The sequence below is a fragment of the Mercurialis annua genome, linkage group LG8 (assembly GCF_937616625.2).
Source record: "Mercurialis annua linkage group LG8, ddMerAnnu1.2, whole genome shotgun sequence".
Classification (NCBI taxonomy): domain Eukaryota; kingdom Viridiplantae; phylum Streptophyta; class Magnoliopsida; order Malpighiales; family Euphorbiaceae; genus Mercurialis; species Mercurialis annua.
In genome coordinates, this window is record NC_065577.1 from 5,023,323 (window position 1) to 5,094,615 (window position 71,293).

A 71,293-nucleotide genomic window follows, 5' to 3' on the forward strand; every position below is an offset into this window, starting at 1 on the left:
AGTTGAAACAAGTAAGAAATTCTTGTTACTTTCCGGTAGGGGTGGGCATGGACCGGTTAACCGGTCCATGAGGGTAATTTGTAAACCGGTCCATTGTAATACGGTTTTTAAAATTAAAAACCTAAACCTAAAATTTTAAACGGTTAACCGGTAAATCGGTTAACCATAAAAAACGGTTCGGTTTTCGGTTTTGCGGTTTTTAACCATATAACCATTAGAAAAAAATAAAGACAAAAAAAGATAAAATTTTAATTCTATTTAATTCTTTTAGCAAACAAAAAGAAACTATAGAAATTGAAACTATATTAAAAAAATATAAATCTATAATTTATGAGTAATATTAATGTTAGGCTTGTATTTTTTGAATTGTTTGTTGTGTTGTTCACGTCCACTTTCTACTATTTATAGACTTAAATATTTCTATTTATGTTAAGTAAGTATTTTAATATGGAAAACAAATTTCTTACAAAATATTTTCATATATAAATTTTCCTAAAATATATAAATATTCCTAAATAAAATATATGTCATATATTCTTATGTTTAGATTTTATCATGTGTATATTATAAAATCCATATTTTTTTAAAGATTATAAAATATATTTATATATATTATATAAACCGGTTAACCGGTTAACCACGGTTTTTAAAAATCCAAAACCTAAACCTAAACCATTAACCATAAAAATTAAAAATCAAAACCTAAACCTAAACCGTTGGACCGATTAACCATATTTTTCGGTTCGGTTTTACGGTTTCGGTTTGGTTAATCGGTTTGACCGGTTTATTTGCCCACCCCTACTTTCCGGGAAGTTAAATTTTTCTTACTTACTTACCCCCAACCAAGCGAGGCCGGAATGAATTCAATTTCTTTTATAATATTTAATTAAATCAAATTAAATTTTTCGGCTTGATTTAGTTATATGATCTGCTTCAGTTTTTGCATATCTCTAAGTTCGTTCTAAAAAAAACGAACCTTTTGATTTCTCATATGTTGCTATTTGACATTTGCAGAATCCTTTGCTTTCAGCTTCGGAAGTATTTGATGTCAAGAAGAAACATTTTATAATGTAATCATAAAGAATTCACAATTTAATCATAAATATTTGTTTGGATCTCTGCTTCTGGATCCTAATACGTATCTCACTTTCATTGGCCTATCAATTCATGTAAAATGTTTGTATCGAATGAAATAATTATTCAACACGTACGTGATTCGTGTAACAATTATTGAAATGTCTGCATTGTTAGAATATTTAATAATAAAAAATAATAATTGTCAAATATTTTAGAATTGCGGAAATTATAGACTTATTGTAAAAATGATATGGTATAACTGTTGCGTGAAATATTCACTTTATAGAAGTGATTGTTTCGTTTGTAGACAGATGGTACCATAATATCCCTTGACGCTGGAGCTTACAATATTAAAAGATTGAATTAGTCTATTTTAAGATCCTTCAATTTTATGAATTTTGTATAAATGGCCTCTAAACTTTTATTTGATCTTATATGATTTTTTAATTTTACGTTTTTTGTTTTCCGGTCCCTAAACTTTCATTTGAGCTTATTTGGTCCCTTAACTTTACGTTTTTTCTTTATTTGATCCTTCAATTTTGTGTTTTTTTATTTATCTGACTCTTTAACTTTACATTTTTGAGGACCTGAGAAAGTGGAAAATTAAAGTTTAGGGACTTATAAGTCAAATGGAAGTTTAGGTACCAGATAAACAAAAAATATAAAATTAAATAACTAGATAACACCAAATGATAGTTTAAGGACCGGATAAACAAAATTTGTAAAGTTAAGCGACTTCAAAATGGGTTAATTCTAAAAGATTTGTCATTTCACAGTCATTACAATGAAAATACATAGCAAATTCAACAATACTAGTATAATTGACTCCGTTTATCCAATATACAGAGGTGAACAATTAACAAAACCGAAACAGAAAAATGTGATCTATCGATTCAACGGTTTAATTTTAGATTTGAATTTTCAAATTTTATGGTTAATGGTTTACGTTTAGAATTGAATTTTTTTTTAAATAGCGTTTAACCGATAAATCGGGTTAAAAAAAACACACACATACACAAGATTTATAAGGATTGTTAAAGACTACTATACGGGTGAAGGAATGAGTTTTTATTCATTAATAAAAAAACAGTATAGATTTTTCAGATGTTCAAATTCAACAATAAATTTAAATAATGCTTCTATTTGTACTAATTTGTCTCACATCCTTAATTCTATAAGTCATAAAATTTGTCTATTTATAGAGTTCAAATTTTTCTATAAATAGAAAACTAATAATATATGTACTTGATTAATAACTTCAGAAAAGGATCAAATAAACAAAAAATGGCAAATATATGGGCTTTTAGGTGGGTTTTGCCAAATTCCATCATATAACTTTCATAAATACTCTTATAATATTAATACTAATTAGATCATTAGTTACTTCAAGATAGATCATTAGCTAAAGTTAGGAGTCCATGGACAAACCAACAAGGAATCAGAAAAAAAAAAGTAACTCAATGAATAAAGGGAAGTGCATCTGATTCTTTTTTTTTCTCAGGTAGCTGAAGGACAAAGAAATGAATCAAACCAAAAGATAATAAGGTAAATTACATTTATTAATTCAAAACTGTATCACTTTAGCAAATATATTCTAAATTTTAAAATCTTACAGTATGTTCTGTTTAATTTTATATTTATCTCAAAATTATTCAGCACAAATCGAAATAACTGGCGGGTATATGGCAATTTAGTCTAAGTGTGAGCAAAAACCGAGTCAGAATAAACCGAAAAAATCACACCGAATAGAAAAGTTGTTAATATGGTTTGGTTTTGAATTTTCAGGAATTGCGGTTTTCGGTTTCGGTTTGGTTTGAAGACTCGGGAACCGAACCTAACCGAAAACCAAACTTCCATCTTGGTTGGGCTTAGGGATGGCAATGGGGCGGGGTGGGATTGGGGAAGCTATCCCCATCCCCGTCCCCGCTTGTATGGAGAATCCCCATTCCCGTTTCCATTTATTTGATGGGGATTAATCCATCCCCATCCCCATACCCATGGATTTCCCATCCCCATGGGGATCCCCATATCCTCGTATAATTTTAATATAAATATTTAAATATTTTTATTATTTTTATGAAATATTTGAGAAAAAAATATAAACCATTCAATATTAATAATATAAAAAATTATAAATTAAATTATCCCAAAAATTAATTAATTATCTAAAATATTCAGCAATTTTAAATATTAAAATAAAATAATTAAAATAAAATAAAAAGTCATTACAAGTAATTACTAAATATCCTGATAATTAAATAAAACTATTAAAAAATATGAACAATATACTAAACATTATTACAAATTATATAAAAAAATTATACAAAAATAGATCGGCTCCCCATGGGAACGGGGATGGGGATCCTCATGGGGTGGGGACTACACCCCCCGTCCCCTCCCCATCCCCGTGGATGGGGAATAATCATCCCCCATCCCTGCACCCATGGGGGTATTAGTAGGGATTCCCCGCCCCATTAGGGGCGGATCCCCATGGGAATCGGGGAATCCCCTCCCCATTGCCATCCCTAGTTGGGCTATATGTGTGTGTGCGCGCACGCAGACATATATATATTTATAAATAAATTAAAATACTAAATTTATTTATCATTAGCACTTTTATTGAAAATTAAATTCAACCATCACTAATATTATTATATTCAATAAAATTTTAATAATGGTTTATTGAAAATTTGTGCTTATTTTGTTTTTTTATTTTATTTTTTATAATTGAAAAAACCGATCGGACTAAACTAAACCAAAATTTTTGGGCACCAAACCAAGAAGACTGTAAACCAGACTATGAAGTTTTGGTTTTATTTTTCTAGGGGTGATTTGGTTCTGTTTTGATATTTTTTACTCTAAACCGAACTGAACCGTGCACACTTCTAATTTAGTCATGCAAGTGGTACGAAAATAAAATTAATGAAATCTAATAATTTAAATATGTTTATAATACTGAAAAGGATTAAAACTTTAAAGTAAAGAGTGTATAAAACGTTTGGATTAAAATCCTCTCAAATTCAAGTATAGTTTGAGAAGTCAAATTCCACAAATTTTCACCATTTTTTTATCTTATAAATGAGGTAAATTAATATAATACTCCTTCCGGTCCATAATATTTGTCACATTTAAGAAATTTTTTTGGTCCATAATATTTGTCATGTTATAATATCAAGAGAGCATTAATTACTATTTTTTCATGTTTGCCCCCCATTAATTTATTGAAAGAATACAATAAACAAATAAAAATAGTAATCATAAATGTAAACAAATTTTAATGTAGGGTTAATTTAGTAAAAGTGTTTACAAATTAAAACATATTAATTGCTTTCTTAGTTCTTGTGTCAAAGCTAAATGCGATAAATATTATGGACCGGAGGGAGTAAGAACTAGATATTTTTAATCTACACCATTTATACATAAAAAATGGTGTGGATCGTTAAATTTGACCTCTTAAATTTGTTTGAACTTTAGGGAATTCGATCCAAAAAAATTCAATTTAAAACATTAAATTAATGAAGTACCAGATGCGTCGTTAATTGGTCATAATAAATATTAAAAATTATTATAAAATTAGCATAGGCAATTTATAAATTAAAATTTAATTTGAAATTGTAATATAAATATCAGGGATAATTATGTTTTCTTTAAAAAAATATTATAAAATAATAGAAGTTCAAAAACATCTTAAAAAATAGATTATATAATCAACACAAAAGATCATCAACAAAAAATTTAGTATTTTCTATATTATCAACAAAATCGACATTAGCTCATCAAATTATGATGATGCGTGCTAAGCTTGAGAAGGAACTTAAAAAGAGCAACACTAAAAGAAAAAATGATGTTCTCTCGAAAGTTAGCTTGGCATTGAAGTTAATTGCTCTCAATCAGAAGAAATTACCGAAACCTAAACCGTCCCCTTTGGCTGCTTCATCATCTCCGGCAGAGCGGTTTCCGAGGCCGAGGAAGCGGGCGGTGCTGATCGGAGTGAGTTACAAGCGGCAGAAATATGAGCTCAAGGGAACTATCAATGATGTCAAGAAAATGAAGAGGTGGTTGATCCGTAACTTTGATTTTCAAGAGGACAACATTCTCATTCTCGCAGGTAATTGATTCTGTCGTTAGGCATTAAATTATTGCTATGAATTTGTAGTGCTCAGAAACTGAAAAATGAGCATCAATTTTGATAAATTTATGAAGTATTATGATCAAGGGCCAACGACCTGAAAAATAGTAATTTAAACCAAAAAAAAAAACAAATCTTACTCTTGTAAATATAATCAAAAAACTTATCTTTTCGATAATTAGTCGAATAATAATATTTTTTCCTAAGTTTACCAATTTTAAAATTAATAATAGTAATATGTACATTTGATCAATTTGGTCTATAATTTTGTGATTTGTGTTCATAATATTTAAAAAAAAGAAGAAGATAATGAGTCTAATTACTAAATAAAAAACATATTTTAGTCTTTTAATTGTTTTTTTATGATAATATAGTCCATAATTGGTGTAAAAAAAATTAAGAAATTGCCAATCCAAGTTTATCTAAATTTTAAATAGATAATATCAATTTTTTATTATGATTTTTTATATATTATGAAAATTATTATTTTTCTCTCCTAAAATGGACTAATTCATAATTAAAAAAAATTAAATAATAAATTGTATATTATTCTTATCAATTAGAATCTTAATATTTTTTAGGCAATATACATTTTATATATTCATATTTTTTATTAAAATGATAAATGAAATTTTTTATAAGATTGTGACAATCTGATCCGTCAATTTTATAATTTGTGATCAATATTTTTTATTTTCAATTTTAACAATTTTCGGGCATATAATTTTCATTTTAAATCCATATAATCATTTTTAACTAAAATAAAAGATTTATTGCGTATGAATTTATGTGCTATTATTAATAATATTAATAATAATTTTTCTAAATATGGACTAACCCGTAACAAAAATAACTTAAAACGGTAAATTATATCGTATTTATAACAATTACAATCTTCATATTTTTATTTGATGTTTGGATATAATTGACTCAAAACGGAAAGTTAAAAGACCAAATCATCATAATTTTTTATTCATTATATATAATTATTTATCAATTTTACAATGAAGTATAAATATGTAGAAGATGAAGTCGAAGCAGATTTAATTCCAACAAAAAAGAATATCGAGACTAGTATGAAATGGTTGATGGAGGATTGCCGCGCCGGCGACTCGTTAGTGTTCTACTTCTCCGGCCATGGCTTGAGACATCCAAATTTTGACGGCAATGAGGTAGACGGGTTCGATGAAACAATTTGTCCGGTCGATTTTAAGGAAGCCGGAATGATATTTGACGATCAAATATATTCGACCATCGTTGATCCTCTTCCTAAGGATGTTACTTTACATGCCATTGTTGATGCTTGTCATAGTGGAACTGTTCTTGATCTATCATTCACTTATAACAGGGAAAGGTTAGCACTTCGATTCATTAAAAAGTTGTTTCATTTATATGAGATAAATGTGATTATTTATATTTATTTATGTAGATTACTTGAGTATTTACTAAATAATTGATGCAAAATTATAAAAATGGCTTATTAATGTTTTTTTATTTGGTTAAACTAGTAATTTATAAGTAACTAATATAAATGATATTAATGATGGATCAAATAAATAATTTTTTTAATATGAGTTTTTTTAGATTTAATTGCAAACTGAATCACTAATTTTAGGGTAATTTATAACTATAATATACACTTTTAATTTTAGCAATTTCAAACACCAAATGTCAATTTTTCATAATTTAAAACGCCGATTGAATATCTGATTCATTTTGTTGTTGTGAACACCAAAAATCTATAAATTATATATGTACAAATGTATTCGTTATTTCTAATAGTAAAAAAAAATGTTAGCATTTGAAATTATTAAAATTAATTGCAAAACACAATAAATTTTGTGACGGTGATTTACTTGATGTGAATGTTGGATGATAAGAATTCCCGATATACTTTTGTCACCGGTATCGACAAAAGTATGTCGATAATTCAATATGTGTTTCGATATATCAAAAACTTGAAAGTTGATGTTTGAAATTTTTAAGTTAAATTTTTTTCTTTTTGATAATTTTTTAAGTTAAAAGTTGGTGTTGTAATTATAAAACACATTAAAGTTTGTGCTTTTATATGTACTTGATTCTAGATTTTTTAACAATCACGGATCAAAAATTAATTATGACAAATTATTTCTTAATTACAATTGACTTAGGAAGATTTGGGAAAATAGCAACCCTTCAAACTCTACAAGAAGAACAAATGGTGGATTAGCAATTACAATTAGTGCTTGTGAAGATGATCAAGTGGCTGTAGACACTGATGTAAGTAATTAAATTAATCATATGCATTATTTGTTTTAAAAATCATAACATATAATTATTATTTTTTTGATAATTATAACATATAATTATTTTTTTGAATAATTATATGTGCAGGCTTTTAGTAAAGATTTAACAATGAGTGGCGCATTAACATATACTCTAACAAGTAATGTGAAGGAGAAGCAAGAAATCACATATGGGCAATTACTTGACAGTATCTATACTTCAATTCAGGAGGCTGATCGACAAAGATCCCTTGCTAACAGGATCTTCAAAAGATTCTTCACTCGCAAATTATTACAGGTTTGTTTCTCACGTTTTCGGGTTTTGAACTTTGAGTTCTTTCCGTTCTATATTTGCCAAAAAAATTAAAAAAATATAGAAACATTTGTCGTTTTTATCAATTTTAATCGAACTTTTTATTTATATTAATTATATAGGCTTAATCATCAAAGAAACTCAAACTTCTGCACGTGCAGTCAATTCTAACCAAACGTTTAACAGTGTTACTTTTTCGATGAGTATATTTCAGTTTTAGCCAATTATATGATTTAATGACTTATATATACAAAGAAAAAGTTAAGTATGTTTAACCTTTTTCAATTTTAATCGAACTTTCTAATTTATCAATTGTATCCTAATTTTTATAGGTATTTTATAACTGAAAAAATGCTAGGTTTGACTATAATTGAAAAAAATTAGAAAAGATGGACCTTTAATTAAACTAGATAAATATCCATAAATAGAATTTAAAAAATTTACAATTTGCGTTTTTTAAAAATTTAATTAGAATCAATTGAGGCTCAATAATGTTTGATTTTTTGTAAGACATTATAACATTGTAATATAATTTGAAGGATTCTATTTTAATTGTAGTTGATTCTGTTCAATAGAACACGTAACTCATTGATATTTGTACATGCAACTTTGCAGAAACCTCAGCTTTCAGCTTCTGAACCATTTGATGTTTATGAGAAGCAGTTTATTTTATAACAAGGTCTGATTTAGAGGAAGGGTGATTACAAGAAAGTCATTTTCTTCTGAAATATGATTTTTTTGGTGTTCTGAAACAGAAAATACTTTGTATTTTATTTGTATTATGAAATAGAGGAAAAAATCATGAATGGATTAAATTCAAAAAAATAAATGCAATGATTGAACAGAATAAAAAAAAATCATGTCTTATGGAGAAATTTTTAGTTAGACTCAGTTCACCGCATCTGTGAATTAATTTTATTATATTTTGATACGTCATTAAAATAAGGGTTAATGTCATAAAAATTCACCAAGTTTACACGTTTTCTCAATTTAATCACGTTTTTTTAAATTTCTCATAAACATATACCAACTTTCATTTTTTTCCAAATTCATACACGGTTCATTGGTTAAAATGACTTACACCTCAGCAAATTGCACCAATAAATAAGTGTCACGTCAGCACCGTGTATGAATTTGAGAAAAATGAAAATTGGTGTATGTTTATGAGAAATTTTAAAAAACGTAATTAAATTGAAAAAACATGTAAAATTGGTGAATTTTTATGATATTATCCCTTAAAATAATGATAATTGTATAATATTACTATTCAAATGTGTAACTGTAAATAAATAATAAACGAATTTACAAAATTGTCATCATTTTAATAACATATCATAATATGATAAGTTTAGTTTATGGATGACGTGATGGATTGAGTGTGCATAATAATTTCTCCTAAATATGAGATTATAGCAAATAATCTTTAGTTCGGTAAGTCGTAACCAATTACTAAAGTCAGTGATAAACCCCATAAATAGAAAAAGAAATAAAAAGAAAAAAGAAATAAAAAAATTAGAAAAAATACTCTCTTTTTAAAAATAATATGATTTCCTACCTCAAAAAAGAAAAGATAGAGAAAATACCTCATCATTTTAATGTTTTTAATTTTTTACTCTAACACCTATTTATATTATAATTATACCTATTTTTTATTATTATTTTACTCTAACCATATTTTTCTACTCTTAACCGACAACTGTCACTTATTTGCTTTTTTTCCCTTTCCTTTTCTCTTTCTTCTCCATTTCTTTTTTTCTTCTTCTATGTTCTTTTTTTTCCGCCATTCTTTTTCTTCATTTTCTTCTTCTTCTTTATTCCTTCTTCATTTTTGTTCTATTCTTCTTCATCGTTAATTAATCATTTCGTCGTCGCTCCACCATCATTCCGCCGCTGCTCAGCCGTTTTTCATATTCAATTTTAGCGTTTTTTCCTCGACTCGTGGTGATAATACGATTTGTTTAACTTTCAGATCTAAATAAATTACTCTTGAATTTTCTCAATTTTACATCTAAAAATCTGCATTAAAAATGTTTTTATACATAAAAAATGATTTTCTGAAAAAAAAAAATGCTTCTGATTATCATATGAGTATCATCACTGTATTATCATGCAATTATCATAACACTGCATTAACAATGTTTCTATACACAAAAAATGATTTTCTGAAAGAAAAAAAAACTGCTTCTGATTATCATATGAGTATCATCACTGCATTATCATGCAAGTATCATAACACTGTAGAAAAAATTAATTTTTTATTAAAAAACAGCATCTGATTATCATGTTATTATCATATCGTTATCATAACATTAACTATATAACTATGATAAGGTTATGATAATGCAAATGTACGATAATGATAATAGTATGATAATGTTTTTATGATAATATAATGATAAGCTTATAACAGTATGATAATATGATATTTACATGGAAAACAATTTACAGAAGTAGTGTCATATGATAATGTTTTATCATATGATAACGAGATGATAATATTTATGGTACATATATGATAATATCTATGATAATGTATGGTAAAATAGTGTCTGATTATCATGTCGTTATCATAACACTGGAGTATGATAATTAGATGATAATGAATTATGATAAGGTTATAATAATTGGATGATAACGTACGTGAAATTAGAATTACAAAAAGATTCATGACACCAGTATGATAATCAGATGATAATAAAATAATAAAGTTATGATAATATGATACCTATATGTAAAAAAAATTACAGAACAATTATGATAATGAGATGATAATGTAAAGATAATATGATACATGTATGAAAAAAAATTACAAAAACATTATGATAACGAGATGATAATGTGAAGATAATAGTATGATAATATGATACATGTATGAAAAAAATAATTACAAAAAAATTATGATAATAAGATGATAAGGTGAAGATAATAGTATGATAATATGACCCTATTATACTTCATTATCATACTATTTTCTTCACATTATCATCTCGTTGTCATAATATTTATGTAATTTTTTTCATATAGGTATCATATTATCATACTGTTATCATAATTTTATTATTATGTCGTTGTCATAGCATTATCATTTAGGTACAATAGTACATTATCATCTCGGTATCACATGATTATATTATGATAACGAGATGATAATACAGTGATAACAACATGATAATCAATTTTTTTGTAGAATATTTTTCTTTATACAGTGTTATGATAACAACATGATAATACAGTGATACTCATATGATAATCAGAGACTGTTTGTTTTTTATAAAAAATCATTTTTTTTCTGTAGTGTTATGATAATCAGATGCTGTTTTTTTGCAGAAAATCATTTTTTGTGCAGAAAATCGTTTTTTTTTATCATAACATCGTTTTTCATGCAGATTTTTAGATCTAAAATAGAAAACAATTCAAAAGTAATTTATTTAGATCTAAATATTATAAAAATCGCAATAATCTAAATGAATTAAAACAAAGTTTGCTAAAATAAAATATGAAAGAACAATGCAGTGACAGTGGAGCGATGAAGAAACGACGACGGAGCGATGAAGGAACGAAGAAAAAAGAAATAAAATGGAGAAGAAAAGAAAGAATAAAGAAGAAGAAGAAAATTGACAAATAAAAAAAAGAAGAAGAAGAAGAAGAGGAGAGAGGAGAGAAAAAAAAGAGAGAGACATATAAAAATATGACAGCTGTAACATGATAAGAATAAGAAAATATAATTAGAGTAAAAAATTAAAGAAAAGTAGGTATAATTATAATATAAACATGTTTTAGAGTAAAAAAATAAAAACATTAAAATGATGAGGTATTTTTTCTATCTTTCCTTATTGAGGTAGGAAATCAAATTATTTAAAAAATAAAGTATTATCCTAATCTTCTCAAAAAAAAATAGGGTGCAAACTAAACTAAAAAAATAATATGGTAATAAAAAAATAAAAGTAAAATAATCTAGAAACCATCCACTTTTTAGCATAGATTCAATTTTATCTTATTTTATATTTTTCACTTTCAATTGTACCCTAAATCATATAATTGACTTCTTTTTCACTCGAAATATGAAATAAATCATTCATGTTAAGCAAGTATATATTCTAAAAAGGCAAATAAATACGAACGGTGTGGCCCTCGCCCAAACTTATAGCATGACTTCTTTCTGGACAGAGTTTATAAAGGATGTGGAGTCGCCACTTAACTCGGCTAGAAATGTCTTTTGTATCGACTCGATAACCTTACTCGATTCTAGATAAGATTATTGTACGTTGACTAAAAACTAGGGTTCGTGTACCTTACCGAAACTCTTGTGTTTGGCTTATTGACTTCTAATTTTACTTACTAAATACATGGTATCGACTCGACATACATTGCAATTCACAAGATATGGTGCTGGAAAAGAAACATTTATGAAAGCGCGTAAACAAGTTTGACTCGCATATGACTCGATCTAAACTAGCTTTTGAGGCGAGTAGCAGTTACTCCTAAATATTCATCTACACTTGGCGGTTTCTAACAAGTAATAAGTCTGGCTGGTCTGGATAATTTACATGCACAAAGCCTAAACCGGAAGTTTAAGTTTTGATTGATTTTATTAAATGATTCTTAAATGACCTATACAATTTTTACTACTTTTTCATGGCAGTCCTAAGATGTCTAGGTGATAGGCTGGATTTGCTTTGATTTGCTAAATTACGTGTTTAGTCCTTTAGCATGTTAATATTGATCTGGGAATGCTTTTGGAAAGCAATAAGCAATGTCGACATGATCATGTACCGTTGTTTAGACATGGAAGGTAAGGGATACTTTTGAATCTCGTTGACTTGAATTCCTTGCACTCGCGCAGTGTTTGACTATCGGTCTGGTCAGAACGGGTCCTCGAGATGAACATGATAGTTGTGCGTCTCGTCAATACGGTGCTAGTGGTTTGAGCCGGGATCTATTCCAAGTTTTGGATAGGCCTGGAACGCGGTCTGTAAGTTGCTGGGTTTGCTGGTCACGGGCCCGTTATATACTTTATGTTACATTATTGGGCTTTTGAGCCCTATTTATAGTGGGTTTGGTCCATTACGGTGCATAATATTAAAATACATTGGATTATCTACATTTGGGTTCAAATAGGGCCTGATTTCGAACACGAACGAGCCTGAAAACACCTCTACAATCTAGGATCGAAGACTGGAGGATATGGAATCAGGAATTCTGAAGCGGGGAAGGAAGAACACGGCGCCATGTGACTGACGGTGCTGACAGTTGGAGGTGGTACCGCCGTCGGTTGTGCTTAGCGGCGGAGCCGGTCATATTGACGGCAGCAGTTTTTCAGCAGTTTACAGCTTTGTTTTTAGCTCGATTCTCATTCGTTTCAGGTCCGTTTTTTGTGCAAATACAGTCGGCATGAGTCCTTGGTTTGTTTGATGATGAAGTGGATGCGAAATACAGGTTCAAATCTGTAATGTGCTGCGTTCTTAGAGAATTAACATGTGTTTTATTGTTTTTATGGGCTGGAATCAAGTGTGATTTGTGTGTGTGAGAGGTGTAGAATTCGGTTATGGCTAGGGTTTTTCTAATGGAGGAATCGAATTCTTATGCTATTTTTAGGACTTGTGTGTCACTCCTAGCCAGACTGTTTAAGGCTTTTTATATAGAGATAATTAGGGTTTTCAAAGATTCTAATTGGTTACCGTTTTGCCAATTGCAATTTCAGTGGAAGTTGAAGACTTCAGATTTTGAAATAGAGTTTGAAATCTTAAAACTACATTTTTTTATTAAATTCGAATTTATTTTTGATGGTGAGGGAAAGGGCGCTAAAGTCTATTTTGGTGTCTAAAAATGCCAAAAAAGGCTTTTGGGACCTTACAGGTTTGGGTACGGTCAATTTCAATCCGTAAAACTTGCGGATTGGTCCATAAGCCTCTAAGACATTGTCATTAGTCCAATTTCTGGACTTAGACTACAATCGTTTTGGATTTTTATGGGCCATTTATAGGTGCATTTTACACCTATGATTAGGAGTCTTTTTCGCATACTTTTATTATACTTTGATACGCTTTTTCCCCATATTTGTGTGCTTATTATGTGTATTAGCATTTCAGTTAAAACGGAGTAATGTGAAGTGTTTCGGGCTTAAAGAAGGAACAATTCAAGTATTGGAAAAGGAACGAGTCGAAAAGCGAAGAAACGAGCGAGATTTGGGGAATTAAAGGAAGGGCTCGATCGAGCCCTTCACTTATGAAGAGAGGCTCGATCGAGCCCCATGAACAAACACATCCAGAGATTTCCTCAAGACACAAGGCTCGATCGAGCCCTCACTCTTAAGTGGATGGTTCGATCGAGCCCTCTAGTAGAAGGTTCGGAATTTGAATTTCGAAAAAAGACAAGACTAAAGGCTCAATTCCATTTTAGGCCCAACACTCCTTTAGTGGGTGTCCTTTGTTTACCCCTTTTGTAACCCATATAAATAGCACTTTATCTCATTTTAGGGTATAGACAAGTTTTTAGAAGTTTTTGATTATTCTCCTAGTTACTTCTTTTAGCTATAGCAATCATCTTGAAGTTTTATTTGTTGAAGATTTTTATTACCCATTTCATGTTCTTGCTTTCTAAATCTACAAAGGTAATTAGTTCCTACTTAGTAATGTTTGTTATTCATTTAATTAGTATGGTTGTTATTTCTATTATGAGTGGCTAAATCTCCCATGTTTGGGGGTTGAGATGAAGCTTATGAATGCATGAATTGGGATTTAGGGTTTTAGGCTTGTTGTTGATTGTTCTAATTGATATTCTTAATGCTTATTTTAGTTTAGCTACCTAAAACATTATTCTAGGTTGGTTAACACTTTGAGAGAAGGTTAATTAATTGGATAGATTGGTTAGGATCCTAATTGATAACACCATGAGAGTGGGTTAGAGATTAGGAAACCTTAGAGTGGATTGTTAATCACCAATTGGCTTGTTAATCGTGTTTAGTGCCACGAGAGTGGATTAGGCTTGGTTGGTTGGCTTATTTGTAGTTTTGTAGCTCTTTGAGGCTCGAGAGAGCGGGAGTTATTCTTTAGGAACGCTCGGTTCACGTTTTGAAGCCCTAGACCCGAAACCATTGATTGCATGACCTAAGCGGAGTTTCAACCTCCAAACCTCTTACAACATTTGAATTCTCATTTATCATAAACCGTTTCTAGTCTTTTATAATTGTTAAATTAGTTGTTAAATTTAGTAGTAATTGCAAAGTTGGTGGTAGTTGAATTGTTAGTTTTAAATTGATACTTTAATCGAAATCTTGTTACTTTCCGAATTGAAAATCAGAATCTGCGTTTGTTCACTTTAAGCCTCTTATCTCCGTGGGATCGATACTCGACTTGTCGAGTTACTACAAGTTAGCGGGTAAAATAGCTAACAGCCATTTACGCCTAATTGCGTTTTAATCCTCCAAGTTTATAGTTATACACTGATTACACCTGCTTGGATTCCAGCAAGCAAATCTATAGCTCATCATTACTTCTCTCTCAATTGGACACTTCAGTCCCTTACCACTTTTTACATGTCCGGAAAATATGTGTCTACATGTGGGTTGGAGGACGGTGGCCTTGTTGTAGAATGCAGCTACAGAGTCGGAGGCGTTCAAACATCGAAAAAATTAATATCATTAATTTATATTTAATAAAAAATTATTTATTTTTATTTTTTAAAATTTGTGGATAAGGGGTTTTTTTATTTTATTTATAACATCAAAAACTATTTGAATTTTATGTTAAATATTAAGGATTTATTTTAATTTTTTTGAATGAAAAAGATATCAATTCAATTTTGGATATAACTGAAAGTGAAATTATAAAATAGGATAAAATTAGCGATTTTATAAACTCAAGATAAATTTGAAAAAGTGCGAACAAAAGAAGTGGGCTTTAAATCATTTTACCATAAATGAATAATTAAAACAAACGGTAAGTGCTTGACGGATCCAGAGATGCGGTGAGATTCAGTATGGAAGGATCTGTTAAATGGGTTGTGACTGTGTCAGATCTCCTATATAAGATAAATGAAGGGTGATGGCAAGAGGGTGAACTTTGTGCTTTGCCCCAAATTCACTCCAATACTAAAATCAGTGGAATATTGATTTTATGGTATTAAATATATATCAAATAAAGGAATGAAACTATTATTCTTTTATAGGCTTTTTCGCGTGGCCTTTCTCTTTTCAACAATGTGGAACTTTTGAATTTTGTGGTGTTCTATCATTAATCCCCTCCCCCCTTGTGCTAGTTTGCATCATTTAGGTATTTATGCCTAAGTGTATTTTGATGCAATTTTAATGGTCGTAGCATATGATTCTCTCTTAACTTTACTGTTTTTTCGAGTTCCATGTGCGTTTATTTTTCGGACGCATGTCCGCCCCTGTGGATATTTTCAGATCTTTACAAGAGCTTGAGCATCATTCTCTTTTTCTTCTTCCCTTTCATCGCATACTATTTATTTGGCTTTCGGATGTGGAATGTCGCTCGAATGATATGTCATTGGCATTTTTAGGAATCATGTTACTTTTTCCCATTGTTAGAGATAACTGATGTTTTGGAGTTTTGCTCCGCTTCTCTATTATTTCTGAAAATGGTGAAAGTAAACTAGATTCTTTCATGCATTTGTACAGAGTGACCTTTCAATTTGACTTGTTGCTGGGATGTTTACCCTGACCTTTTACTTTCAAGCTACTATTTCTCGAATCTTGGAGTCTATTAGGGGTACAAATGTTACTCCAACCCTAAAGTAACCTTTAATATATGAGAAAGTAACCTGATTCTTTCATTCGTTCTGATAGATGAGGCCCTTCATTTCTTTTCGCTTTTTCTCTCTGGTGTTTTTCTTTTTTGCATGCGGCGGTATCAATACTTCGCTTTCTATTTTCATACAGTTGTTTTCCTTCTCATTGTGTTTTAATTTTCTCGGGGATCGATCGCCTGTTATTATTTTCTTGTGTTTGACGGTTACTTGCCCACGCCGCCTCGTTTTATGGGAATTTCTTTGTGTTGTATAAAGGATGTTTTTTCACTTTACTTCTTCTTTTATTTATTTTATTTATTTTTGTCAACTCCTTCCTTCTCTCTCCATTTTATTGTTTTGTTGTCTTGGTTTTTGAACCGTTATTATTTGATTTACCCCTTCTTTTTCCTCTTCTTATAAATAACCCTCAAGTGGTATTTCCTTGTTTTCTTTTTCTCAACTCTCGACTATTTTCTTCTTATTTTTCTCTGCTTCTTTTCTTTCAATATTTCTTTTCACTAAATTTTTGATGCTATAGATGATGGCTTTCTTAGTGATGATGACATCTTCATTATGTCCTTTCCAATGTTGAAGCGCCCTTCTACTCTTACTACTCCCCTGGTCTGCACTTCCTGTTCCACTACTATTGCTTCCCTCGCTTCTCTTCTTTCTAAATATGCCTCACAATTCTTAGGCTCCTGCCCTGTCCTCGGTGTTTACTGATTCGGTCGCTATTTTCACTATTCCTTCTAATGTCGCTGCTGCTTCCTTGGTATTACCTTCTTGGAAGAAAGATAGAAAGCGCCAAGCTACCTCCTTCATATTTTGAATCGCTTGACCAGCATGCTAAGTGAGATGCTCCTCGATCCCTCTCGGCTCTCAAGGGGAGTCAGTGGATAGGGATTGCTATGTCTACCCCAAGGGGTCTTCTTTGGATGCTGGTCATGTGCGTACTTCTCTGAACCACTTTTTTAAGAGTAGAGTCATGCGTCTCCTTATGACAACATGTATATGAGGGATGTCGACTCTTCCCTCTTTGACCAAACCCTTTGTGTTTTAGATGGTGTCCGCAGGTTAGAGGGTGAGCGTGCCCAGCTGTCCCAATGGATTGAAGGTCATTCATATCTTAATGCGCAACTAGAGGAGATGTCTAAGAGTCTGGAAAGAATTCGAGAGTATTCTCGGAGGCAAGGGAAAGAGATTGCGTCCCTGAAGGTTGCTAATGGTGATTTGAAGGCCATCCTTCATGATAAGACTACTCTTGCTTCCTCTTTGGAGAAAGAGCTTGACCTTCGTGGCAAGTAAGTTGAGGAGCTTTAGAAGTCTGCTCGTGTCTGTGACGATCGTTGAATATGGAGAAGGCGCTCAATAATGCCCGACTTGATAAGAGCAAAGCCGTTGCTGAGAAGGAACAGATTGAGTTGGCTTTTCAAGCGATTAAGGAGCAACTAAAGGAATCTATTGAGGTTGTTCCTCTCATGTTCTAGTAGTATCGTCAGCACGTACGGGTGAAAATCCTCCAGGCTCATTTAGGGACGGATGTATCCTTTTTGCAGGTTGACTTGGGTCATTTTAGGGGCTAGTATTTATCGGCTCTAAATGAGCGAAGGCATCCTCTTCCTCTCGGACCTTCCGCTTTTGCGAATGTTTCTATTATTGCTTCTTCTTATCTGCTAGCAATGGTTTCTGTTGTGCTTCCAACTTCTCAACCCCAGAAAGGGCCATGCCTCTTCTTCTATGGTCCTGTGTCTCAACTCTTGAAGGATTCCACAGGCGCTGCTCCACAAGCAAAAAAGATGTAGCTCAACTGTTGTTGCGTATTTTCTTTTTGTTTTTTTATTGTGGTGTTTTTTTTTTTTACTTTAGATGAGGGAGCGTGGCCTTTATTTGTTCCTCGCCTTTGCTTAAGTAATTTTATAAAGATGCTAGTTCTCCTTTTGTATCTTTTTGTTGTTTTGTGACGTTGCTGCGTTGCTCGGCTGACGATCCTTTTCCTTCTTTTACTCGTTTGCTTTTGTGTTGAGCGTTTCTTCTTGCACTTTATTTTGCGAGAGTTGTTTTTTTCTTTGATTTTTATTTTTGGTCGTTGACTTATGAGAAATATTTCTAGCATGTTTTGGCCATTTCCATTTGAGAAATATTTTTTATATGTTTTGGTTGTTGACTTATGAGAAATCGTTCTTATATGTTTTGCTTGTTGTCTTATGAAAAATATTTCTCATATATTTTGGCCTGGGGAGCGCATCACTTTTGTTGTTATTTGTTGACGTTATATTATTTTCTTCTTATTTATTGTAGTTAAGGGATCAGGCCCAGACATGCTCGAGGATCATGGCCCTGACATATTTATTTCTCCTATTTTTCTAGTTATGTTGCTGCTTTGCTAGTTTCTTGAAAGTGCTTTTTAAATATTTTTCTTTAAAAATCTTTACAATGCTTTTATATTTCTCCTCGTATTTCATTCTTTATGTGGTTGGTGGCTAAGGATAGAATTTCTTCAAATGTCAATTTTTTTTTGTCGAGGAGTTTTTTCTCATAATTAAATTCCATGTTTGATTTGCTTGGAGGAAGAGATAAATAGTCTCATAATCATTCGTTATTGTTTTGTTTGGAAAGTTTGGAACTACATTATGAGATTGTGCAATATTAGGTAAGTAATTCCTTCAACAATTCACCAATTTTTTTTATATTTGGAGTTACATTTCGAAGCGGAGATATCGTTCTTTGTGGATGTCTACTTATTTATTTTTTTATAGATGAAAACTATGAAAAAATCATAATAAGAGCGTTTGCAAACACGAGTTGTTGGATATTGACTCTTTAGTCTATATGGGTATTTGTCGAGCAATGATCTTTTACAAGGATGATAATCTGGGTTTTTCTTATTCAGCCAATGGTGTATATAAATATCTAAAGTTTTTTTTTGTAATTTTTTGTTGCTCTTTTAAAGTTTTTTTTTTCTTCCATTGCTTTGTGGTAGAGTTTATAAACCCACTAGATCGATGCCCGCGCGTTGCGCGGATTTGATAATAAAATCTACAATAAATAATTTTGTTATACTATCATATTTGATACATAAAAAAATTGAGCACTAAATATATTAAACAATTTTCTTTCATTATATAATCATAGATAGTTGTAACTTAACACCGTGGAATATAATTCATGTATATCACCACTAAGAAAATAAAGAAAAACAATGTCATTTAAACATGCTTTCTAACCATAAATTAACAATCTATGTTCTTTTTTTCTCTTACAATAAAAATGCATCAATTGAGCATAAATAATAAAAAAAATCAACTATAATTTTTTAAAAATATAAATATATTGTCATTTGAAAAGATGACAAATACATACCTTTTTTTTAGTATTCAAGTGCATATATGTATATAATATAAGAAATTATGTATATGAAATTTGTTTGATGTTTCACATTATTATGTTTGTATCAATAGTCAATAAATCTATTTACATTTAGATATTTTATTTAGATATTTGCAAAGTTACTATAGTCACACAACTTTAGTTATCACGAAAAAATCGCACAAAGAAAATTTGGTTGTCACAACATGTAATTCTCATTTTATTTGAATATGAATAAAATTATTTTAGTTAAGATTATGGAAAAACTTTGAGATATTGGAGCTAATTAAATAGATGAACTAACCATACTTTTCATTTATAAAAATATAATTACTACTTAAACTATAATATATGATCCTTTCTGTTAATTATAAGTGAAATTTAAATATCTACATGTCCAGTACCTATATTTTTGGAGAGGATGGATTATTATTATTTTTTCTTAAAAAAAGAGAAACTAAAGGAGAGAGTACGAAATTTTAGTTTGATGTTATTATAATTTTATCTTATCTACACATATTTAAAAGAGAAACACTTCACTAGAAAGTTTATAATCTATAAGTATGGCATTTGATCGAACAAAATTATTTGTAGGAGGATTGAAAAGAGAGACTAATGAAAAGATATTAAGAGATTCTTTATCTGCTAATAAAACCTTCATATAATACATGGAAAAAAGGTTCAGATTGATGATTAACTTTTTGTTATACTAACTAAAACCAATTTGTATTAAATTTGTTTATGAATTTTAACTTTAATGTATTTATATATGTATTTATGAAACTGTTGAAATCTCGAATCAAAGGCAAGAGTTTATTATAGAATTTATTGTGTATAAAATTTGCATCAAATTAAAAATTCAGCTCTGCGTGGAATTTGATTATTTTGAAACGCAGTTATTTTTTTTATTATTTGACTGATTTAATTTTTGTAAGGAATACATATCTTAAACTTTTATTAATTTATGTACGTAGAACTATTAAGGTCTCGGAATATGTACTGATTTACTGAATATATCATATTTATCATACATGTATAATAAATTAATTGGTCATATCTTACGCTAATATATGAATACATGTATTAGCATCTAGGGTTAGAATTTTATATTCAACTAGTCGTAAGTTCCGCGTAAATTAGAAATCTTAACTTCTCACCAATTGGGCATTATCCTTTTGTATCAAATTCTATCAATTAAAAAGTTGTTGTAATTTAAACGTGATTTACTAAATTTAATTAAAATAATTTAATTAAAATAAGTATTTTGAAAAAAATGGAAACTAGTAAAAATACTACTCTATTTGGTTAGACTGAATGAGAAGAGTCCGTTGCTCTTCTAAATTATTTAATATATAAATAAATATAGATCAGTTATTCAAAAAAAATATTTTTTATATAACTAAAAAGGAGAATTTTTATTGTTTGTAAAAAGAATTGGTCTCACGATCTTAATAAATTTTACCCAATATATCTATTATTTAAGATATAATTTATTGATTCATTCTGCCTTTTAGTTTCGCCAAAAATGCATATATGGAAATTAGAATTTTTACTTTATCGTCTTTAAAATAAATTTTAAATATTTTTTGCATTGAGCAGTATATGTTTCGTTTTCAACTGATTCATTGATGAATATAGGATCCCAGCTAATTGATTCTTTCTAATGATCAATCACAACTCATCTTGAAGGCTGGCATTTCTAAGAACCAGTTATTGATTTACCTTTGGAACCTTTAAGACAATTTCAAACATGAATCCAATTCCATCTTTTTCTGATTATTTAATTATTCTTTAAAATGATTAATAGGAATCAATCATGAATTGGAGATATTTTCCCTTTTGGGTTACAACTCAAACAAATTAATAGAGTACATAATTATATACTTCAAAAATTTGCATGAATATCTTCAATCATCAAATCCACCGAATCTTTTTGAAAAATAATAAATCTAAATCTATAATGAAATTAATAAATATGTTATTGTTCGTAAAGAAAAAATATCCCAAACTCGAACCTTGAAATTTATGATTGGAAAATCTTTCAGTTTGATATTTTAACCGAACTGATCTAAAAACAAACACAGGGCTTGATTGAACTAAAATTAAACTATAAAGATTAATATAGAGGTTAAAAAAACCAAGTAAGGTTAATATCAACTAGAACAGTCTGATTGGTTTTTGCGTCTAATTTTATTGTTAGCAACTATATTTCAATTCATCACTCTTTCTTCAAGAGCTCCATAACAAAATGCATAAATTTGAATTCTCTAAATCATTAGGCCTTTTAGTAATTAGTGGTAATAATGCCTATAGATATATACCATTACACTTGATTTAGATTAAATTAGGTAGCAAAAAGAGATCTTCAATTTGTACTAATATGAACTAGCTAATACAAATTAAATATCCACTATGATCTCATAATTTACGCATGTTTTCTATAAGTAACAACAAGAGCTAAAATATCCACTAAGGTCCTTAATAATGTGCAGAAGATGAGAAAAACCCACTGAAGATCCCAACAAAAGAGAACATAAGATTGGCCTTAAGATGGCTTGTTCAAGGCAGTCGAGTTGGAGATTCATTAGTGTTTCACTTTTCAGGCCATGGATCACAAGTGGCTAAAAATGACATGAATGAGAGTGAGGGATTAAATGAAACTTTATGCCCTCTTGACTATGAAACTCAAGGGATGATTGTTGATGATGAACTCTATGAAACTATTGTGAAACCATTGCCTAATGGGGTTGTGCTTCATGCCATTATTGATGCTTGTTATAGTGGCACCATTCTCAATCTACCATTCATTTGCAAGATGAACAGGTAAATAAGTTTAACTTTGTCAAACAAAACATTTTCCTGCTCTAAAAATTGAGGTTAAAAGTCCGAGTTTATAAACTTTTTATTCTATGTTTCACTTTGATGTCAAAATTTTAGTTCATATCAAAGTAGCTAGTATCATAAATCTAGTGTTTAATTTAATATGGCTATCTACGGCGCCACAACATATAGCGACTGATGTGACAATACATTTTAAGAAATTTTTTTACATGGACGCTATATCATATTGGAAAGTGGCAGGATACTATTGCCTAAAATAAAAATTAAATTTTTGGTACCATGTTGATATGAAATGGAACATTTTTACTAAACTAAAACATATGACAAAATTCAGCACCATTCAGCTTTTTAATCACTAAAAATTACAACGGCTTATTTAGTTCATAAATTTTCCTAGTATTTTTTTGGTTTAATTTCAATATTTTAACATTATCATGACAATTGTTAAATAGGGAAGGGTACTATACATGGGAAGAGCAAAAATGCTTCCAGAATATCTATAAAGGCATAAGCGGAGGGTTAGCCGTTTGTATCAGCGCTTGCAATGACGATCAAATTTCAGTCGACACTACAGTGAGTAGTCACTTCGTAGTAGGCAAAACGCATATTTAGATCTTATAACGGCTATAATATCATGCAGTGTCGTATATTTCATGTGTAGTTAGTGCGACTGAAATAAAAATTTATTTGTTTTTTTAACATATTAAAAAATGCAGGCATTGGCAGGGAATATTGCAACAGGTGCACTGACCTATAGCTTCATACAAGCAGTGGAAAATGAGCCAGGATTAACCTATGGTCGCTTGCTAATTGCTATGCGCCAAGCAATTCGTGAGGCTAAAACTGGTGGATTACGCCTAACTGGTCCGATTGCTTCTCTCATAAATAGAACACTCTTTAACTCAGAGATAGCTCAGGTCCGCTATTACAACAAATTTCATAATTTTTTACAGCTCGAATTAGCCTTAAAAAAATTTAACAATAATCTATAAAATTTTCATAGAATAGTTATCAAATTCTTACATTTTGATAACCAAGTCAAAATTTTATCAACAACCGAAAATTACTAAATGAAATTAGAAAAAAATAATTACATACATGGCCGAATGAAAAAGTGTTTTTCTAATATTGTTGTGTCATTTAGAAATAAATATCCATTTTTAAAATAAAGTATAGTTTTGATAATTTTAAGAGCAAATTACTCTAAGGCCCCTCACGTTTGTCATAATTCACAGTTTGGTACCCCTTATTTGAAAATCAAACGATTTGGTACTCAATTTTGATTTTGTAAACTATAAGGTCCTTCTGTTAAATATAGGTACCAAATCGTTAATGGAATGAAACGTGAGATATCAAATCGTTTGCAAAACGTTTGAAAATGAGTTACCAAATCGTTAAAATAATTAAACGTGAGGTACCAAATCGTCTATATAATTGAAACTGAGGTAACAAATCGTTTTAAAGTAAATATCAAATTATTAACAGAACTAACAGAAGGGCTTTATAGTTTTAAAATCAAAACTGAAATACCAAATCGTTTGATTTTCAAACAAGAGATACCAAACTGTGAATTATGACAAATGTGAGGGACCTTAAAGTCATTTGCTCTAATTTTAAAGTAAGTAAAATATGATATATATTCTATTTTTATTATCTACGTAAGTAGAAATTAATCATAAATCATTCAGTGATGTGACGTTGATGGTAATATTAAAGTTTGATTATTAAAATGTAAGAATATAAAATTTAATAATTATTTTGTAAAAGTTACAACAAAATGTTTTTAACCCTAGAATCATGGATATGTGCAATTCTGCAATTTTAATGCATGGATAACTTGGTGAATCTTGCAGGAGCCACAGTTGTCTTCGTCCGACAAATTCGAAATTTATTGCAAACAGTTTTTACTGTAACACATTTGCCGATGCCTATGCTTTGTTGCTTATCCAATTTTACTATGGTAATCATAGAAATATCAAAATTGTATTATATAGTTTCTCAAAAAAAATTGTATTATATAGAAAAATATATACCATCTGTTCATGCAAAGACATAAATATAATCTATCAAATGAATAAAATTCACGTACATAATATATGGTTAAGAATTAGTACTATATAATTAAATAAAAATTTGTAAAGAAGTACGCGTACTAATGATTCTATTCATATATTTTCTTTCAAATACAACTATATGTTTATATATTGCATCTAAGCATACAATATAATATTAACGTTCACCGGAGAATTAGGAGCTTACGGGACAGGTTACACCATTTATTATAAGAAGGTTGAAGATTAGGCCAATCCGAATTAGGGCAACTCGTGAAATGGTGTAACCATAGAGACAAAACTCGTTCTTGATCTTCTTCTTCCTCGAGCATTTCAATTAGCTCTTCCAATACTCTTTCGAGCTCCGCTCTTTCGCTCGAGCTTAGAACCGGTACATCGGTTCCATTGCTGGCTCTGCATAGCAATGGCACCCAGGCCATTAGCATTTTCTTCTTTGATTCAATTTGTTGTTGTTGCTTCATTTCGTCTATTTCTTCAAATCCCAAATCTTTGGCGTGTTTGAACAAAAATGCTGCATATATCATATAATTATCAAACATTTAGGATAGTCATAACAACAATGATGGACTGAGGGCCACTGTTTTCTTATAAAAAATTTAGTTTATAATTAATTCCCATTAGGAGTTCTATTTTCTATATTTAAAAAAAAGGCCTAATGTCTTAAAAAAACCCGACCTTTTATCCCCTTTTCAATCATACCCTGACGTTGAAAATTTGTCAATTTTACCCTATTTTGCATTTTTGTGTTTCAATTGTACCCTGAAAAATTAAACTAACGTCTTTTGCGGTTGGAAATTTGTTTAAAATATTCTCCATGTCTCGCATATATTAATTGTATATTTTTAAAATTTATTTAAATTTAGTTAAATTAATTAAGAATTTATATTAGTGTTAATTTGATTATGGTTTTTAGTTAGTTTTTAAAAATAAAGGACTTATTTGTATTTTTTTGAATAAAAAAAAATTTAATTTCATGTTTAGACTTAATTAATTGAATGATTTCATCATTTAAGTAAAAAAATTAACAAAAATTAAAATATTGGGGTACAATTGAAAACGGAAAATTCAAAAGTGGGTAAAATTGACAAATTTTCAACGTCGGGGTGGAATTGAAAAAAAGTTTAAAGGTGAGGGGTTTTTGAGTGATTAAGCCTAAAAAAAACTACTTAAGCTTTTTTAATACGTTTTTACCATTTATGCTTTCAAATTTTTTAAATTGAGCAAATAAATCTTACATTTGACAAAAAATCATAAAAATAACTAAATATGTGAGGGACTAATTGTCTAAAAAATAAACTAAAAGTGTTTAAGTCCTTTTTCAAAACAAATTTAAACATATTATAAAGGATCAAGTGGCCGAAAAAAAAAACTAAAAACAATTATGCTTTTTCTCTATAATTTGTAAATTTGTTTTTTACTTTGGTATTTTAATTAAGACAAAATAGAATGTTCTATTATGCAAAAGAATTATTCTGCCCACAGAGCAAAGAATATTCTGTTTGTGCCAATAGTCAATAAGTCTATTCACATTTTGTTGACTTCAAGACCTTTTTAAAGAAAATAATGCAATGTGATTTCTTCCATTTCTGACAGGAATTGGTTAGGATGAAATCAGAAATAATTAATTTAATTATATACTCCCTCCGTCCAACTGTAATTGATAAAATAACTAAATTACAATAACCAATACAAACTAATAAATGATATAGAGAGTTACTTGTATACCCTTCTATTGATAATAGAGCTAATTAATGCTATTAGTATATTAGTTAAATTTTCATTAAATATTCACCATTTTTCCATAAAAGGCATGACTTTAAATGAGGGTAAAGATGGAAAATTAAAGGAAAAAATTATAGTTATGTTAGTTTTGTCAATTAGAATGGGACACAAAAAACTCCATATTTTGTCAATTAGAGTGGGACGGAGGGAGTATTCTCCTATTTTAGAGAAAAATAATTAATTTTGACTTTGCCGTTTTCGTAAGAAACAATCGTTTGACTAATATTTTATTTTTATTTAATCGAATTTATTGATTGCTAAATTTGACTGAAATAATACTTTTAAATCAATTAAAATATTTAAAAACTTAAAATCAAACTAATACATTTTTTAGTTATTTTATAAGGTCAATTCACCCCTAACCATAATTTTCATTCTGAATAAAAAACATAATTTTTACATTCCTTATAAAATTCTCACCAAATTCAAACAGTAATCTACAAATTAGCAATGCAGACCACTAATAAATGAATTTGATGAAAAACAAAAATTAAACTGAATTAACAAATTAACAAACCTGCAACTTTCACTAACGACCCTTGTAGCCTCGGCTCGGCTGACAGAGCAAGCCAACCCAAGTTAGAAGCCGAAGCCCATCTCCAAGCAGCTTCCTCCACACAGCCACAATCAGCCAGCTTCTTAGCCAACCAAAGCAGCTCAGCCGCCAATTTCTCCTCGGACCTTTCAACTCTAACCCGACCACTCCAAGCCTCCTCTTTAACAGACCAAACCGCCTTCAAAACCCGGTTCAACCTACACCTAACCGGACCAAACCCAACCAAATCCCGGTCAAGAATCTCCACCATAGCCGCTTCAAGCTGGCTTAAAGTCCTGGCAAACGCCGCCGCCAAACTTAACCTATTAATCTCATGCAAAACCTCAAGATTTTCTTGTTTATTCTCTTCTATAATCCTCTCCGCTAAACTTCGAACAACTTCATATTTTCTTGAACTCACCGGAATATCATTCACCAGAGACAACGCCTGCGAAAGTGCACGTGCGATGCCGGAATCTCCGTCGCCGCCGATCAAGAAACGGTCAGTTTTCGACGGTTTAGAAGAATCAAGAACGTGGAGAGACGGCAAAAACGATGCGATTAAGCGTAAAATGAAGAGAAAAAAAGTTATGAACATGTAACGAAAGAATTCGAGGAGTTTATATCGTTCGCCGAGGTTTATGAATGATTTATCGGCGTAAATGAATGCGGGGGTGACTAGGTTTTTGAGAACTAATGAAGCTAGGGCTGTAGGGGAGGTTTCTATTATGCCCATGGGAGATTTTTCTTGTTTGGTTTCCGGGAAAATGTTTTTTTGGTTTGGGAGAAAAAGAGTGAGATGGGGATTGTTTATATTGGTGGATTAGTTGGAGATGTGAAGATTCTTGTTGTAGGTTTAATTTGTAAGGTTTATGTAATAGGAAAATAGTTACGCCTGAAAATTACATGCCTTATGCATACAAAAATTTATTAAATTATTTTATACATTAAAAAATAGTTGTAGAAACTTACATGTGTATAATTATAAAAATAATGTATATAAATATAATTTTTTAATTCATATTTTTTTTAGGAATTTTAATTCATAATTAAGAACAACTAGTAATACATAGTAAATTGAATAATTAATGAGATTAAAATTGAAATATTATTATTTTTGTAAAAACTAAGTATATTATTAATATTTGAATTTTATTAAAAAAAATTATTTTAATGTTTAAACTTTTATTTTTGAAATTAGTATTTCAATATATTTAAAATGTACTCCCTCCGTCCCATTTAAGAAGGGACATATTCCATTTTTATTTGTCCCATCTAAGAAGGTCATATCGTGTTTTCTGTACAAATTTATATTGAACTTCCACTTTTATCCCTTTAGTTATTTCAATATGTATTAAATGCAACTCAATTTACAATAAATCTATACTATTATTAGGAGAAACTACACTAATAAATAGGGGTAGACATGACAAAATAAAATATTGTCTTATTTTATTAATCTTTGTGCAAAATTCATTTGTCTCTTCTTAAACGGGACGGAGGGAGTATTAAACATGTGATTTTAGTCCTTTTTATGTCACATGTATACTAAAAGACAAAAATAACTTTCCTTTCATTTAATTTTTTTTTTTTTGATAAGCCCATCCGGTTTCCAAGGTTTCGTCCTGACTAATCCGGATTCGACCCGCGTCGCGCACCTGCCTGGTGGGTGAGTCTTCCAGTGGAAATTTTCTGCATTTACAAGACTCGAACCCGAGACCTTACTTAAGCGATATCAAGCCGTTTATCACTTGAACCAACCCCCATTAGTTCCTTTCATTTAAATTTATACGTCATATAATAAAAAAAATAACAATTCTGTGCACAATAATATATTTATATATATATAGACTTAAAATGTTTAACCATATCATCAGCAAATTTACAAATTGTTTTTACCTTACTAACAATTTTGATAATCGGGAAGTAGCTAAAACACTCTTTTGATGTGTTTTTAAAAAATAAAAATATTATAAATAAATAAAATGGGGAGGGGATTTCCCGATTCCCATGATATAATTTATCTTTAATTTAAAAGTAAAATTTTAAAACATACAAAAATAAATTTAATTTTTTAAATCATTAGATCATATTAAGTAGCGAACGCAGCTGATTATTTGCAAGTGATTGTTGAGGACTGTATGGTTGTATGCAAGGACCGTGATGTAAGTTTAATTTCAATATGTCAATAGATCCTGTAACCAAGTGACTCATACTTTAACCAAATGGGGTAATTTTTTCGGTCGAGATCGCATTTTTGATGGAAACATTCCGTTTCCAGTTAATGAATTTATAATCGTTGTTGATCATTAATAAAGCGCTTCTTGTTTCTCAAAAAAAAAAGTAGAGGACGTGAAGTGTTAAATACGTCGATTAGGACTGAACTTTGCTATGTGTGGTGGTGATGTTATTGTTCATGGGAATTCTATGAGACTTTTCATTGAAAGTTTAAGGTGTGATCATAATATAATTGGTGATTAATTAAATTAGGAAATTGGCTGTCTATTTTCTGTTGAATTTTAGTTCATGAATGTCAAAAGCTTTTCTTGTTTTCTTTTCTACAATTGAATCACCATAGTTATTTGTTAGTTGTAATTTAGTTCATGAATCTCAATGCAATCAATCTCTTTTTATTTTTTTTAAATGATTTTTTTAGCTTTCAATGTTTTTCAGTGTTAGAAACTGAATGAAGTAAGAAAATTAAAAAATAAATAAATTAAAAAAATTAAAAAGTAAGAAAAATAAGAGAAGTAAAAATTAAATAAATTAAATTTATAAGCGATTGAGTTTTATAAAGTTATGTTTATATTTGTGTCAAAAATAAATTTAAGAACTAAATTAAAACTTAAATTTTTTTTTCAGTTAAATCTTTTAACTCAATTGATTAACATAAAAAATAATTAAATTGTTGACGTGAATAAAAATAAAAGACTATATCATTCAATTTTCAAATAATAAGAAATAAAGTGTGAATTACAATATATTTAAAATAAAAAATAAAACATTTAAGTTATCAAAGATGTTTATAATTTGGAATAAAAAAACAAAATACTAGATTAAAAATGATAAAATACGCGTTCAGATTTTTTTGAAAAATGACACTTTTTTAAAAACTAATTGTATCAACTTTATTCAGTTATTTGATCAAAATATTTTTAACCGTAGGTACATTTTAGGAAAATGTGCAGTAGATATAGAACTTTTAAAAAAAACATGGCATTTTTGAATAGGGTTAATTCCATATAAAATTCTCATTTTTATACGTTTTTTATATTTTAATCACATTTTTTAAAAAGTGTCAAATAAAATCACCACCTTTTATTTTTTTCGCAAATCTATCACCGATGAGTAAAATTTGATATCTTTTTCCTTCCAAATAAATATTTTAACTTGACTAATGCCCTATTAACACATAAAATACATTTTTTTTATTTTTTTCTTGTTGATTCTGGTTGTCAAGTCAACAAAGATACACCAAATTTTCACACTCGTGATAAATTTGCAAAAAAAATGAAATGTGGTGATTTTATTTAACACTTTTAAAGGACGTGATTAAAATGAAAAAACATATAAAGGTGGTGATTTTATATGTAATTAACCTTTTTGAATATTATTGGCCAAAAAAGCAGTGGCGGCTCAAAAGCAGCGGAGGCAGTCTAGAGAACAGCAAATCGGAGAAGGCGGAGGATAGGAAATAACTGATGAAATTTTATGGATTGTTGGTTGAAACTTATAAAGGTCATAAAATGAATTTCAACGAAAATATATTATTTAGAATCTTTAAAAAACAATTTATCTTGATTAGCATAATACAAAGTTACAAACTCATCAAAGATATAATTAAATAAAGGCTAAATGATTAAAAAAAAAAACCTTTTATAAAAAATTTAAATAATCCAAACCTTTTAATTTTATCCATTTTCTCCTAAAATGCATGATTTCTTTTCAATTTTGTCCAATTACACAATTAATTTTTCTTATGTGGCACTGATGTGTGGCATGTCACATCAGTGCCATGTAGATGTCACATGAGTAAAATTGAAACGAAATCATGTATTTTAAGACAAATTTGATAAAATTAAAAAATTTGAATTTTTATAAAAAATTTGAATTTTTATAAAAAAAATTTGAAAAATTTAGCCATTATTGATCATTTGGGCAATGTTGTTGCATGTCCAAAGTCCATAGAACCAATTTCATATAGAAACAGTATTTTTCTTATCCTTTTTGTTTTTTCTTCTCTTTTTTCTGGTTCCTCCAAAATTTTGATAAATAAGTATGCTAAAACCAAATTAATTGACTTATTATAAGAACAAGAAAGAATCTTTCAGCAAATAATTTATAAGGAATGGAAAAAAAGTGAGAGTAATTTCATACATCTACAGTAAAAAGCACTCCATTAATCAACTTTTTGTCAAAAAAACAAAGAAAAAAATTAAATGATTTAATGCTATGTTTGACAAAATATAAGGAGTCAATTTAATTTTAAGAATTCTTGGAAAAGTTGTTTCAAAGTAGAAGAAGAAGGTGGAATTGAATTAATGAGAAAAGATTTTAAGTGATTAACAAAGTCCTTGGACTTTTCTAGATTTACTGCATGCCCAGCATCCTTGATGATCACTAATTCTGCATTTTCTCCCAAATGCCTACCACATAATACAAAATTCAAATTAATTAAATTACTCATGTTCCCAGTTCATTGATACAACAATTTAATTCTTTTAAAGTTTATAGTAAACAACGTCAAATTTGACATGAATACGGTTTACGAAAAAAACAGTGGTTCCACATAGTATCAAGTCTGACGTAGCGTCATGTGGAACCATAATATTATGTATGCTTAGTAAAATTAAAAAATAAATTGTCAGGTATATGATTTATGAATATATTTTGATTAAAGATTTATGAATGGAAGGCATATGGATGAGAAAATAAGAAGAATTAAAGTGGAGTGACCTACCTTTGCAATCTGTGTCCCAATTCAAGTGGGAAAATTTGATCTTGCTCTCCCCATATTATCAATGTTGGCTGCTTTCCAATCAAAAATTGAAAAAAACGCCTGTTAATCATCTAATTAAAATGTTCGGGTGCGTTTTTTGATTTTTCGATTTTATATTTTACAGAAAAAAAATATATGACCAACTAACCAATTTTAATAGTCACCACTCACCACTAGTAGTGCTTTTTGGGTAATTGCGTTCAGGAGTATCCAATTTTTTTATTTTTTTTATTTCAGTGAGAGAGAAAAAGTCACCAAAATGTATAAAAACCAAATAAATTAGAATTTAGCAATTAAAAATCTTTTTTGTTGAAATAAAATCAAAATTTACTCACCATATTAAAATAATTTAAAATTAATCAATTATCCATTGCTTTTCACTAGGTCTTGTTTGGTTACCTGAGTAATCTTTGGGAGATCAGAAGTCTTTCGACCCCTGAGTATGGCCTGTATTAATTCTCTCTTCTCCTGAGCATAATCCTTACACATTACCTGACCCAACAAAAAAAAAGGTAAAGAACTAAACCAGTTGCAAAATTTTAACAAACAAAATCTGGATTAAAAGTCTGAATTTGCCAAATTTTAACTCTACGTTTCAATTAGATATTGAAAATTTCATTTATACTATTTTATTAAAGGTAAACGCTACCCAAAAAAAACCCTAGTCGATGACTGTAATTTTTTACAGTTCTCGTCATTTCTTTTAGAATAACTCAATGTGTTGAAGAATCGTTCATTTGTAATTTTTATTATTATTAATAAAAAATTTAGCCTTTGAGAAAATAAAAAACAAACAAACAAAATCTGGACTAAAAGTCTGAATATGCCAAATTTTAACTCTATGTTTCAATTTGATATTGAAAATTTCATTCATACTATTTTATTATATCTTAGTGGTATCATAACTTTCTCACGGAATAATTATTATTTACCGGTCATTTTAACTAAAAATATTATTATCTCCATAATTTTAAAAAAGGCTTAATTATTAAAAAAAAGTACTTCATCTTTTACTACTTTTTATTTATGGTCTAAATTTTAAAACTCTTCAATTTAGCATTTTTTTTTCGAAATGTAGCCATTTGTTTATATTAGAGTACATAAAAAATCAAATATGCCCTTCATTTTATTTCATGTTTGGAATTATTGGTGCAAACAAGGCAAATTGGAACAAATATTTGAATTCTTTTCACTTTAATTTGAACAAATGACTATAATTGAAACTGAAAATTAAAAAAAAAACTAACATTGATAATTTTTTAAATATTTGAATCATAAATTAAAAGGTGTGATATTTTTTAATGGTTAAACCTATTTAAAAAATCAATTATTTGCATTCATCAAAACACAATATTATTTTTCTTTTAATATTTGATCAAATTCATTATAATCTTTATAACTCAGATAAATTAGTCCATCAAAAAGTTTAATTTAATCTTTAAACGTATTTTTTTAAAGTCCATAAAATCATAAATACCCAGATTAATTTGTAAATAATTCAAAATCGTTTACAAAAGGGTAATTGCCAAAAAATATCTTCACCTGTCGCATTTTTTCGATTTAAGCATTCTACCAAACATGGCACTAAGGGGATGCATTCGGTTAGTTTGGTCATCAAACCGAACAAATCAAACACCGAAGTTTGGTGAAAATCCATAGCCGAACAGGTCCAAATTTTAAATTTGGATTATATCAAACCGAACCGAAAAGTTCGTTTCTGTTTTTTCGCTCACTTAAATTCAAAAATAAATTCATATTAAAAAAATTAATTAAATATATCTTAGTATGTTTCAATTTTAAAATTAAAAAATTCAATATGTCTGTAGTATGATTTGATTTAGAATCAAAAAGAAAATTGAATTCTTCAAACTAAATAATAAAAAGAAAAATTATAAGTCTGTAGTATGATGACAATAGCACTTTATCAAATAATAGTATGTTTATTATTATATATTTTTTTGCACTTACTTAAATTCAAAAACTAAATTCATATTAAAAAAAACTAATTAAATATATCTTAGTTTGTTTCAATTGTAAGATTAAAAAATTCTCTACGTCTAGTATAATTTGATTTAGAATCAAACAAATTTAATTCTTCAAACTAAATAATAATAAGTAAAATTATAAGTCCATTTTAATATAAACTAAAATTTGAATTATAAAAGATTGTAAAAGGGCATGCAGTCTTACGTTGATGAAATCTTCAAGAAAGAAAGAAGGAACACCTCTGGCCGGCTTAACAAACGACAACCGCATCAACTCCCTCAATTTCTCCGGCGACTGCGGCAGCAAAATACTCGCCGCTTCATCCAAATCCGAAACCCTAAACAAACCCTTCCCCATATCATTCTCCTCCAAACAAACTCCGGCGCAGCACAACACAATTCTCTCCACCGCATCAGGAAATAACGCCGCCATTCTATACCCTACAAACCCGCCGTAGCTGATCCCAACCAGGTTCATTTTAAACACGCCGTGAGACTGCATGAGTCTCATCAAACATTTCGCCTGAAACGACTCGTGCCGGTCGGGTTTCGACGTGAAGGAGTCGCCGAAGAAGAGGAGATCGGGGACGTAGACGTTGAACGACGGCGTGAAGTGGCGGAGATGGTCGCTGTATTGCCACATTGCGTTGGCGCCGATGCCGTGGACGAGGAGGAGATTGGGTTTGGATTGTTTGGGAAGCTTTGGAACCCAGCAATGCATGATTGTTCCGTCGCCGAGATCGGATGTGATCGGCCGGAGACCGGCGCTGGAAAACGATAATCGGTAGAACCAATCGCGAGAAGCGGCGAAACTGAGGAATCTTGACATGGATCTTTCAGGGAGATTTCTGTTTTTTTTTCCTGTTGTTTCTGTTAATTTTGTCAAGTTTTTTTAACTGCTTTGTTTTAATCGAAAGAATTGACCTATATGACATTTTAAAGAATGTGGAATATTTAAGAGGATCATAAATTTTTTGATATAAATTCGGTTAATAACGGACCACTCTCCCATTTCATGAATGTATTTTACAAGGGACATTTGTAAAGTTGTGTAAAAAACAAAAATATTTACAAGATTTAATTCCTAAACTGAACGTTTTTAGCCTTACTTTAAAAATTATAAATTTTCATTTTTTTACTCTACAATTTTAAAAAGTTTCAAATGGATTCTAAAAACACAATTTGAGAATATTTTATAAACCGTTTCAAAAACAGTTTTTAATGAGGTTAATTGCAAACGGTTTCTATTTGAAACTATTTTTCACCATTTTCTAATGGAGTTTCAAACAGTTTTAAACGTTTTTTTTTTAAATAATTTAAAACCACTTTAGAAAACACCATTTTTTGATAGATTTCAAAAGATTTTAAACTCTTTTTAAATTCACATTTTTGAAACTGTTTATAGAACATCACTTTTAAAAAAAAAACAAAATATAATTGCTATTCTTATGATCACTTTAGAATTGTTTCCCTCTCAAAAAAAAAGTGAATTGTTTCTTCTTCCAAAAAAAAAACTATTTCTCCTCATTTTTAAGCTATTTAATTAAGACTTAATCACTTAAAAATATTCAAATCTTTTTTATTATTTTCATTTATATCCAAATCTTTTAATATCTTCAATTTTAGCTCATTTTTTAATTTTCACTTTAATCGAAAGCTAATTGTCCAAATTGGGGCGGAAAAAATTCAAGTTTTATCAGCTCACATGAAGGGACAGGCGCACAAAAAATACCCTAGAAAGATTGATTTGGCCTTTAAATTTTCCTCACACAAGCACAGTCAAACATCACCAAGGCAAGTAATTTACACAAAATCAACAAATTGTATCGATGCTTCAACCTAGGCTGCGTATTGAGCTTGTAGAAGTTGATAGGAACTCGTATGAAAGATAAAACCTTGGATCCGGAAAAAGGATTCAATTGCACCGAATACCGCTAAGGCAACTGACTCTAGAACAAAATTGCAACTTAATACACATACACAATTAGCAACTGCCTTTTCAATTCCTGTATCTGATGCAGTCAAGAAGGAAAAATGGAACCTTTTCAAGTGACAAAAAAATACACTATTGTAAATTGCTATGCACAAACAGAGAACTTCACCTCTATATCATTTTGTTCTGTTATTTTTACGGAAAAATGTCGAGAAGGAAAGTAGCCTTTAGTCAAATCCTCATTTCAATGCTATATTTTTTGCGTAAATAGGTAGGAGGAGATATGAGTAAAGCCATCAACTAATCAGCTTTCTTAATCTTTCCCCGGCTTGACTAGCCGTCTTATTATATGGTTCGAGAACAAGAGCATGCTTGAAATCTGTAAATATCAAGAAATCGAAATTCTGTCATGAATAAAGACGTCATAACACATTAAAGTAATATATTCAAAACAATCATTCGCGTTTGTACAATCAATAGAATTAAAATGTCGATATATTGATCTATTTATAGAGTTTTACCAAATTCCTTGATGTTTTTTCAAACTAATCAAGTTGGGAGAGAATGATGTATTTTTCAAAACAACGTAGATTGTTTTCTCCTCAATAGGCAGATCACTATAATTGCCAACTCGAATTCTTTTGGCTGGAAATTTTGATGTTAAAGAAATATAGTACCCTCTAAGCAAAGTTATTGAAGAAAACGAGTGGCGTAACATTTATACCCATAAGCGAGTAGATCGCTGAGGTTGTGTTTAGCATTGAGATTTGGAAAAGCACTTTCCAATAAAAAAAAAATCAATTGAGTTCTCAAAACTGGTGTTTGAAAAAAGCAGGTAAATAGACGGGTTTTCAAAAAGCAAGTGAAAACAGCAGTTTAGCTAAAATTAAAAGAAATCAAACAATTAATTCTAAAAACATTTTTTAACCCCAAACAGCAATCCCAAACAAGCCCTAAGTTCCCCATCATATAGTCCTTTGGCTGTAGGCTTGATGTTGAAAAGATAATATATTGTTTAAATGAACATTTCATCCTGGTGTCAAGAGAGATGCCAACAGCTTTTCATCTTATAAGGAAACTGTTGACTTTGTCTAGATCTTGTGAAACAAATGCAATAATGCCCAGTTGCCCATCACATTTTCATAATCTCCTATGCTATGCATGCAAAAATTCAGCAGATATGCAGGCTACAGTCTAAAACTCTAAATTAGACAAACTAAATTGAGGACTCACCTTGAGCAGCCTCTTTATAGCAGAGAAGTGATTCTCTAGCTGTTCCACGCCGAAGATAGGCTTTCACAATCTACAAAGAAACGACAGAGCATGTGAAAATTGTAAGCCAAAACATTTGTTTATATTGGAGCAACTCTTTTTCATCCACTTCCACTGTATAGAACAACAATGTCACAGGAGAACCAAAAATTAATTATTGTGTAAAGCAATCTCAATAGTCATCTATACACCTTTTTATCAAGTGATATTGCCTGACTGCAATCTTCTTCAGCTTGCTGAAAGCTGCATAATTAATTAATTAAGTAAATCAACAAATACAGAGAGCAATAAAATAAAAAATATATGTTGCGAACTAGACAAAGTAGCATACCATCCTAATTCTAAATATGCTGCTGCTCGGTTGCAATAGTAAGTTGCAAATGACCCATTTAATTTAATTGCTTCAGTGTAGTAACTGACAGCCTTATTCCACTGCTTTCCCTTAAATGCAGCATTCCCCTGAAATCTTCATGATGAGTATAACACAAAAAGTGACAACTTTTCTTAATACAGTGACGATAAAGTAACAATGAAGTAGCTAATATAGACAGCACTGCCATAACATCCAACCATAAATTTTGTGAAAACAAGGAGATCTCGATGAAATAATACATTTTTGGACAGCAATAGGTGTGAGTTTGGATAAAAATATGTAATTGGAAAAAGTATTGTAATTTACTAAATAAACCACAAACAATATATAACCACAACTGCTCAGAAAAAACAAAAATTTAATAATTATCCTCTTGCAGTCAAGCAAGAAAGCAAAAAATTCAAAAGAAAAAAGCATGCTGAAAATTCTGTGAAAATCAGGCCAACCCAAATTCTATATGAAATTGTGAACCAGCCAAGTAGCAATTACATTTCACGCACAATAATATAACTCCAGTTACCCTCAATGGTCAAAAGCATAAAGACACAAAATTAGTTCGCAAACTAATAACAAAACCGGAGATATCAGCATTCCAAAAATCACAATAATCAAAATTGCAAGGTTTGAAGATAAAAGAAAAGGAGAAGAGAGGCTTTTATGAGACATCATACTTCCAAAGCCTCTATCTACTTTTCTACACTATAAAGTAAATACCAGTGTCCTCTACCAAACACAGACGATTTTATCATTGGACTTAAAAACATAATGCAACACGTGAATTTTAGTTTTGTATAAGAGTACAGACAAGTACTTTTAATAAGAGAACGTGAATTTGTCTCCATTAACAAAGACGCCAGATTGCAATGAAGATTACCAACCGAATGGAAGGAGAAAATGGAAGGGGGAGAAGAACAGAAAATAAGCACCCAATAATATTCAAAATATGGCACTTATTGTTCAACTGGAGAATATTTCTTCATAGCTAACCTTTTCTTTCAAAAGTTCTGAGGCATCCATATTTCCATTAATATCTGGCAACGGTGCTGAATTAGAAACAATGCCAACTTGCTCTTGAAGAGATGAGTGCATGTCCACAATTGTATCAAGGAGGAATTTATCAGCTCCATGGAATGAGATAAACGAGACAGAGATAGGACAACCTTCATGCCTTCCCAAGGGAACAGAAACCTAACAACGCAATACCAAGAAAAAAAAGTTGGTACATGAGATTTCAGAAATTACTTAAAGGGACAACAGTTGACAGATGATAAAACTAAGGTACCTGACAACACCCAGACATGCTTGCAATGCTTGATAGTATCATTGCTCTATCATAAGACTCCAGATAAGAGCCTTTCTTCGTATCAAGCCTCAATGGAGGATCTGCAACTGTAGGAATAACTAATATCCCGTCATCCTGACAAAAAGGGATAAGTCCAAATGCATAAGACAGATTCATACAGTGTCTATATAGATAAATATACATATTTTCAAATAGCCGAAAATAACTTAAGTTACAGCATCACTCCATTAAATTACAAAGAGAGTGCAAGCACAAGTCTTCTCATACTTGTATGAGAGAGTAGGAAGAGGGGCAGGGGAAATAAGGGAAGGCAAGAAGATAACAGGATATTGCAGTTTTAATAAAACGGAGTTTTGTGACAATCTTAGCTTCAACCGTCATATGCTATTCCTCTTTTTATCATACCCTTTCAGTACATTTATTGCCCATTGCTTGCATATCTAATTTCCTTAACTACTTTAGGATTGGGGTATAGGACTTGAATTTATATATCAAGTCTGTTATATAGCAATATGATGAGTATAACTGCAGAAAGAATTTCTGCCTGCAAAAAGATCACGCCAATTTTCGTGGATTCCTTATGACTAACTCAGTTGTGCACCTCGTGACATATGAAAAAAGATAACATTTAAAGATGATTTAAATAGCAGCATTAAGGTCGCGGCCTTGATTTAATAAGAATTAGGACAGTTATACAAGTGAAAGTGTCATTAGGAATGAGTATAGAATCAGGGATTACTAGAACTGATGAAGATCGTACCAAAATACCAAGATAAAGCTACTCCCAAGAAGGCAGATATACCTTTAAGAGACTTTGGGTAGCAGCTCGCATCTCAGACCTGATTTTGTACAGCACTTTTATATTCTCATGAGTGGCGCCAATAGCTGCAAAAACACGATTAGAAACATCAGGGGCTAACTTGGGTTTCACTGCTTTAACCCATTCTTCATGATTTGTTTTGAACTCATATCTGAAAAGAAACATGTGCATTACAGATGTTAGTCAAAATGAAACCAAAGGTCCAAAACCATTCAGTGAAGGGCAAAGCCCCAACAATTTTGTCCACATTTCACGACACCAACCGTGACATAGAGAGAAGAATTCAATAAATATCATGTCAAAATATGCAGGCGGGCGGGAATATTCAAATCTAACTTGACCAAAATATTAATCAACAAGTTTGAGTACTGCTAAGTCAATATGAAGATTTGACAAGAAGAAAGCATAAACTGTAAATAAAGCTCACAGCCAAGTAGGTACTAATACTTAAAATGCCATATCAGATCAAGTTTAGCAGCCACCTAATAAAGAAAAGAAGAGGGCAGTCTCCCAGTGGCACCAGCTCCACTGATCAAGACCACAATGATTTAAATATGCTGTTTTCAGAAAAGAAAAAAACATATGCAATCCTGTAATTTATGAAGGAGAATTAAGAGTCTTCAATTCTAATATACCAGACAATACTTTGTTGAAATTTATCCTATGTTTAATATTTCAGTCCCTTAATCTGCACATGCTTTTTCATGTTAGGGGTAAGCTGATATCTTTTAGTCCTTTCAGAAGCACTTTTCTTGAACACCTTGTTATTGACAATTTACTCGTTCATCCAAGAGATCTTTCAAGCAATTGCAAAAAGTGAATGTAAGTTATATCCAGACTTAATTTATAGGCATAGCATCACTGGAAACACACATGGCACCTCGCTTTTTGACTGTGCTGTACACATGAATAAAGCCATGAAAAAAAGTAAACAAACATATATGCATACATACGTATGCCCCGCATGTGTAATTCTAGCAATGACAAAATAAGATAACAAATTTAAAGCCAAAAAGAAAGCTGAACAAAACACGATAATTCGACAAAACATGATCTACTCGACACATTTATTTTCAGAAGTAGGGAAAAATATCAGGATATAATAAAATAATTGATTAGTACCTTTGTAATGAACCCATGACTGATGAGAGAGCTTTCAGAGAAGATGTTCCATTTAGCATGTTTGTAGATTGTTCACAGAACCCTTTTAGACTTGGTACATTTGAAGCAATATAATGACTAAAGTTCAAATGCTTTGGTGGCTGATCTGTGCAATTAACGAAACAACATAGCAATCAGCAAGTATATAGTTACAGTAACATCTTCGAGCCCCTGCCCTTCAATTAGTAGGTAAACCACTTTCACATTGCTAAGATAGTAATCTGAGCAATCTATAAAGTGGAAATATATCAGAACAATCAGAAATATCTTGGATCTTTAAAACTTACATCCAGACATATTTTCAATTGCTTTGCTAATAACGTATTCAGTCTTCTGCTTGGGAACCTTAGAAAGCTGGAAAAGATCACTAGCAAAAATAAGTCGCCTTGTCCTTCTTGGCTCCACAGCCTTTAGTTGCATTAAAGCATGTCCAACAGAACGTAGTATAGAAGGATCTCGTGCAAACCATCCTAAATGAATGTCATAAAAGAAAAGGAAATGAAGAAATAAACAACTACAAACAGAATAGTATTCTGCCAGGCAAAAGAGAAAATAATGGATCTCCCAAACATCTCAATGAACATGTAAATAAGCAAATGAGTACCTAAAAGGCATACAAACATTATACAGAATTAGCTTACCGGGAGAGCAAGTATGCAAACCAATATAGTTTTGTCATAATATAATGAAAATTTAAATATACACAGCTACCATTTAGCAAACATCTCAAAAACAGTCATTTCAACTTCTTTAAGGCATGCCTCAACATGAGAATAAGTTTAGTTATAATCTTGACATTTCAGTGCCGTTCAACTAAGCTAGAACACCCAAATACCAGGTTTGGTTCGAGTCATTCTGCACTTTATTTCTACACAAATTTACAGCATAACATTAAGTAAACATACCAACTGTGTCCAAACTTTGTGCATTTGGAATCACTCCTATCATAGATACTGCCCCTTGGGATGGTCGATAACCAAATACACCACAGAATGCTGCCGGAATTCTGATGCCGCCAGTTGTATCTGCACCTGTAAAATTACACGAAGCTTAAAGAGTCAGATTGCATAATTCGGAGCAAAAATAATCTGTGAATCTATCTGTACACGAAGAACTACAAGAATTATTAAATTGTATTAAACAAGAAAAACAATCCACTAAATTCGCAGTGAGTAGCAACATAAACAAAGACATAACTGGAAATTCATATTCTCATCACTGGTTTTGTCAGAATAATTAGCACAGGAACCTCATGAAGATAATTGAACTGAAAGTTTTCTCACGCCATACGGCCAGCATTGACTAGTTATCAATTATGAATGTAATCAAATACAATATAGCATCAGCTATTCAGTAAATAGACTAATAAACAAATGAACCGCTAACCAAGAGCAAAATCGACAAGCTCTGCTGCAACGGCAACAGCTGAACCACTAGAGGAACCTCCAGGTACAAATGAGGGCATCTGCGGATTGACAGGAGTTCCATAATGCATATTCTCACCAGTTATCCTAATAAATATAAAACAGGCAAACAAATAAATAAAACGCACTTTAACAAAACTAGAAAACTATAAAGTTAAAAAGTGAATTACCCCAATCCTAATTCATTCATAACAGTTTTGCCAACACAAGTAGCTCCATTCTTTAACAAAGCAGTAACTACCACTGCCATTTTCTCGGCAACTTCATGTGTTCGTCTCCAATCCGGATTCCCAAATCCAGACACATAACCCTTCACGTCAAATCTGCAACATCAGAATTCACTACAGTTACTTCTCATTATTTAAAAATCAATCCACCACTATAACTATCATTCATGCACATAAAATCATAAATACAAGCCCACAATGTACACAATTAACAAAACAGCATTATGCATTTCATAAATTACAACATTGTTTGTATATGATCCAACAAAGGTTCATTTTGCCCCCCCAAACTTGACACAAAAGATCAATAAAAGCCAAGCTCATGGCTTTGAAGAAAAAAAGTCTCAACTTGGCATTTTGACTCGTTTTACCCTTCAGCTTCAAATTGTCCAATAATATTTTGACACATTGGCTCCAATTTGAATATAATGCATCAATCATTTTTTGACAACTCATCTGAAGGTAAAACGGGCCAAGATGACAAGTTCAAAGTGTTTTTTTTTTCAAAGCTTAATTGATCTTTTGTATCAAGTTTGGAGGCAAACTGAACCTTCCTTAGTATATGATCATCAAAAATTTTGATAAAAATCAATGCCTCTCAATATTTCAAAAAATCATACGAAAATAATTCAAGATATAAACTACTCCATAACATAACAGCAAAAAGGCATTTAAAAATCACCGAAACAATATTAAAAAAGTAATCAGAAATTCAAGCATATATACTATAAACATAAAATAAAGTGGAGCGATGATTCTATAGTTTAAAGCTATGAGTGTGTGCGAAAAGACGAACATGTCCTTGATGGCAAATGAGAGGCCTGATAGCGACTGTTTGGCGGCAGGAGGAGGCGGTTGAGGAAATGGAAGAATCTCGAATTTCTCTATGAAAGCTCTGTAATCTTCCGGAATCACCGTTATCATCGATTTTCGCCGGCGTCTCCGTGTCTCCGCTAGCACGACGATTCCGGCGACGGTGACGGTGATGACTAACCATAGTTTAGGGTTGGAGGCGTTTTGTTTGATCAGAGTTAGGGGCTTTGCCATGGTTTTAATTTGTTGAAATAAAATTAATGAAGGAAATGATCAAATGAAGGGTTTTAGAAGGGTTTTAGAGCAGGTTTTAAGTGCTATTCTGCGCCGGGGGGTTTAGAGTCACGATTCTTGGCCTCCTGGTATTTTTGGTTTGTCGGAATCGTGCGGTTGACGCGCGAATCTTCTTCGTATGCTCCCACTTTGATCACGGGCTGGGCTGGGCTAGTGGTTATGCTCGGAGTCGGTGAGGCCCACTGTTTTAATAACCTTGGTCCTTGGCTAAGGCCTCTGGCCTGGATAAAATAAAAATTTACTGTTTTTTATTTATTTGATGTTATATATGAAAATTGATATTTTGATGGTGAAATATATATTTTAGAATTTGAAAAAAAAAAACTTAGTATACTCAAATGATTGTGATTTCTAATAAATATAAACAGTAAGTAAAAAAAACGTATATTATTAAAAAAATTAACAAAATACGACATTTTCTAATAATGGATCCAGCTCAAAATTAAACACAAATAATCATATCAGTTTGACGCCTATTAATATTTTTCAACATTTTTTTCAAAAAAATTTGCCAATTGATCATATATGATTTGACTTTTTTAAAAGATAGCTGAATGATAATTTTGATTAAATAAAATGTTGCTCATATTTATTTTTAATAGTGGATAATTTATATATTAACAAGTATTCCAAACTGAATTCTTCTGCTGAAACCAATCCTCATACCAATTTCATAATTTAAAAATTCTTAAGCTATTTTAAAAAAATCTAAAAGTTTTTCTTAAATAAATTCAAGAACCGCCCATGAATGAATGACAAAAACATGGTAAACTCCGAATGCAAACAAAGCAAAGCATGTTCGTTGCGCAATTAACGAATATGCCACCCGAACCAAGTCTTCCATTTCCTCTTCAACTAATCACCCCTCCACGTGTCGCACCCTCCTCCTCCACGTGTCATCCTCTCTTCTCTCCAACTGTCAACTCAAATCCACATCCCATATATTTCTCACAATCATAACCACCTTTTCTTTCTTCTGATCCTTTCTAAATTTGTTCTTGGCTCTCCAGATTCTTGAAAATACAAACATTATAATATAAATTTTAGCCTAAAGTTTTCAAGAATGAGATGGGTTTATAATGATTTTTATTACAGTGGATCCAATGGGTTTCATGGACATTGGTGGGACGAGCTTGATGATTCAGAGGAATGGCAACGTGGGATTTTTTATTTCTTGAGTTGTTCTTATGCATTGGTCTCTTTTGTTGCTCTGGTATGTTTTTTTTGTCTTTTTTTGGGTTTGATTCTATATAATGTAATGTTGATTTGATTCTTGAATTTCAGGAGTTCTATTTTTGTGAAAATTTGTGGTTTTTCATAGGAAATTGGTTATTACTATTATGTTCTTTGAAATAATTAGCATTTTCTATTTTATTAATATCTATTTTTTGATTTTTTTTGAGCTCGACTTGAGACTTTTTTGATATTTAGTATACTAGCTAGATGAAAGTGCTTTAATAGGCTAAAATGTTGAATGAAATTTGGTATGACAAAGCTGAAACTTTAAGCCATTACTTGTAAAGTTAGGCACCACTGCCCTTTAGCAATAGTTCCTTAAGCTTTGTGGGTTTAAAAATTCCAAAATAAGAATCGGAAACGATGAAACGGAAATGCCAAGGGTATTTTTTGAAAGAATAGGCTGTTTATGTAAAGTTTTCGAGTTTTAATATGGAAATGAAGTGCGAAATGTGGGATTCGAGGAGTTTCTATGCAATGCAGAAAAAATTCAGCTCATCCATCTGATGTGTTGTCATTGTGCTCAACCAATTTTAGTTTAGAGTGAAAAAACAAAAGAAACCTTATGTGCTTGATCCTCTCATAGCATTTGAATTAGATGTATCACTATATTTGTGTAAAATTGTATCACCTACTTAGTTTACAAATTAAAAATGTTAGTCAGATTGCGAGCAATAGCTACCAAAACCAACGAAGCGTTTGATGGACTCGTCTAATTGTTGTTTCATTATGTTGGCTTTGATTAATATATACATTGTCTTGAATTGATCTTAACAGTACTATCTTGCTATAGTATTCGTAGAAATAGAAATGAGGCGTATATATCTTTGTGCTCTTTTATTTACCTATAGGCTATACTATCTCAGCCTCTCAACATTCATTAATTTTCCCGTATGTAGCCTAAACGTTTTATCATTTTCAGGTACAACTTTTCCGTATCCAATTGAGAGTGCCGGAATATGGGTGGACAACGCAAAAGGTTTTCCACTTGATGAATTTTCTGGTGAATGGATGTAAGGCTGTGTATATTATTTGTGATTTTTTTTGCCTTAATCAGCAGCGTAATCTGGCTAAATGGTAATTACTCTTTAACAGTGAGGGCGGTACTCTTCGGTATGTACAAGGACGTGTTTCTCATTAAACCAAAGGTAAGTTTCTCTTTCAGAGCTCTGTGTTTTCAGCTTAAATGCAGAGAAGTACTTCACTTGAATCACTTCCATCTGCATATAAACGCTACAGAAAAAGGGATTTCCTGACGGATTTTTCCGTCAGGAAATCGATAAATTATGGTATCTAAAGTGTTCATATATCAATCTTTGTGATCATCAACATGATAATAAGTAGAATTTTAAAGATGAGATCACAAGAACTCTTATACGTGGAGTCTGAAAAGGAATTTATTTGCAGGCCCTTGAAATCATGCTTCTTGATCTTCCCAGCCTTCTGTTCTTTTCAACGTATACATTACTAGTTCTGTTCTGGGCTGAGATATATCACCAGGTTTACCAGTTTTCTTTTGCCTTGGATTTTGCCGCTAAACTACTACGATAAAATGTTGGCTAATTCTCATGTGGTTTATTTAGGCAAGAAGCCTTCCAATTGACAAACTGAGACCCACGTATTACATCGTAAATGGGTTCGTATACCTCATACAGGTAAGAAGCAAATTATACATTTCTTTATTAGTCATAGCTTGGATGTAAAGCTCTCTTTACGAGTCATTTTTTCACGAGGATAGGGATGCATCTGGATATACTTAAGAGTAAGCAAAAGTCCTGTCGCAGAGGAACTATCAAAACTCTTCTTTTCAGGTCAGTTTAATAGTGAAATTACTAATTACGTAAACTAGTGATTTTATTTTGAATTCAATAAGTTTTTTTAGTACACATGTATAGAAAATGTAATTTGTTAGTAAAACTTATTTTGATTTCTTCTGCAGCTATCTCATTCTTTGCTGCGCTTGGGTTCTTGATTTATGGTGGGAGGTAAACAGTTAATCATGTCCGTAAAAGTTTTTCATAATCCATAGGTAAAATAATGCATATATGCTCACTTCAGGTCCTTCCTTTTCTGCTATTTAGGTTGTTCGTCATGCTGAGGAGATTCCCTATCGAATCTAGAGGTCGTCAAAAGAAGCTATATGAGGTTTATAAGAAACATTGTTTCGTTGTTTCAACATTTATATTTACGTACAACATAGGTATTAGGTGTCATTAAAGCTCTAACATGACCAACTCTTTTTGTGCCAGGTTGGCTGCGTGACAGCAATTTGCTTTACTTGTTTCTTGATTAGATGTTTTGTGGTGAGTTCCCTTTCACTAAAAAAATTACTTTACCTATTTTTCTTTTTAAAAGTTCCGTAATTCGGTTTAAATAGCTGATTCTTTAATAATGATGATTTATGGTCCTATATGTCCCAGGTTGCGTTTTCCGCATTTGACATGAAAGTTGACCTTGATGTCTTGAATCATCCCCTACTTAACCTTATGTATTACATGGTGAGTTTGGTCTAATCTTTATGTGTTCCTTCGCCCTTGCATATGCCAAATACAAGAGAAATTACATGAGCAATTCTGTTTAGGCTATTGCATGGAAAATTGTCGACTCTTATGTTTTAATGTTTCGTTTATGTTTTGGAAAGAAAAAATTAGATTTATAATTTATTCTTATAAAAAATATTGTTTTTCCTTAGTGTTTCTTGTTTCAAGGTTTCCGTTCCATGGTTGTGGATACTAAATCTTGCATAGGGGTGAAACCTTAAATTGAATTGATATGATCGAAATTTGGCTGCCAGAACTGCATATATCTAAATAGGATAGGAATGAGGAGAAACTATAGGACATGATTAGGGGTGTCAAACGGATTGACGGATTGTGGTCGTGTCATATCGACCCATTAGGCTGTCACGGTTGGGATCAATATGAACATAACCTATTTATTAATCGTGTCAACACAAAAGCGACAAAAAAATTAAACGGGCTATGCATGTCAATCAGTATAATCCGTTTAATCAATCTAGTGGGTCGATTATAGTTCATACAAATATGGCTCATTTAATTTATTTATTATAATTAAATGGATTAAATTTGAATCATACTATTTAAATTCGTTGAATATGGATAACACGGACACGACATATTATATTTGAATGTCATAAATGGGTGAACAAGTTTGCATGTCAACCCTCGATATGACACGTTTAAACCCATACTACAAATGAATTGATTTGTTTATAACATGAGCACGTTAAACTTCAATTCTAATCTGTTCTTTTTTCCGCTTGTCATGATCTACTTTTACAACCCTGGGTGTGCTCATGATAATGAACTTTGAGTTTAACCATTGGAAATTTTGTCCATTGCTACTGCAGGTGGTAGAGATAGTACCGTCTGCACTGGTGCTCTTTATCTTGAGAAAGCTGCCTCCGAAGCGCATCTCCGATCAATATCACCCCATAAGCTAGGCAATCTCAACATAATCTGTTTGAGAATATCTAAAAACAATTAAGGAAAAAGGGAAAAAACAAAGATAAAAAGGAAATTAAAAGCTACATAAGATGCTATGGTAGCTCAAGTTGTATTTTCTTTTGGTTCTTTGTGTATATTCTGAACACATTACTTAATGGACTTGTAGTAATTCTTTGGCTGAAATATTTTTCGAGGCGTTTATATAATAAGAGATATCATAATGTCAACTTCTGATATTATTTGGAGTTATGAAAGTTGACATTGATGTCTTAAATCATGCCCTACTTAACCTTATATATTACATGGTGAGTTTGATCTAAATTTTATGTGTTCCTTTTGGTCTTGCATATATATGCCAAATACAATAGAAACTGCAGAAACAATAGTACCTACTGTATAGCAAATTAAACACCAAAGATGCATTTGAAAATTCATTTAATAAACAAAATGTTTAGAGTAAATCACGATAGTCGTGCCAACCGCAATGTCTTCATTATTAGATTATATAGTCTATGTTGAGCGGAAAATTTCCGATTCTTACCTTCCTATATTTCGTTTCTGTTTTTTCAATAACTTTATATTAATAATTAGTTCTTTTAAAAGATGTTGTTTTGCCTTGGCGTTTCTCATTTCAATGTTTTTATTCTCATCACCGGGGATACTTTTCTTGCATAAGGGTGAAACCTTAAATTGATACGATCAAAATTCTGGCCAGAAATGTTAATGTTTAATTAGGATGGAAAATGAGGAGAAACTATAGCGTAATTAGGAGTGTCAACACAGGTTGGTTGGTGGATTGTCTTCGAATCGTGTCGATCCACTTTGTTGACACGAATGATTTATACGAATGTGATAGATTTATTAATCGCGCCAGCATAGAAATGACAGGAAAATTAGACGAATTATGTGTGTCAATCCGTTAATCCTTATATCTAGTGGGTTGATTATAGTTCACTCAAACACAGTTCATTTAACTCATTTATTATAAATAGGTCGAATATGAGTCAAATTAAGACGATACATTTAATATATTTATTTAAATTAGTCGAATATGTACGATATGACATGGCACAATACGTCTTAAGTCGTGTCACAAAAGTATTTGAGCAAGCTATTGCTATGACACGGTTTAAGCCGTGAAATAAACGGGTTATCTGTTTATGACACGAATACTATTAATTTCAATTCTAATCCGGTATTCTTTTCACGTCCATATGTCGTGATCCGTTTTTTGACATCCTGTGTGATCATGATTTTGAACTTTGAGTTTAATTACTGTAAATTGCTACTGCAGATAGTGGAGATAGTACGGTCTGCTCTGGTGCTATTTATCTTGAGAAAGCTGCCTCCGAAGCGCATTTCCGATCAATATCACCGCGTAAGCTAGGCGAATTTCAACTGTTTGATGATATCTAGTTATTCTAGGAAAAAATGAAAAGACAAAGAAAGTAAAGAAAAATGCAAAAGCATAAAGAAAAAGCTACATAAGATGCTTTGGTTGTTCAAGTTGTATTTTCTTTTGATTCTTTGTGTATATTCCGGACACATTACTTAATGGGATTGCCTGTAATTCTTTTGCTGAAATATTTGTTATAAGCGTTTGTTTAAAATGCATAAAAAATCACAAACTTTCGCGTGTTTTTGGTATTTAACACGAACTTTTAATTTTGGCATAAAAATACATGAACTATCTGTTTTTTGCAATAGTAACACGAACATCATTTTGGGCATAAAACGACGCCGTTTCTACCCTAAAACGACACCGTTTTTGCCTTAAAACGACATCGTTTTTTGAAAAAAATACAAGCTTGGTCGTATATGCAAAAATTTGATAGTTCATGTATTTTTACGCCAAAATTAAAAGTTCGTGTTAAATACCAAAAACACGCGAAAGTTGGTGATTTTTTGTGCATTTAAGCCTTTGTTTAATAAGTGGGGCAAAATGTTTTTATATACTCTGAGTCACAGTTATTATCCGGTTGTTAAATATATTACGATTTAAAAGAAATTGTCAGTTAATTTATCATTTATTCCATATGTGATGAATATATCTACTGCTTTTTTTGGAGTATTAAAACGTCATGTTTTTAAGATAGTCTATATTGTTATTTAAAAATTTATCATGATTCAAATGAGATGCGGGTTATTTTTTGCACTAGAATGATTAATAGATCAGACTAACATAATTTTAAAATCTAGCAAATGAATCATAGTTATGGATATAAAAACATTTTAGTGAGTTATAGAAATACTTGAATGAACTAAATTCACCACGTAAAATTGTGAACTATCCATTTATCGTGTGACACGTGGTGTAATTAATATAAACAATCAATCATTAAATGACCTATTAACTGAAAGGTTTTTTATTTAAAACATAAGGGTATTTAATGATTGGTTGTCCATATAAATTACGCCACGTGTCACACGATAAATGGATGGTTCACAATCTTACGTGGTGAATTAGATTCACACAGGAATTTCTCTGACAAGCCATATGCGGAACAATGTAAACCACTAACATTATAATTGTTCTCATTAAACAATTTATTTCATTACAAAAATTTCTCTTACTTAAGTAGTTTTTTTCCTTTACTTAATAAATTTAAAACGTTTGTCCATCTCCTTTAAATTTCTAGCTCCACTCTAAGGTAAAATAATGTATGTTGTCCGCTACTTTGGGACACATAATGTCCCAAACTAATGGATATTATTCCTAAAATCATAGAAAAGATAAATATCAATATTCAAACACTACTTTATCTTCTCTTGAAAAGAATATGCATGTGATTAATGTATCCCAAAGTTAAAATGCACATGACTCTTTCAATTCACATCCAGAATGCCTTAATTAAGTTTTTGTTGCGCCCAAATTATTGGTAAAGTCATGTTTAAAAATTAAAATAATGCCAGATGAAATATTTTGGACTTTTTTTAAAAGAAAATGAAATATTTTCGTAAATATTTTTAAATTTATTATATATTTTCGTAAAGAAATTATTAAAATAGTCAAACATATAAAAAGCAAAAGTTTTGTTAAAATCTCCACTTTGCCACTGAATATAAGGACTGCTTACTAATAAAAATGAAATATAAAACTTATTAAAACAAAAGTTAATGATAGAGCGCTTCTTTTAATAAAAAACATATAAATTTTATTAAAATTAAAGTTAATCGTATAATGTAGACTATGTAGTACACTTTCAAAAATCCGAATCAAATTAAAAGAGAAAATAAGAAGAATGTAATACAAATACGGGAATAGATAAAAAAATAACCCAATCTCATTCAACTAAATTGATAGCATTAGAATAAAATGCAGAAGCTGAGTCCCAACATAAAGGTGCAGGAGCCTAATTAAACACCTTGCTTCAGATGATCACCAACCTCATTCATTACCCTCTTGTAGATATGAGAAACTCATAATATATTCCAATATTCCATCTGGATCATTCAAAATTACAAAAAAAGTAAAAAAATTACATTGACGGTATTTTAACTTTTCCAAATTTTATAATGTGGTGGCTGAATTTTCATTTCTTCTATATTAGTGTTTCAACTTTTTAAAATCATACCAATAAGCGTTTTTAGCCGTTTTTCGGTCATCGGTGTGCTAAAAAACAAAAACAAGTCTGATTTTCACTTAAATATTGTGTCATATTAATAAACAAATGAAAATTATGTTGGCTATATATCAAATATCAAGAAAAGAATTATTTTTTTCATTAAAGAAACATAAAGCTACATCAGCTCTTCTTTATAGAGCACAGATATATACACGTGTACATTTCCTATTGATTGTTCTATATCTCTTATCCTATTGGTTAATACATTATAACGGGTAGTTTGTTACTGTGAACAGTAATAACAAACTTTCTGTTGCTTATAAACAGTAAACTGAACATTCTTCTTCTTCTGATTATTCAAACCAATCTTAATTCCTTTGATGCAAACTTCATTTCACCATCTTAGTATATTTAGTATCCCCCCTCAAGCTGGAGTGTATAGACTTTGTACACCAAGCTTGCATAAGAAGTTGAGAAAAGTGACAGATGATAAGGGTTTGGTAAAGAAATCTGCTAATTGGTTTTCAGAAGAGATTGGGAAAAGGTGTATAAGACCTGACTGAATCTTCTGCCTAACAATATGACAATCTATGTCAATATGTTTTGTTCTTTCGTGAAAGACTGGGTTGTGAGCTAGATAGCAAGCAGCCTGGTTATCACAATAAACCATTGCTGGCAGAGGATATTGAACTTGAAGGTCTCTAAGAAGATATGAAATCCACTGTATCTCACATGTCAGGTTTGCTAATGCTCTGTATTCTGCCTCAGAGCTTGATTTTGAAACAGTTGCTTGTTTCTTTGTCTTCCAAGATATTAATGACTTTCCAAGGAATACACAATATCCAGTAATAGACCTTCTGCTATCAGGACATGTGGCCCAATCTGAGTCTGAAAAAGCCTTGACTTGTATTGAATTAGTGGCTGGAAAATAAAGACCTTGACCTGGAGATTTCTTGAGGTACTTCAGGATCCTTCCTATAGCTGCATAGTGTTTTTCAGTAGGACAATCTAAATATTGAGATAATTGTTGTACTGAAAAAGCTATATCTGGTCTTGTATTGCACAAGTAGATCAGTTTCCCTACTAATCTTCTATACTCTTTGACATCAGAATATGGAGAACTATCTTCTTTTGTCAGTCTTGTTGTTGTGACCATTGGTGTCTTAGCTGGCTTTGATTCAAGATAACCAGTTTCCTTGAGTAGATCAAGCACATACTTCTTTTGACACAAGTTAATTCCAGTCTTTGATCTTGCTACCTCAAGTCCCGGAAAAAACTTTAAAGAGCCTAAATCTTTGATTTTGAATTCTGTATGAAGATATCCCTTGATAGAATCTATCTCATGCTGATCATTTCCAGACAGAATTACATCATCAACATAAATAAGCAATGCTGTAAAACCAGTATCTTTTCTTTTTGTGAAAAGAGAAGAATCTGACTGAGCTTGAATATAGCCTTGTGATAATAAGGCTTCTGTTAACTTGAGATTCCACTGTCTGCTGGCTTGTTTAAGCCCATATAAAGACTTGTTTAACCTACATACTGTGTTAGTATTGTCACATGAAAGACCAGGTGGGACCTGCATATACACTTCCTCATTTAACTCACCATGTAGAAAAGCATTATTTATGTCTAGTTGCTGTAAGAACCAGTTATGTGTTGCTGCAACAGCTAATAATACTCTAATGGTTGTTATTTTGGCTACTGGTGAAAAAGTGTCTAAATAGTCTATCCCATTCTGTTGAGTATAGCCTTTAGCTACTAAACGTGCCTTATGTCTTTCTAATGTACCATCACTATGATATTTACTTTTGAACACCCATTTACAGCCTATAGGTACCTTACCTTTTAGTAATTCAGTCAATGTCCAAGTATTATTCAAGTCTAAAGCCTGTAACTCTTTCAACATTGCTTCTTTCCAGCAGTCAAACTTAATAGCCTCATTATAATTCTTTGGTTCTTTAATAGTATCAAGCAAAACAGATAACACTTTATGCTGAGAAAGTAAATTATCATAAGTAAACACTTTAGATATAATATGAGGTGATGTTTTAATTCTGGATACATGACACACATAATCTTTTAAAAAATATGGTTTATGCACTATCCTAGTTGACTTTCTAACTGGAATATCATTATTATCTTCATTTGCCTCTTGAGTATTAACTTCATGAATTTGTTCTGATGGTTGAATTATTGCAGACTGAGTGTGATCAATAACATCTAACCTTGTTTGTTTCTCTAGGAAATTTTCATCTGCAACAGTCTCAATAGATGCAGGCAATACAGATGATTTTGACTCAAAAGATAAAGCTAATGTTCTATCTTTAAATGGAAAAAGATGCTCATAAAATCTGACATCTCTAGAAACAAAGACATGTTTAGACTCTATGCTATATAATCTAAAACCCTTTGTATTTTCTGGATATCCTAAAAACAAGCATTGAGTAGCCCTTGGTGTAAACTTACTTCTGTTATTAGCAATTGTAGAAGCATAAGCTAGACACCCAAAAACCTTCAACTGATCAAAAATAGGTAGTTTTTTAAACAAGATTTCATAAGGAGATTTATTATCAATTACAGGAGAAGTGATTCTATTAATCAAGTAAGCAGCATGACTAACACAATCTTACCAAAAAACCAAAGGAACATGAGATTGAAATTTTAAAGCTCTTGCCACATTTAATATATGCTGATGCTTTCTTTCAACTATTGAATTCTGTTGAGGTGTATAAACACAAGTAGTTTGATGAACTATGCCTTGAGAATTAAAGAAATCAATCATATTAAACTCAAGACCATTGTCTGTTCTTATTACTTTTACTTTACTGTCAAACTGAGTTTTAACATATTGACAGAAATTAGCAATAATAGTTCTAGTTTCAGATTTTAATTTCATTAAAAACAACCAAGTGAACCTGCTTTTGTCATCTACAATAGTGAGAAAATATCTATGACCATATAAAGAATGAACTCTAGCTGGTCCTCATATGTCAATGTGAATTAAATCAAAACACTTTTCTGAAACTGAAGTACTTAAAGGAAAAGAACTCCTTTTTTGTTTAGCTAAATGACAAATTTTACAATGTAACTCACTTGGTAACTTTATATTAGAATCAATAGTCTGTAAACACTTTAAACCAGAATTACTCAAATGTCCTAATCTATAATGCCACAAACTACTAGAATCAACCTTATCAACTAAACAATTGAAATTATTACTTTCAGCATCAACACAAACTGTATCCTTTCCAGCATCAGAAGTTGAAACATTTGCAGAAAAACCACACACAGGAATATTAGCATGAAAATGATCTTTATCCAGATGATAAAGACCTTGAATCTCTCTAGCTAATCCAATCATCATCCAACTGATATGATCCTGTATAATACAAAGATTTTTATGTAATATAAAGCAATAATCATACTGTTTGGTCAACTTACTTGTAGATAAAAGATTAAAACAGAACATAGGAACATATAAACACATTTTTCAAAATCAGTTTCTTATTAAACTCAACTATTCCTATATGAGTAACAGGTATCTTTTGACTATTAGGCAAAGTAACAAAAACATTTTCAACTAAATCATAAGAAGCAAAAACATCTAAAGAACAAGCAATATGATCAGTTGCTCCTGAATCTATGATCCATGTTTTAGTTTTTGATTTCTGTCTATATGCACAAGCAGTAAAATTCTGAAAATAAGAAGGAATATGAGAAAGTGTACCTGTCTCCTCTGCCATAGGAACAAAATTAGTTGAGATAGTATTCACTCTAGGTGAAGCAGATTTTGCAGGCACATTTTGTTGCAGAAGAGACATCAAATTTGTATACTGTTCTTGTGTAATAGGAGGAACAGAACTATTAGTCTCATTATGAGATACTGTCCTGTCTTGATTCTGAGTCCTCTCAAAATTACAGAATTCATTATTATGAGAATATTGACCATCATAAGAATTCTGTCCTTCAAAGCCATAATCAGCATATGCAGCCTGATCATAGACATCTTCCTGCTCATTAGTAGTAATCAACTCCCCTACTTGATTCACATAGCTTTGAGTCCTATATCTTGGTTTATACCCAGGAGGATACCCATGCTTTTTAAAGCATATATCAATAGTGTGTCCAGAAAAACCACAATGACTGCATATAGGCTTACCACCATTAGGAGCAGTATAAAACCTTATATTTCCCCCCTGAGTCCTAAACTGTCCTTGTGAGTTATTATTATTATTATGCATTGGAGGCCTATAAGTTCTATTGTTCTGAACTTTATTGTTTCCATAAGACTGATTATTAAATGAATTAGACTGAGCAGCAAAAACCAATGGATCAACAGTCTGTGAACTATTCAAACCAATGCTTAACTCTCTTTCATGTTGTAAAGCCAGGGAAAAAACCTTATTAATCTTAGGTAAAGGTTCCATCATCAAAACCTGAGTCCTAATGACTGAATATCCTTCATTTAATCCTTTTAAGAACCTAATAATACAATCAGCTTCTTGATAATCCTTAACCAGAGACAAGGCATTACAATGACATTGAGGTATACACATACAGACTGGTATCATCCTCATGTTAGTTAACTCAAGCCAAAGCATTTTTAAGTGAGTAAAATAATCTGTGGCAGACAAATTATTCTGCTTAAAACCATAAATTTCCTCTTGAAGATCAGAAATTCTTGTAACATTGCCTTGTGAAAACCTATCATTTAAATCTTTCCACACATCTAAAGCACTATCAATCCATAATACACTTTGAGCAATAGAAGAAGTTAAAGATCTTAAGATCCAAGAAAGTACCATAGTGTTGAATCTCTCCCATACTGAATAAATTGAATCATTCTTTGCTGGAACTGATATACTACCATCTACAAATTTTAACTTGTTCTTTGACAAAAGACACATTCTCATGGAACGAGCCCAAGAATGATAATTTTGACCATTCATCAAGGGTGAGACCAAAATCAATAAAGGATTCTCCCTAGGGTGTAAGTAATAAGGACTAGAAGGCATTTCATAATCTGGAATTGTATTGAATGCCATTTTTGGAGAAAGATTATATAGAGGAAGAAAGAAAAAAAAACTGTTTGTTTCTCAAGAAAGAAACAAAAAAATAGCCAAGAAAATTGAAAAAATCTGTAACTGGAGTTATTAAGAAGCTTGAAAATTCGTAAGAATAAGAATCTGTATTAAGAATCTGAAGAACAGGAAGAATTTGAGAACTAAAATCAAAGAAAATCAAAAGAAATAAGATCTTGCATTAAAATCTTGAGATTAGAAACTGAGAATAAAAAAATAGAACTTGAATTAAGAATATGAATTCAGAAACTAAGAACTCGTGAATGGAAGCTTTGAAGAATTTCAGAGATGAAGAATTTCAGAGATGGAGCGGTTGTTGCTCTGATACCATATCAAATATCAAGAAAAGAATTACTTTTTTCATTAAAGAAACATAAAGCTACATCAGCTCTTCTTTATAGAGCACAGATATATACACGTGTACATTTCCTATTGATTGTTCTATATCTCTTATCCTATTGGTTAATACATTATAACAGGTAGTTTGTTACTGTGAACAGTAATAACAAACTTTCTGTTGCTTATAAACAGTAAACTGAACATTCTTCTTCTTTTGATTATTCAAACCAATCTTAATTCCTTTGATGCAAACTTCATTTCACCATCTTAGTATATTTAGTACTATACATTTATATAGGTGGAATTAAAAAAACAACTCATATCAGTAAATTTAAAAGTTATTTTTAGTTTTATTAATAGTTCGATGACCAAAAATGACTAAAAATACTCATTTAATACGCCTTACAAAAGTTAGAATACTAATATAAAAAATTAAAGTTCAAACACCGAAATAGAAAATGTGAAAAAATAACAGACACCATTAGTTTAATTTTTCTTTAAAAAATAATACATAAATATTTTCTATATATCTATACTATATATAAAAGCACGGATGGGGGGGAGACATGCAAATTTACTGAATCATCCTTTTCAGTTTATTACTAAATAAGGGTTTTATAGTCATTAACTAATTAGCTATTTAATTAATCACTATTGTAATTAAAGTCCTAATTAGAATAGGTAGCTAAATTATCTCCAATTTAGTTTTTAGTATGTAAAAAGTAACTAAATTGTCTCCAAATTAGTAGGAATACCTATCTTTTAGTTTGATTTAACTACAAAATTAAAATACTGTATTTGGTCAATATATTATTATTTAAATTTTTATCTTATTATTTTTAAAGATATTATTAATAAAATTAAGTTAATTATGGTTATTATAAAACCAAAAGAAGAATAAATATAATATGGAAAAAAAATTAATAACCGAATATATTATATTTACTATTACAAAAATTCTTAACTAATTAAATATTAATTATTGTTTACGCCAAAATTTAAAGGACTAAGCACAAAAATAACCTAAATAGCCCCTTTTCTCTCATAAATACATCAGTCCATATATAAATTCAGAAATCTCTCACAAAATAAAAATACTTTTCACAAATACATCAAATTATAAAACACGGAAGTTTTGATGTAAAATAGGACTATACTACCCTTCCTTAACTACCACACTCTTCTTCTTCAAGCTTACAACTACCTCGCCATTAGAGAAGAAGAACAGCTCCAAATTTCTGCCATAATCAACAGTTTCTGACGTTGAAGTCGCTCTCCATGTTTGCATCTAATTCTTTCTTTCCCTTTTTCGTTTTTGCTTTTTAATTTGTTTAATTTTGATTTTCAATAGATTTGAGATTCTAATAGAAAAAAATCAATAAGGCTATCAAGATTTTAATTGGATCTGTATATTTGTTATGTGCGTAAAAATCTGAGTTGGCATTGACAGGAAAGTATTGGGAGAATTACCTTCTTCCTAATTTTTTCGTAAGCAAGCGATATAATTCCGCAACTTCTGGTGCACGCCTCACTTGGCCCTGTTGCCGCCTTTGATGGTATAGGCGGAGGCAGCAGGGCTGATTGTTTGAAACGAGACAGAGATGACTGTTTGGAGGCGGTTTTGGTGAAATCTGGTTGTGTTATGGTGTCATTGGAGGTGTGCAGCTTCTTCCAGAGCATGGATTTTCTCTCGGTATCATATGCTTTCAGACAAGTTATTTGTGCTTTTAGATTCTCTAATAAATCATTTGTCATCAAACAAGACTCAGCCTCTTTTTAATTACACTTTTAATTAATATTTATTGTGTTTAAAAAAATTGGATAACGTGCTTTTTCTAACATTGGCTTTCCTTTTCTTCTTTTGTTGGGTTTTTCAAATAGAACATAATCTGTTATACTTTTACTTCAATTTCAAATCAAATGGGTTATGATAGATGAATGCAAATGGGTGTTCTTTACTCTTTAATTGTTTATAAATTGTTTTTAACATTTTTTGTTTGATTTCCTTTTCAAATGATGTTCTGATTATTAGTTTGGTGAAGAATAAAATAGACTCAAGTTATGTACTATACAAGTTGGTTATCTCCATAATATGCTCTTCATTTTTTTATGATTTCTTAAAGAGGCTCTAGACCTTGCTCAGCCTGTTCGTATCCCTTTTTGTTCTTTGCATGATTTTGGATGCATTTGTTACTACTATTGTCCGCTATTTGGACGGTTTGCTCTGGACTCATCTCTGTTGAGCTATGGTCTCTACATGTTGTCTGTAAGTTAATCTACTAATTGCTTATTACTATTGAGCTGCTATTCTACCGGAGTAGCAGTCGTGGTGGAGTTTGGTTGAAAGGATTGGCTGGAGTTTAGTAGGAACGTTAGTTGTATTGAAATGTTAGTCTTGTGTTTTGTAGTTATATTTTTGAAGCTGGATTACACAGTTTTGATAGTAAATTAGTTGTCTATTGCAGAATCATTAATGATTGTAATGTATTTTGGCTAGCACCTGAACTTCTCTATGAATTAATAAAATTGAAGTTTATATAAAATATACACAAGCCATATGTAACCATTTTTATAACTCATTTGTGATTGAACTCATAAGTCCTAAATTTATTTATGGTTGCAGAAACACAAAATTAATATTAGTTTAATCTTTGATTGATTTTAAAATTATCCAATTTGCGTTATTAATTTCCTCTCAAAATATTAGAAAAGTTGAAATCGACTCGTGTCTTCACTACTATGTTAGTGAAAAATATTTCACATTAAGTTGATTTTCAGTTGACATTCGGTTGATTTTTAGTTGATTTTGGATTAACATTTGTTTGATTTTCAGTTGACATTTGGTTGATCTTCAGTTGAATTTATTTGAGTTTTTGTTGACATTCAGTTGATTTTTAGTTGATTGTCAATTGATTTTCAGTTGATTTTTAATTGACATTCGGTTGATCTTCAATTGCATTTATTTAAATTTCTGTTGACATTTGGTTGATTTTCGGTTTACATTCAGTTGATTTTCAGTTGACATTCGGTTGATCTTCAGTTGAACTTAATTGAGTTTTTGTTGACATACAGTTAATATTCGGTTGATTTTCAATTGACATATAATTAATCTTTATAAAATTTGGCTAAATTACAAAAAATAAAGTTTCAAGAAAAATAAAGAATGTTTATCCCATGAAATGGTTGTGCCACATTATTTTTACAGGAAGCCAATAAGCATTTGTGATAGACAACCTTTAATTATTACTTGTTTTTTTATCATTAAATATCAACACACAGTTACCGCTTTATTTGGCACAATCGTTGTGTTGTATAATTCTTCGTAAATATAACTCATTAAAACAGTTGAACTCGACACTTATCAATCTTAAGAAGGGGGGAATTGTAATAATAGTTTTTATTTGTGTTGCGGTAGAAAAATAAAAGCCAATTAACTGATCTTCGGTTTATATTTGGTTGTTATTCAGTTGCTATTTAGTTAATTTTTAGTTGATATTTAGTTGATTCTCAGTTGATTTTTTAAATTTAGCCAAATAATATTTAAAAAGAAATTAAAGTGTATTTTTAAATTCCCTATAACTGGATTAAATATAAATTTTAAATTTATTCACACTTGTTGGCTTTATAATTCCAAATCAAAGAATATTTTCATAATATCTTTTTTAATCATTTGATAATTATTATTAATTAAATTTATGATAAGTATTAAAATAGAAATGAAATACTAACCTTTTATTTACAAATTTTACATGATAAATTAAAGGCCAATTTCGTATGCTCATTAATATTTATACAGATGAGGCATCCAACTGCTAATATTAACATGACAGCTAATACCCCAATTAACATTTAATTATCAAAAATCAAACTAATTCCTTTTGTCTTCCATTGAAAATGAAGTACACATCTCAAAAGCACCTAAAGGAATGCAAAATCAAATGTATCAGATTTAGACGAAGACTTTATGGCATATGGGTTCCAAAGATCACAGAAAATATTAATCAAAAAGTGATGAAGAGGTTGCTTGTCTGCTTCGTGGCCCCAAAACTTGAACTAATTTCACCATCACACAATTTTTCAGAAATTCTTCCATCCCTGTCAAAATAGGTTATCTTCATAACCATAAAATCACTTGATTAATGATGCTTTTGTTTTAATACTGCAGATTTAAGTTTCAGTCTACTACTTCTTTTGAACAATTAACTGCATAATGATTCTTTATTTTTGTATTCCAACTTACATTTGTAATCTCTCTGCTGATATTTACCTTGTTTCCTCCGTCCATTTTTATTTTCTAAAGTGGAAAAATTCAAATCTAATTATAAACAGAAGTTGAGCTTTTGAAGCACGGTGTCAGGGCCAAACGGCGGTCGGCGAAGCCTAAATAACAGTCGGCGGAGGCTAAACGGAGGTCGGCGGAGGCTAAACGGAGGTCGCGGAGCCTAAACGGCAGTCGGCGGAGAATAGTCCATAATCGTCGGAGCATAAACGGGAAACTTGGGTATAAGAAGAGGTATCAACTGGTGTAGTGCTTGACAACGTGAGAAGATAGGGAAGGGTAGAAAGGGGATAAAAATATTTTGAGGTATAGCTGAAAACTATTTAAAACAAATGAGAGAATTTTGCATTTTTTAGTTTCTTGAGTCACTATTGTATACATTTAGAGAAATTGATGTATAGGGTGTAATTTCCTCAAATTTAAAATATGGCCCGAAGGCCATAAAGCCCATATTTTATTAAAAAGATAGAAAAGCTACGTGGAGAATTTAATTCCAAGACATTTGACTTTTCCAAGAGATTTGACTTTTCCAAGAGATTTGACTTTTGCAAGAGATTTTCATGAGATTTGACTTTTCCAAGAGATTTCCAAGAGATTTGACCTTTCCAAGAGATTTCCAAGAGATTCGATGTAAAAGTTAATTCCAAGAGATTTGACCGTCAGAAGTTAATTCCAAGAGATTTGACTGTCAGAAGTTAATTCCAAGAGATTTGAGAAGTTATTTCCAAGAGATTTGACATTAAGAAGTTAATCTCAGAGGTTTGTTTTTGATCTTGACCTGATCTTGGAGGAAAAGAGAATTTCAGAATCAAAAGGCCAGAAGCCCGTTAGAAGAAGAAGTCCAGAAGCTCAATTGGCCAAGGTCCAGGAAGTCACGTGCTTTTTGTAAAGCGATGTTTCAGGAGCAGTTTTTAGAAGTGGGAAGCGTTGTGAAGACGTGGGCAGTTAAAGAGGCAGTTTTCACCCGGCAGTTTCTACAGACGCTATAAAAGGGAGAAGAAGACGACGATTTGAACCCCAGCCAAATTCAACAAAAACTCAATACTCTCAGGAGATTATCAACACCAAAAGCTTTTATTTTATGCAATCCTTTGTAAACGCTTTACAGCTTTCGCAATTTCAATCTTTTATTTTTAACATTATTTCAGCAGTAGTTCATTTACAGTGTTGAATTTTAGATTTCAATTGCAGAAGTTTATTCTTGTTTTCAAAGTCTCTTCAAGAGTTTTTCTTTACGAACCGTTTATATTTTTTACGTCCTTTGAAAATCAATCACAGTCGCTTGATCAATTTTTAATTTTCAATTTGAGGTCCAACCTCTGGCACGCCCACACACACTTCAAAGGCACCAACCGTTTTCTTAAAAAACAGGGAAACAATTTGGCACGCCCAGTGGGACTATCAAAAGATGGCTCCAAGGACTCGCAGTATTTTAGGGAAAGATGTATCCGACTCTCAGGAGGAGGAAAGCGCGCCTGCAACAGCAGGGCCAGGAGGAAAAGTTCACACAGTGGTTGAACAGTTTGAGAAGTCACTTGCGCCTCCAAATAATGAAAATCAAGAGGCGCCACAAAATGTCATTCCTGTAGTAGGACCTGTTACTGCAGAAGAGAAAGGAAAGGAGAAAATGGTTGAGGATTCTCCTGAAAGCATCATGGCTCACATGATGGATTATTTCAAAAGAATGGAGATAAGGCAGGAGAGGTTCGAAGAAGAATCTAGGAAACAAGCCAAGAGAATTGATGAGTACTCCACAGAAAGCAAGGCACAATACAGGATCATGATTGATACTGTGGAAAAACTGCAGAGGAGTTGGGCTCAGAAGGAGGAATCTGAAAAGAAGAGTTTAAAACAAGTCGAACTCGGGGGGCATGCATCTGGCAATCATGTTCAGGAGGTAGCAGAATCAAGTTTTAACCATATGGGAAATAATTGTGGTGGAATGCCAAGAGGAAATGCTACTCCAGTGCCTATGTTTCAACCTCATGTGATTCAAAACCAGGTTGATATTAATGTTGTGACAGAAATGGTTCAAGAACTCTATGGCCCCGGCTTAAGACAAGTGGGAAGGCCAGAGTTTCACAAGCCATACCCTGAAACAATTGACAGAGATAACCCATATCCTAGAGGTTATAGAGTTCTTGATTTTTCTTGGTTCTCAAGAGATGAAGGCCAGTCAACTCTTGAATATGTGGCAGGATTTACCATACAGTGTGGAGAGTTGGCAAAAAGGGCAGGTGAGCGGCTAGGCGAGCAACTGAAGATGCAGCGGCTGGCAAAGGCAAGCGCGCTACTGAACCTGTTGGCAAAGATGATCGCGCTGCTGAGGAAGCCGCCGGAGGCTAGCATGGATCTGTTGATGGCGAGGCCGCTAGAGAGGCAGCGGCTGGCGAGACTACACAGACCTGCTGGCAAGGAAGAGCAGCGGATGGGTGAGCTGCTGCTGGCGAGGGAGTTGCTGAACTTGCTGGTGACAGCCTGACAAGGAAGCTGCTGGCCGCTAAAAACGCAGTTGGGGAAGACAGGCGAGCCGCTGCAGTCACCGGGTTGATGCCATCCGTTGAAGGAGACGAGGCAGCCGCTGGATCAGCTGGTGGAGGCGAGCGGCTGCTGGAGGAGCGGAGGACCGGCTGGAGACGCGCGGCTGGAGGCGTGGAATCGATGGTGAATAGGACGATGAGGAGCGGTTGGACGAAGGTCAGCGGTTGGGCTAGCCGCTGGAGACGCAGCGGCTGGCGGGGACAAACCAATGGATCTGCTGGCGAGATGACACGGACCTGATGGCGTGGAAAGTTGTTGCCGCCGCCGTCTTGAGAACACATGATCAACAACTGCCGTCCGGTTTGCAGGTTTTGGAGCAGTTGTTGAAGACGCCGGAGCTGAATGGGTGAAGCGTTTAGATTTAGACTCATCATGGTGGAATGTTTAATCAATTTTGGATAAAGAACTATATATAAATGGCTTTATTTTAAAGCCAATTATATAGGGGGCATTGTTTACGCCAAAATTTAAAATATGGCCCGAAGGCCATAAAGCCCATATTTTATTAAAAAGATAAAAAAGCTACATGGAGAATTTAATTCCAAGAGATTTGACTTTTCCAAGAGATTTTCAAGAGATTTGACTTTTTCAAGAGATTTGACTTTTGCAAGAGATTTTCATGAGATTTGACTTTTTCAAGAGATTTCCAAGAGATTTGACCTTTCCAAGAGATTTCCAAGAGATTCGATGTAAAAGTTAATTCCAAGAGATTTGACCGTCAGAAGTTAATTCCAAGAGATTTGACTGTCAGAAGTTAATTCCAAGAGATTTGAGAAGTTATTTCCAAGAGATTTGACATTAAGAAGTTAATCTCAGAGATTTGTTTTTGACCTTGACCTGATCTTGGAGGAAAAGAGAATTTCAGAATCAAAAGGCCAGAAGCCCGTTAGAAGAAGAAGTCCAGAAGCTCAATTGGCCAAGGTCCAGGAAGTCACGTGCTTTTTGTAAAGCGATGTTTCAGGAGCAGTTTTTAGAAGTGGGAAGCGTTGTGAAGACGTGGGCAGTTAAAGAGGCAGTTTTCACCCGACAGTTTCTACAGACGCTATAAAAGGGAGAAGACGACGACGATTTGAACCCCAGCCAAATTCAACAAAAACTCAATACTCTCAGGAGATTATCAACACCAAAAGCTTTTATTTTATGCAATCCTTTGTAAACGCTTTACAGCTTTCGCAATTTCAATCTTTTATTTTTAACATTATTTCAGCAGTAGTTCATTTACAGTGTTGAATTTTAGATTTCAATTGCAGAAGTTTATTCTTGTTTTCAAAGTCTCTTCAAGAGTTTTTCTTTACGAACCGTTTAGATTTTTTACGTCCTTTGAAAATCAATCACAGTCGCTTGATCAATTTTTAATTTTCAATTTGAGGTCCAACCTCTGGCACGCCCGCACACACTTCAAAGGCACCAACCGTTTTCTTAAAAAACAGGGAAACAATTATAAATAAAAAAATTGATATAATTATAATAAATTTACTAATATGTACATTGACGAGTTATGTTACGAGCCACGTGCATAGCACGTAATGCGAAACTAGTATAATTAAAAAGAGAGAAGTATTTATGGGAGAAGTAAATCCACGACCTGACAGATTGTCACTCAATACTTTATTATTTGATTTATAGCTCATTAGCACATAAAAAAATTAACTTAAATTTATTTTTATTTTGTTAATGGACTAATTTAAAATCTTCAATAGGTTGACTGTAATGAGTAATAATTGTGATCGGTGAGCACTGAGCATTTCCCTGCATATCCTAAAAGACATAAAAGTATATGACAAAAGAATATACCTAAATGTATAACACTAATATTTTATGTGTCCCAATAGAATTGTCCACTTTATCTTTATCACACAGTTTTAAAAAAAAATTATTTATAAATTTTATAAAAAAAATTTTACTTTTCTTGTCATACCTTAATATAGTTTACTCATTTGTCGATTTTAAATAGGGTTAATAAAGAAAAATTCAATGTAAAATTTAGTTACTTTTTGAAAGTGGATAAGAGTTTTGGGACAAAAATATTTTTCAAAATGGACAATTCTATTGAGACGGAGGGAGTATGTTATATTTTCATGATAAAAAGATATATATATATATATATATATATATATATATATATATATATATTATTTCCATGATAAAAAAAGGGTTAATCTCAATAAAATACCAAACTTTTGCGAGTTTTGTCAGTTATAACCAAACCTTTCAAAATTGTCTAATTTAGCCATTTTTGAAATATTTAGAATCTTTTCTAGCCATTTGCGAAAAAAGTCAAAAAAATTGTCATTCGTTAATGGGCTAAACTAGCTGATTTTGATTGATTATGTTAAAAAATGTTTCAAATATTCCATATCAATCAAAATCGGCTAGTTTAGCCCATTCACGAATGATAAAAATTTCGATTTTTTTCGCAAATGGTTAAAAAAGGTTCTAAATATCCCAAAATTGGCTAAACTAGACAATTTTGAAAGTTTTGGCTATAAATGACAGAATTTTCAAACGTTTGGTATTTTATTGGAATTAACCCTAAAAAAAATTAATTACCCAGTCTACATTGGACTTTGATAGTGGAAATAATAATAGCCACCATGGCATCTATCTAGTCACCAAACTTGTAATTGCCATTACTTAAAAAAATGCAATTTGCAACTGCCTTTTAAGCCCTTGTATAGGGACACACTGTAGCCACATTATCAGTCTGTAAAATAATTAGGCCAAACCCATATTAAAATCCCTGTACTTTACACTTTTTTTTCGGATAGTCCTTAACGTTCAAGTTTGCTTTTTTTGGTCCCTGTACTCACCATTTTTTCTATTTTAATATCCTTAAATGGATGGAATACGGAGAGTGTGTCACACTCTCCGTTAAATGACAAACTACCGTTAATATGATATATCAAAATTAAAAAAAAATATGGCTAAAGTTTAGGGATCAATTGTCATTTTTTTCCTTCACACATTTAACCCTAATCTCTTTTTCATTTTCTTCGTTCATATCCTTCATCTCCACCGTTACCATCATCAAACTCTCGCCTCCGATGCTCTGCCGGGAACCGCGTCTTCCACAGCTCGCCGCTAACCGTTTTCCGCCGTCACAAGTTCGCCGCTAACCGATTTCCGCCGTCATAAGCTCGCCACCAGCTACTCACTAGACAACCACACATCTCGCCAGAACAGCAGTCGCCCACCAGTCGCTTGCCGGTCGGTTCCGTTCTCCCTCTGTTCTTCCAATTCATTTTATTGATTTCTTTGAACCGCGTGAATGTGCTCAGTTTTTTCAATGATTTTGTACTATCTGGTGTTACTCCTTTCTGATCATTTGCCTTTCAACACCAAGTTCAAATATTGGCCTCACTTTACCACAGGTTGGTATAGCGCTGTAAATGAACGAGCATCTCATTTTGCTTGATAAAAAAGTTAGTTGGTTTATTAGTCTAAATGAATTAAATTTAATTTAATTTAAATTGAATTTAAATTTAGATTTATTTATTTATTTAAAATGAATTTAGATAAATAATATAGTTTTATTTGTTTATATTTATTAAAAATTTGTTTGTGTATTAGTAAAATAATGTAGTTTCATATAGAATTTGCAAAGATGAAGAGTTTATGGTTAAACTGGATGGTATTAGATGCAATGGTCCAGTTGATAGAGTGCACACCATGTGTTCGACGAAATGAACAAGTTATGGTGGTTTTCTAGTTGTATTGCTCGTATAAGCGTAGGATAAAAGAGTAGAGTAGTAGTAAAATCCCGTATAAGACACGATTCTACTCAACTTTTAGATCTGTAGTATTTGCTTAGACTCTTCCAAGGCCATCATAATCTGCAGAGTTTATTTTTTACTTAATTTTTGTTCATTATTAATTGTTTGGATTAAATTGATTGAAAATTGTAATTTGTGTAATTTGGACAATTTTTATATAGCAAAGGATGAGGGGTGAGAACAATTTTTGCCACGTTGGTGCTGTGTAGACACATTGTATTTTTTAATTTAATAATATATTTAATTAATTTAATTTATACTAATTTACGTTTGATTTGATTTTGGTTTGTAAATTAAGTATAAGGGTTTTAATGTATTATAGACTAAATACAAGAGTTTTAATGTATTTTTTATTGTGTTTTAAAGTTAAAATGTCGTACTTTTTGTTTCCACGCTCACAATAACGGAGAGTGTAATACACTCTCCGAATTCCATCCATAAAAGGACATTATGACAAAGGAAAATGAAAATACAGGGACCAGATAAAGCAAACTTGAATATTAAGGACTATCCGAAAAAAAAGTGTAAAGTACAAGGACCTTAGTATGGGTTTGGCCAAATAATTACTATAGTAATTTGATGGCACCGAAAGAAAGAAAGAAAATGGTTAAATAATACAACTAGTAAAGAATAAAACTAATGATCACTATCAAGTAAAACATGTGAAAGATCAAATTAAACAGAATAGTTGAACCGATACATTTGGATTAATTTTGTTTAATAATAATAAAGGTTAATCTCTCTAAAAACCCTTCAACTTTTATCCCCAATTTGATAACACTCTAACATTATAAAATTATATATTTTACCCAATTTTTCACCTTTCGATTTTAATTGCACCCTTAAATATCAAATTGACCTCTTTTTAATTAAAAAAAGTTCAAATCAATACTTTATATTTTAATATATATATTCTAAATAATGTTTAATGTTATATTTAAAATAAAAGAAAGTCTTTTTTCAAAAATATAAAATTTAATAATAATTTTTTATTTAATACAAATTAATATTATTGATAAAATTAAATTAAAAAAATTAAATGAAATTTTTAATATATTATTTATAAATAACTAATGATTTTTTATGTTCGTTTCGACGTATCATATTTAATTTAAATTTTATCAGAAAAAATTATCCCGTCTCTCCAATTTTGAACCAACATGCCGTCATCACCAAGCTGTGGTCGCCGATTTATGATTCTGGCCAACAGATCCAAATCGTGAGTACATATGAATTTGTTCTTCTACACAATTTTGCTTATGTGGCGCTGATGTGTGGGATTGCCACATCTGCGCCACATAGGCATCACATGAGAAAAATTATATAATTTGACAAAATTGAAATAAAATCATGCATTTCAGAACAAATTGGATAAAATTGAAAGGTTTGGACTTTTGTGAAACTTTCATGAAAGGTTTTTTTTTTTGCCATTCAGCCTAAAAAAATAAAAATGCAATCTAACTTTACTATTTGTGTACTCTCGGTACATTTTTAGCATGTGCTAATAAAATATAAATACATTTTAATGTGTATATTTTATTATGTTATTAATTTAATTTTAATATACTTTAGTTAATGATGGAGTCGGTCTTTTCGACTAGTCAGTCAAAATAGAGGTTAGAATGTTAATCAAACGTGGTTGTCTGATAAGCACTCAGATGCTTAAGTCAGTCTTCTGTATATAAATTGTAGCTGAGTGATTGTAATGTGTTATGTTTAGAAAATACTTTAAACTGCTTCTATAGTGGTGGTGAGTAACCTACTGTTGGTAAAAATACGCAAGCGTACGTATGCCAACTTGTAATACAGACTGTGAAGTCCGGATATCGTACCCACAGAGAAAGCTTCTAAAAACAACCAGTTAGGAAACTCAATTTGAATAGCCAAAAAGATATTTGAATGTTGTTATTGAACTAAATAAACTAAAATAACAATTATAGATAAAAATTAACTAAAGCTGTAATGAAAATAAGATTTTAACAATGATGGGAAGAACAAAGATTATTAACTTTCATTATGCTGTTTAATCGGATTGGAATATGGATTTGGTTGTTCTACTAAGGTTCAGGCTAATCGTAAGCACCTAAAATTCTCTCTCGAGCAATTGCAGGCAAAAACAGATAACAAACTAGTAACAGGCTAATTACTCACTCTCGCACAATGATTAACCTAAATTACTAATCAATTAATGTTTATGAAGTAAACCCTAAGAACACGTACTCGTCAATTCACTCTCGCGCAATTAACTCCTACGTTCTTAATTATGTTGGTCTATTTCAGTTTTACTCTCTCGAGCTAAAACCAAAACACAAGACAATGAATAAATTGACCAAATAAATTCAAGCGTTAAGAACAATAGTTAAAACATAGTAATAACAATAACCCACAAATCCAATTCGTTTAAACAGACATAAATCCCATTAATAATCCCTAATGAAAGGTTTAGCTACACATATTCAAAGAAAGTTCAACAATAATGTAATAAGAATTCATGGCTGAATAAGAAACAATAATAATTATCGTACCTTAATCGACAATAATCCCAAAACAATGATGAAGAAAATCCAGAATACAAGCTAAAACGATGAACGGTAATCGAAAGCTAAACTAAACTAATGTAAAACTAATGTCTAATGTGGCGAACTAAGCGAACTAAGCCAACCCTTTGATTTGTTGTTTAGTGCGGTATTTATACGTCTTTCAGCTCAAAGAAGGGTTTTGTGTCACGACCCATTTTCATGAATCGCAACCGGCGCTAGGGTATGGGTGATGTAGTACCGAAACCCGTAGCTAGCCTTCCATATATCACATAAACACATAAACCTGCAGAAAACCAATGCTCGGGGGCAACCGAGACTTCAGCCTAAAACTAACAGTTATAATATTCAACAGTTTATATAACATGCTTATTCAATCCCGAGCCTAAAATAGGTTTATCATCAACCAATGTAAATAATATAACATGCCAAAGCAATAAAACCAGTCGAACAAATCCGACAAAAATATAATAATAATAAAGACGTCTAGTTACTACTGCGGTCTAAGAATAAAACAGTTTATAGTTTTATTAAAAATAAAAGAAACCTCCGAGGAAAAGTAAATGCGGAGATCACCAGACTCTCTCAGATCATAACCCTGGGGAAAATTGGGAAAACAACGGGGTCAGATATACTGAGATGAGTTTATACCACTATCTACATTTATTAAGTGGAAAACCTTTGAAACCGTTTAAAACGTTTAAATACGATATTACGAATAATAGTTGGAACCCTAATCC

At 31.3% G+C, this 71,293-nt stretch overlaps 7 protein-coding genes and 1 long non-coding RNA gene across 9 annotated transcripts in view; 5 read left to right on the plus strand and 3 right to left on the minus strand.

Annotated features, from left to right (window-relative positions):
- Positions 1 to 1,210, plus strand: part of LOC126660690 (metacaspase-1-like) — a 5,060-nt gene extending 3,850 nt beyond the window's left edge. The window contains exon 5 of the mRNA XM_050354303.2: positions 1,015 to 1,210. Within this exon, the coding sequence (XP_050210260.1) occupies positions 1,015 to 1,074 (60 nt within the window). The 3' untranslated portion in view covers positions 1,075 to 1,210. The remainder of the gene's footprint in view (positions 1 to 1,014) is intronic.
- A 3,623-nt stretch (positions 1,211 to 4,833) lies between these two features.
- Positions 4,834 to 8,632, plus strand: LOC126660694 (metacaspase-1-like). Its single transcript, XM_050354309.2, has 5 exons — positions 4,834 to 5,185; positions 6,230 to 6,560; positions 7,357 to 7,465; positions 7,580 to 7,768; positions 8,399 to 8,632. The coding sequence occupies exons 1-5, from the start codon at positions 4,861 to 4,863 to the stop codon at positions 8,456 to 8,458; spliced, it is 1,014 nt and encodes a 337-aa protein (XP_050210266.1). The 5' UTR covers positions 4,834 to 4,860; the 3' UTR covers positions 8,459 to 8,632.
- Positions 8,633 to 17,883: 9,251 nt separating this feature from the next.
- LOC126661512 (metacaspase-1-like) lies at positions 17,884 to 24,730 on the plus strand. The gene is made up of 6 exons (XM_050355363.2): positions 17,884 to 17,997; positions 18,115 to 18,304; positions 22,390 to 22,720; positions 23,191 to 23,311; positions 23,455 to 23,655; positions 24,592 to 24,730. Exons 1-6 carry the CDS (start codon positions 17,884 to 17,886, stop codon positions 24,649 to 24,651), a joined length of 1,017 nt encoding a protein of 338 aa, XP_050211320.1. The 3' UTR covers positions 24,652 to 24,730.
- Positions 24,731 to 24,888: 158 nt separating this feature from the next.
- LOC126660692 (uncharacterized) lies at positions 24,889 to 28,000 on the minus strand. The gene is made up of 2 exons (XM_050354306.1): positions 27,110 to 28,000; positions 24,889 to 25,321 (listed from the first exon to the last, which is right to left on the minus strand). The coding sequence occupies exons 1-2, from the start codon at positions 27,861 to 27,863 to the stop codon at positions 24,975 to 24,977; spliced, it is 1,101 nt and encodes a 366-aa protein (XP_050210263.1). The 5' UTR covers positions 27,864 to 28,000; the 3' UTR covers positions 24,889 to 24,974.
- A 3,452-nt stretch (positions 28,001 to 31,452) lies between these two features.
- On the minus strand, positions 31,453 to 35,071 carry LOC126660919 (uncharacterized). The gene is made up of 4 exons (XM_050354638.2): positions 34,317 to 35,071; positions 32,526 to 32,618; positions 32,088 to 32,155; positions 31,453 to 31,773 (listed from the first exon to the last, which is right to left on the minus strand). Exons 1-4 carry the CDS (start codon positions 34,938 to 34,940, stop codon positions 31,602 to 31,604), a joined length of 957 nt encoding a protein of 318 aa, XP_050210595.1. The 5' UTR covers positions 34,941 to 35,071; the 3' UTR covers positions 31,453 to 31,601.
- A 922-nt stretch (positions 35,072 to 35,993) lies between these two features.
- LOC126660940 (outer envelope protein 64, mitochondrial) lies at positions 35,994 to 43,819 on the minus strand. 2 transcript variants are annotated; one of them, XM_050354663.2, is made up of 13 exons: positions 43,421 to 43,818; positions 42,568 to 42,720; positions 42,360 to 42,484; positions 41,879 to 42,004; positions 41,261 to 41,443; positions 40,935 to 41,079; positions 39,795 to 39,963; positions 38,972 to 39,106; positions 38,677 to 38,877; positions 37,648 to 37,775; positions 37,508 to 37,559; positions 37,278 to 37,347; positions 35,994 to 36,423 (listed from the first exon to the last, which is right to left on the minus strand). In XM_050354663.2, the coding sequence occupies exons 1-13, from the start codon at positions 43,669 to 43,671 to the stop codon at positions 36,341 to 36,343; spliced, it is 1,821 nt and encodes a 606-aa protein (XP_050210620.1). In that variant the 5' UTR covers positions 43,672 to 43,818; the 3' UTR covers positions 35,994 to 36,340. The 2 variants fall into 2 exon arrangements, 1 of the variants encoding a protein (XP_050210620.1); XR_008789700.1 differs by lacking the exons at positions 35,994 to 36,423; positions 37,278 to 37,347 and having other exon boundaries at positions 37,648 to 37,782; positions 43,421 to 43,819.
- A 724-nt stretch (positions 43,820 to 44,543) lies between these two features.
- On the plus strand, positions 44,544 to 48,655 carry LOC126660941 (tobamovirus multiplication protein 1-like). The gene is made up of 11 exons (XM_050354665.2): positions 44,544 to 44,944; positions 45,890 to 45,980; positions 46,063 to 46,115; positions 46,375 to 46,467; positions 46,551 to 46,622; positions 46,706 to 46,778; positions 46,907 to 46,952; positions 47,049 to 47,112; positions 47,217 to 47,270; positions 47,388 to 47,465; positions 48,338 to 48,655. The coding sequence occupies exons 1-11, from the start codon at positions 44,795 to 44,797 to the stop codon at positions 48,428 to 48,430; spliced, it is 867 nt and encodes a 288-aa protein (XP_050210622.1). The 5' UTR covers positions 44,544 to 44,794; the 3' UTR covers positions 48,431 to 48,655.
- A 9,796-nt stretch (positions 48,656 to 58,451) lies between these two features.
- On the plus strand, positions 58,452 to 59,264 carry LOC126660968 (uncharacterized). Its single transcript, XR_007635477.2, has 2 exons — positions 58,452 to 58,703; positions 58,874 to 59,264. It is a non-coding gene; the product is annotated as an uncharacterized LOC126660968 (long non-coding RNA).
- The last annotated feature ends 12,029 nt before the right edge of the window (positions 59,265 to 71,293 follow it).

What these genes read in the sequence shown, in the direction of transcription:
- LOC126660694 (XM_050354309.2), top strand. Translation starts at nt 4,861, where the DNA reads ATGATGATGCGTGCTAAGCTTGAGAAGGAACTTAAAAAGAGCAACACT. An exon ending in CAACATTCTCATTCTCGCAG is followed by an intron (nt 5,186 to 6,229) that starts GTAATTGATTCT and finishes ATAAATATGTAG; the next exon opens with AAGATGAAGTCGAAGCAGAT. An exon ending in TTCACTTATAACAGGGAAAG is followed by an intron (nt 6,561 to 7,356) that starts GTTAGCACTTCG and finishes CAATTGACTTAG; the next exon opens with GAAGATTTGGGAAAATAGCA.
- LOC126661512 (XM_050355363.2), top strand. Translation starts at nt 17,884, where the DNA reads ATGGAGAAGGCGCTCAATAATGCCCGACTTGATAAGAGCAAAGCCGTT. An exon ending in AACTAAAGGAATCTATTGAG is followed by an intron (nt 17,998 to 18,114) that starts GTTGTTCCTCTC and finishes TTTAGGGGCTAG; the next exon opens with TATTTATCGGCTCTAAATGA. An exon ending in TTAACTCAGAGATAGCTCAG is followed by an intron (nt 23,656 to 24,591) that starts GTCCGCTATTAC and finishes TGAATCTTGCAG; the next exon opens with GAGCCACAGTTGTCTTCGTC.
- LOC126660692 (XM_050354306.1), bottom strand. Translation starts at nt 27,863, where the DNA reads ATGGGCATAATAGAAACCTCCCCTACAGCCCTAGCTTCATTAGTTCTC. An exon ending in GTCGTTAGTGAAAGTTGCAG is followed by an intron (nt 25,322 to 27,109) that starts GTTTGTTAATTT and finishes TGATATATGCAG; the next exon opens with CATTTTTGTTCAAACACGCC.
- LOC126660919 (XM_050354638.2), bottom strand. Translation starts at nt 34,940, where the DNA reads ATGTCAAGATTCCTCAGTTTCGCCGCTTCTCGCGATTGGTTCTACCGA. An exon ending in TTCTTGAAGATTTCATCAAC is followed by an intron (nt 32,619 to 34,316) that starts GTAAGACTGCAT and finishes TTGTTGGGTCAG; the next exon opens with GTAATGTGTAAGGATTATGC. An exon ending in ATCTCCCAAAGATTACTCAG is followed by an intron (nt 32,156 to 32,525) that starts GTAACCAAACAA and finishes ATTGGAAAGCAG; the next exon opens with CCAACATTGATAATATGGGG.
- LOC126660940 (XM_050354663.2), bottom strand. Translation starts at nt 43,671, where the DNA reads ATGGCAAAGCCCCTAACTCTGATCAAACAAAACGCCTCCAACCCTAAA. An exon ending in ACAAAGTTTGGACACAGTTG is followed by an intron (nt 41,444 to 41,878) that starts GTATGTTTACTT and finishes ACATTCATTTAG; the next exon opens with GATGGTTTGCACGAGATCCT. An exon ending in GCATATTTAGAATTAGGATG is followed by an intron (nt 37,560 to 37,647) that starts GTATGCTACTTT and finishes TTAATTATGCAG; the next exon opens with CTTTCAGCAAGCTGAAGAAG.
- LOC126660941 (XM_050354665.2), top strand. Translation starts at nt 44,795, where the DNA reads ATGAGATGGGTTTATAATGATTTTTATTACAGTGGATCCAATGGGTTT. An exon ending in ATCAAAACTCTTCTTTTCAG is followed by an intron (nt 46,779 to 46,906) that starts GTCAGTTTAATA and finishes TTTCTTCTGCAG; the next exon opens with CTATCTCATTCTTTGCTGCG. An exon ending in TTCTTGATTTATGGTGGGAG is followed by an intron (nt 46,953 to 47,048) that starts GTAAACAGTTAA and finishes TCTGCTATTTAG; the next exon opens with GTTGTTCGTCATGCTGAGGA.